Source organism: Marmota monax, unplaced genomic scaffold (genome assembly GCF_021218885.2).
Source record: "Marmota monax isolate L192 unplaced genomic scaffold, Marmota_monax_Labrador192_F-V1.1 WCK01_AAM20220418_F8-fsc00152, whole genome shotgun sequence".
NCBI classification, from domain to species: Eukaryota; Metazoa; Chordata; class Mammalia; order Rodentia; family Sciuridae; genus Marmota; species Marmota monax.
The window spans coordinates 2,444,781-2,516,869 of record NW_026694348.1 but is presented as its reverse complement, the minus strand read 5'-3'; the positions used below and the strand labels follow the sequence as shown (position 1 = coordinate 2,516,869).

Genomic DNA, 72,089 nt, shown 5'->3' with positions numbered 1-72,089 from the left:
GTCTTTGGAACATTCTTATGAGAGAGATCAAATTTGATACACATGTATGAAACTCAGCTATCAGAACTAGAGATGTTTAACTGTTGCCAATGGCATGGAGCCTAGAATTTGCATCTCATTGCCTAGAACAGGATTTCTAGGTGCTACTGATATTTTGGGGGGTAATTCTTTGTTTTGGGGGACTGTGAGATCACTATGCAATCTGTGCATTGTATGACATATAGAAAGGTCCCAGGCTCTATCTACTACAGCTGGTAATATAATCTATCTAGTGATAACCAAAAATGTCAGGGTGTATTACTTCCCCTTGTTGGAAATGTGGCCTGGAATTAGAGTACAGACTGAAAAGAGGGCCTGGGATTGAATCTTGCAATCTCTTATATTTAAGTAGAAAAAACAGAAGAAAAGGTGAGAGAATTAGGAAACATTCAGAGGACTGTAATGTGTCAGGCAGCCATTGCTATAATAATGCTGTGTGACATTTTATTACGGGCTGAAATTGTATCCCCCTACGTTCCCCCACCACCCAGATTTCATAAGTTGAAGCTCAGTACCTCAGCATGTGACTGTACTTAGACATAGGTCCTTTAAAGAGATTAAGTCAGTTAAAATTACACTGTTGATTGGTATCATTTTAAAAAAAGGAAATTTATACATACAGAGAAATACCAGGGATCTATGTGCACAGACTACATGAGAACAGAGAAAGAAGGTGGCCTCTGCAGAGTTCAGGAGAACCGAAACCTGTCTTTACCTTGATCTTGAATATGGCCTTCAGAATTGTGAGAAAATTCTATTGTTTAAGGCACTCAAACTGTAGCATATCATTAGGACAATCTTAGTAAACTAATGCACATTATCATCCTCAAGTTTAATGGTTTTAAAGAATGGTTTTGGTTTGGCTGAGTTATATGGGTTACTCTGGGCTCTACTTGGCCTGATAGCTCTGCTTCCAGGCTCTGGTGACTGGGATGGCTCTACTTTGAATGCAAATCTTTTGAGTTGGCTGGAGAGGTTATGCTTTTTGTACCTCTCCAACTTTGTAAACCAGGACCAACTGGAGCACATTTTTTTTCTGGACAGAAGTATGCGAAGATAAGTTGCTGGACTTGGAGATGGTGCACTGTCATATTCCATGGGGCAAAGAGTCACTTAGAGAAGTCTAAAGTCTAGGGGTCTGGAAGTATACTCTGCCCATGGTGAGGCTATGGCAAAGGAAAGGGTTCAAGGAACAGTGAAGTATTGAAAGAAACAATTCTACTTTTCACATGTGGCAGAAAGGCCAAGGGAAGATAAGTTTCAGATAGAAAGGGGTAGTCATAAATTTTGAATAAACTAAGAGATCATGGACCACATAAGATGACTACAAATGCCTGTTGGATTTGGTAATGGGGAGACAACCATTAAATTAAATATAATGAGGACTTTTTTGAGGATGGAGGTGGAAGCCTTAGCAAAACCCAAGATTGAATTGTCAAATCAGATTCACACCTAGCAGATATCATTCTCAGTGTCCAGCTTTCTAACTGAAGGACATAAATAATCAATCAAAGATAAATAAGAGAGAAGTCTGAGACATCCCTTTCTTCCTTCAGTGGTGATGGGCTCTCTGGTTTTCAGACTAATAGATGAGACCTCCCATGCGGGATTAGCTCACAGAGCAGAGCGTATTTATGCTGATGATTTATAATGCTGATAGTTAAACAAGTTACTTGACGTTCTCCAGGCAGACATTCTTTATAGGTCCATTGATTTTAGAATTAATTGGAGATATACTGCTAAGGCCACTGTGTGTGTGTGTGTGTGTGTGTGTGTGTGTGTGAGAGAGAGAGAGAGAGAGAGAGAGAGAGTGAGTTGTGGTCTAGAGCAGCAGTTGTGAAGGAGGAGAGTGATCCCTGTAAAGACACTGAGGTACATAACAGCACACAGAATTAACACTCATCATTCTGAGAGCTATGGAAGAAGCCACATGATCAGGAAAAAAGTGGAGTTTCAGTTAAACAATAATATAGAAGATCAGAGAAGAGGTTGAAGCATAGAGTTGCTATTCTAGAGGGCAGAGTGAAGGGCACAGAGGAGGCAGGAGACAGAGTATTCAGGTGTAAGATGAGCAGCACATGTACAGTGATGTAATCAAGAACCAACTTTCTGGGGGAAGAGAATGCTGGGGCCTTTGCCTTGGAAATTGACTAATGAAATTGAGGATGACTGCCTTGATAAATTTATTCTCATTTTCTGAAGGCATTCTGGTTATCTATTCCTTAGTTCCTAAGCATTTATTTATGTAAATTGAGAGAAAGGAAACATGGTCATGACTCAATAGAACAGAATGATTTAGTATTTTGATCATGTCCTTTTACTTAAAGAAAATTATGCCTCTTAAGTTAAAGCAAATACATTTTCTCTGCTTCATGATGACATAAAATTCCACAGGGCTGTGTTCAGCTTAATTAAAAAACAATTATTTCCCACACTCAGGGATATAGCTGTGCAAAGGTTCCTTATTTATATATTAAAAATACCACTCTTTTTTCATAGTCTCTTTATGTTAAATAGTTACTTACTATTTCCAAGCCTCATTTTTATTGAATAGAAAAATAAAATAGGTTCTATTACATTGAATTGATAAAATTTTGGGAAAGATAATGATGCAGTTTTAGAAAGTAAATAAAACAGGACTTGGCATATAGTTAAAATTCTTACCCTGAGGAAAGTTTGATATATTTTGCAACTGTATCTGAAGCCCCCTCAAAGCCTTTTCTATTTTTTTTTTTTTTTGGTCGTGGGAGAAATGATAGAGAGATGGGGATAAAGTATCCTAATTATTAAGGAATTTGTCCTCAAATTCAATTTTGAAGAACAATCAGAAGAAAGAGAAATGTACCCACAACATAAATAATCAACTTTTGCAATACTCTCTCTTCTCAGAGATATAATGGATGACTTTTCCCACCGAGATAATGATTCTTTGAAGGAATGCACATTTTTGGGGAAAGCATAAGAAGCCTACTGTTCTTTTCTGTAATCCACAAAGAATATGGTTATTTAATAGGAAGCAGTAATGAATTCTTTTGTGTTATTAATGAAAGGACACATTTTATATCTGTAGGTATTCTTATTTTCCTCTCCATGGCACTTTTAAGAGTTGAAGTGAAATTTGACATTTGGAGACTTTTAAAGGGAAAAAAATAGCTGTAAGTCAATGCTCCATTGCTTCATAAACTATATGAGTCTATATAGTTTATGAGGATAATAAGCTTTCATGGGCTTCAAGTTACCAAAGAGAACATCATGTGGTAATTTTCTCCTACTGTTACCTAAGATACATTTGGATTATAGAGTAATTGGCTGCTACTTTTAGTCAAAAATCAGGTTATAGTTAATTTCATTAAAATAAGTGGTAGTTATAGACTGTCCTCTCTCCTTGCAGCTAATGCAGTAGCAGGAGGTCCTAAATTTGATTCAAGTTCTTAAAGGGTACACAATATTCACAGCACTAATGGCTGTGGTTATGCTGCAGCTCTGCATTTCACCTGTGTTAAGTACCATAAAAGCATAATGTCCCATTTATGGTCTGATGCCAATGACACCTTTTCTCAGACAGAGCCTTGGAACACTTAGAGAACGAGGAAAATTTCAAGGAGATTGCAAGGGAGTAAAGCTGCAATTACGAGAAAGTTGTAATGAGTTCTCAAAGTTTTGCCTAAAATTTCTCTCTTCTTTTGAACCAAAGCCAAACGGACTTTAGTCTCCATCATCTATCGTAAGTGGCCCTCATGAAAATCTCTAGTGAACATGATACCAGTGAGTCCAAGGGCCAAGCCTTGCATCTTTACCTTGATCTATTTGATTACATCCTCTTTCTTGCCATGTGTTCTCAGTGTGGCTTCTGGATGATCATGTCCCCACCTCTTCCTCAGTTTTCCTTCTATCTGGCTTGTTTTCTTCTGTCTCTCTGGCTGGGCTTGTTCCCCCCTTTCCTCTTCCGTCTCCTTGTGTTCTTATGTTGGATTACTTTCAGGCTCATTCTTTGGACCACTTTTCAATCAATACCAAGTGATCTCATCGAATCCTTTTGGCTTTTAATATGATTTACATGATACTGATACTCAGTTTCTCTATTCAATCAGAGTCTCTCTTAGATTTCAGAATGTTCATGAAAATCCCTATTGGCATGTCAAAAAGTTATCTTGAATTTAACAGGTTCAAACCACTTTCTTCCATTTCATCTGCTCCTCCTCCCCGCTGTTCAGTGACATCGGTGGTGGCTCTAGCCTGCCCATTGCATAAGCCACTATTTGGAGTCACTTGACTTTTCTCTTTTTCTATCTCAGTTGGTCCACTGGAAAATATGGCTGATTCTACTTTGACAAGGTATTCAGAATTTTGCCACTCTTACCACCACTACTACTGCACTATGGTTAAAGACACTACCATCTCTCTCCAGGATGCTTACCATAGTTTTCTAATTAGTCTCTGCTTTAATCTTTGCTCACATGTAATCCACATCCTACTCTTCCACTAGAATAATCCTGTGTAAGTGTGTCAGATCACGTCATCCACTGGCTAAAAGCCTCTAGTTGTTTCATTAGCTGACAGTGTTCTGTATGATCTAACCCTGAGCTGGCTCCCTGACCCTGTCTCTGTCACTCTCCCTTGCTGATTTCACTCCAGTCAAATGGTCCTATTTGCTTTTCTCAAGAAGTCTTTTCTTGAGAACTTTACATTATCTTTCCTCTTTTTTTACAGGGTCCTCATGGCTTGTTCCCTTCCTCCCTCTTATCTATACTTCAATACCATCTTTCTACCCAGCCTTCCTATGTGAAACTCAAGTCTGCCTTTTATTTCCATCTCTCCTTGTGGCTCACTGTATCCCTTATTCTTCATAGCATCATCTATCATAATAAATATTTGCTCACACAATGTTTATCATATCATTAGAATGCAAAATTGTAAAGGACAGAAAATTTTGCCTCTTTGTCTCATTGCTCTAGTATTTAGTATAGTGTCTTCCTAATAGAAAATACTTGATCCGTGTTTGTGGTCTAACAAAATAGGATGAGATTGGAGCCTTTTTAAAATGTGGGATGGTTAATAATGACATCATCAATTTTACTTCTTAAGGTCTATCTCTGATCATTAACTTTCCTGGTTGCTAAGATAAATTGCATTGCAAAGCTATTGGATGGGAGATTAAAAAAAAAATCATTATTGAAGGACCAGGCTGGAAATGAGTTGGCCTCAGAAACTGGACAGCTCAAATAGACTGGGAGGGAATTGGGATAGCTGTAGCAATAGTTGTTGGGCAGAAGCCCAGGGACATGGTTCAAGTCAGAAGTCCAAAAGTCAGCCATCAGATGTGTCTCTGATTGTAAGGGGAACACAGCATCAAAAGGGATAAAGGGAGCTTCTAGCAGAGAGTCTGTATCAGGAAGAGCCTGCTAATAGGAGGACCCAGTATCAGAATTGAGGATCAGGAGTGGGACAAAATTCCCCCAGCAGTAAAAAAAAATGTAGGAAGATGCAGAGATTATAGATGAGAGCTTTTCTGAGTTGAGGAAAGACAGGAGTCCTCAGTTTAAAAGAGCCTGTGGAGTTCTGGATGAGATTAGTAACAGGCAAGTAAACAAGATGAATGGGTAGAACCAGAGGGCTAGAAATGGAAAGAAAATACCTCTGTATTTTCTGTATATTCATCTATATAATATATAATTTTTTGTATATTATATAGATGAACAGATACATATAGGTAGACCACTTGCTTCAGAATCACACAGGTGGTTTATTTAGAATGCAGACTCTGGTGCCCTATCTCAGCTTATTGATTCAGAATAAACAGGTTGAAGTTTTGGGCTGCTTTGGTGGCTCCATGTTAAGAATTACCTGACAATTGTTTGATTCCAAAAGGGGGGATGCAGAATAGATGCAAGTAGGTATTAAAATATTCTGACCAAAACCATTGGAATATGATACACCAATTAGCCCCTTGAAGTTCTGGAAGGTTTCATGATTATGCAGTCAGAATCATACCTACTTTTATTGGGAATACCAGTGTATTCTCCTGTGGGAGGCCATCCTCCCATGTGATTTGAGTTCCCTCCCTGGCTGGGTAAGAAACACTTAGACACATCTTTGTGTTCAGAGCTTTCCCCACCCTTTTTCAGGTCCGAGGGCTTGTCTGTGTGGAGGCGTGTCTGGCCACTACCCCTGAAGACCCAATCATTGCACCTGACCTTGGGACACTGCCCCCCTTCATCTTCATTGGATGGGATTTTCCCCAGAATTTTTGGTTCCCCAATAAAATTCAACTCCCTGGCATGTTCTCTCTCTCTCGCTAGCCTCTTCAGTAGACCTCGCTACCCTAATAGGTAGCTTGAGGCTGGAGGTAGGAGAAGCCGTCCTGGAGCTGGTTTAAAGGTAATTAGAGTCTGTCTCTTTAATTCAAACTCCCTTTTGGATTAGCCACGTAGCTGAACCTTCGTTTATGAAGTCTGTGCTGGCCACGGGCTAAATTCTCCCATTTCTGCTATTAGCTAGGGATGAATTGCACACACACATTTATATATACATATATGTTTGTATCTCTGCATGTATGTATCTATGTATTTCTTATTCTTCATGTGCAGTGTGTTCTTTGTGATGACATTTTCTGTGCGTCTGTATTATTAAATGGCAGAGACATTTAGGACTGTCCCTTAGACTATCTCCAGTGGCCAGAAACTGGTAGCCTGATAGTCATATCCGATCTATAAGTAATTTACTTATTGAACAGAATCATAATTTTTAGAAATTACAAATCCATTAACTAACTTTAAACGTTTTGGAGTTTTTTCTTAAACATTAGATTTGTTGCTTTTGATAAATCTAAACTGACAGTCAAGCTAGTTTCCAAGTTTTACAGGGCTAGAATAGTGTGTGTCCCTTTGTATGATACCCTCCTTCTTCAGTAGCCTCTTTGTATGTCCCTTTGTATGATACCCTGCTTCTTCTTTTGTAGCATCTGTTATGATTTAAATATACATAGACCTCTTGTTTCGCTCATGTGAATGGATCATTTCATTCATTTAAGGTACTTCTCTCATCCATCCATGGGATAAAATAATTTAATTCAGTGAATTGATTAATGGCTTGACCAACTAATTGGTCCTCTCAACCAGAGATGGATGGTTAAACAGGCTGATATAGAAATATTGTCTGACTCATGTTCTTGACAACTTTTTCAACTTGAGCCCTCTATTGATTATTTTGCCCTCAGACTTTTAAGTAAATTACATCCCACTTCTAGGAAAATGATGTTTACAATAAGAATTGAAATTTCAACTTCCTTCTAGAATACAAGAGAAATGTCCAAAAGGAATAAAAAGTAGAGCTTGGTAGTTTTGATTTTAGTTTTCAGATATGATATAGACGTATCAAGGTGAAGGAAGATATAAAGAGTTAATGTACAATTCACCTTTTTAGGAAACTAGAAATTCTTATTCTTTAAGTCGTTATACATTCTGTAATTATTTTCACAAAGAAGATTAGTGCATTATAATTATTAAAATACCACAAACTATGAAGGGTAGAAAAGAGATTGGACGTGGTTATGTTATCAGCAGAAATGAAGGACTTTTTATGAACATGAATCATATAGAATATATGCAGGAAAGCTATCCCAAAAGATGAAGCAAGTGTAGTTATCTTCCTTGTTGGAATGATGCCATTACATCCAGCCTGAATCTAACATGTGTGAAAGAACTTGTTCAATTTGTGCAGAAAAGCTGTGAATATCAGTGAACTAAAACAGTGAAAGAGGTTTCTGGGTCCTCCTTCCTTGTGGGGAAGATTCATGTCCTTGAATACCTTCCCAAGGAGTGCTGGCTTCTTACCTTCCTCTATGATTCTCTGGGGACAGAAACTGAGTTCAAAACTGTAGCAGACAACCTGCTAAACTTTAGATATAGAACAACTGGGGCCAGGATTAGCAAGACCTAAGGTTAGTGTTAAAAACCAAAGACAAGAATTAAGCAAAGATAGGTTCTGATAGGGAAGATAAAGTTATAAGATGGAAACACAAAAGTGGATCTGGTCCAGTTGATGGGCATGGAAGAGTTTCTGAAGATGAATTTATTTCCTTCACAAATATGGACTATAAGTAGTAAATGTGATAATAAACATATGGACATTATATTTTCTTGATCTGCTAACAATTTCTTCTTTATTTGGGACTTAGTCATGGTCATGAAGTCATTTATCAGAATATTTAACATGATTTATAAATGAAGCACTCCTCAAACTGTCTTGTCAAACCAGTTAATATTTTTTTCTCAAAACAAGGACAGAATAATCCTTTATAGTATGAAATTAATGAATATAGTCATTTATGCAGAAAATGTCAAATATAGTAGAATAAATCAAAGTATCACTCCTCACAGCAGATCAGTTAAAAAAGATAATAAAACCAGACAGGAGGTAGGTGATAGAATGTGATGTTCAAAGTGAAAGTAGAGGAGGAAGTGAAAAAAAATTCCCCTTCCAAATGACATCCTTAGGTGTTACATGATATAAAAATGCAGTCAACCTGGAAGTACAATTACTCTCATGTATGTAATAGCAGATATTTACGGGGGTTGAAACCACAGTATGAATGCATGGATTGGCTGCCAGCCCACATTGATGGCCTTATCATCTGTTTTTGGTGAGACCCCATGGTCCCAGAAGTTAATGAGTTAATGATTTGCTTTATTTAGACTTTTTGAGCTCTATTGTTAAGTTGGAAGATCTTTTTTTTTTTTTTCTGGGAGCAGTAGACAAAGGAGCCCTAGCTGTGTGCAGAGAAGAGATGGGTGTTACTGAAGAATGGCAGATGACACTAAGTCCATCCATACATCAGCTTATTGAAAGAACTGTTGGCAGTGAAAACACTTATTCTGATCTTGAGTCAGCCTTGGAGGAAATGGCTGTTTTAATAAGTGTATTTTGCTTTCAATGTGGGTATAAGAGTATCCTCACTTGAAGAGGAAAGGAGCACACGTGAGTTTTTGTTTCAAGTAAACTTCTTTTATAGCATCTGTTATGATTTAAATATACAGTATCCCCCAAAAGCTCACATGTAAGACAAAGCAAGAAAGCTTGGAGGTAAAATGACTGGGTTATGAGAGCCTTAACCTAATCAGTTTATTAATCCAATGATAGGCATTAAAGGCAGGGGGTGGGGGTAGGGGCCGGTAACCGTAGGCAGGTAGGATGTGGCTAGAGGAGGTAGGATTCAGGGTGTGTGCCTTTGGGCTATGTATTTTGTACCTGGCAAGCAGAATTTTTGCTCTGCTTCCTGGTGCCATGTTCTGAGCTGCTTTTCTTCTCTACATCCTTCTGCTGTAATGCACTACCTCATCTTGGGCCCGGAACTGAGGAGTCCATCTATAAACTGAATTCTCTGAGACAGTGAACTCCACATAAACTTTACCTCCTCTCTGTTATTCTTGTCAGGTCTTTTGGTTACAGCAATGAAAAACCTGACTAAAATAGCATTTTTAGGTTCGTAGCAAAACTGAGTGGAAAATAGAATTCTTATAAACCTCTTACCTTACAAACCCACCTAGCCCTCCCCACTGTCGCTCTCTCATAGGGGTGCATTTGTTCCCATCAATGAACCTGCATTGACAAATCATTATCTCCCAATGTCTGACCTTTACATTAGAATTTGCCCATTTTATTTATTTTATTTTTTTTAAGGTACTGGAAATTGAACCTAAGGATGCTTAACCACTGAGCCACATCCCTAGCCCTTTTTATTTTTTGTTTTGTGAAAAGTTCTCACTAAGTCCCTTAGGGCCTTGCTAAGTTGCTGAGACTGGTTTTAAACTTGTGATCCTCCTGCCTCAGTCTCCTGAGCTGCTGGAATTCCAGGCCTGGCAAGGTTCGATCCTGTTGTATGTTCTGTGGATTTGGACAAACATATAGCAGCATGAATCCACCACAATAGTACCGTATAGGGTAGTTTCATTGTGCTAGAAATCCTCTGTGTGTTCTACCTGTTCATCTTTCCCTCTCCTATCCAACTGATCTTATAACACTCTCCATAGTTTTGCCTTTTCCAAAATTGCACATAGTTGGAATCATACAGTATGTTGCCTTTTCAGACTGGCTTCTTTCACTTAGTAATACACATTTAAGTTTCCTTTCCTCCATATCTTTCCATGGCTTGGTGGTCATTTCTTTCAAGTGCTAAATGATATTCCATTGTTTGAATGCACCACAGTTGATCCGTTCACCCATTGAAGGACCTCTTGGTTGTTTCAATTGGGCAATTATGAATAAAGTCACAACAAACACCCATGTGAAGGTTTTTGTGTGCACATAAGTTTTCTAAAACCTGAGTTTTTAAAATGAGGAATGAAATTTTCATAACAATGGCAATGTCATTTAAACCATGTTTGTTTTTTTTAAAGGTCAGTGTTCATAATACCCACTAAAAATGCCAGAATTTGTAATAAAGCTCATATTTTTATACCAAAACCAAAATGGCTTGTGAAGAGCTGACCCTCTTGTTGGAGAAACAAAGCAATGACGTATTGCACATCTTCAGAAACAGTATCTAAAGCTAGTTATATATTACAATTTTTAAAAGAAAAAACTTCTAAAGCTGAATGAAACCAACACACAAGCGAAGAACCAAGTTCCATTATTTTATAAGTTAAAATAGGCAATAGGGTATGCTGTGTTCATTAACTTAGCATCTGATGGTGCTTTTAGTGTGTTCTGGAGAGATCTTCCCATGTTTAGGTCATTGCTGCCATTGGTGATAATGTGTATAAATTCAAAGTTTCACATTTAGCAGAGATTAAGAGTAAGAAAATAAATTGAGGCTTCCTGGATATAAAATCTAATCTATACTACAAGCTCTTCAGAATTATAACACATAGAATTGCTTTGGAAAATTTGCTGCAAGAAAAATTTTCCTCTTCATCGCTATTAAACTATTATTGTTAGTACTACCAGTTCACAATATTGCTTTGTTTTTTAAAAGGCATTTTGCAATAATGTAAAACTGGCTTCCTGTGTGTGTGGTGTAACAGTTGCACCGTTAGTATCCTACAGACCTCAAAAACCTTGTGCTAGATAACCAGTCAGTTTAAGAAGAGGATGTGGGGCCCAAACGGAAAGGGAGGCAGAAGTCTGGAAATAATCAGTGCGAGAGAAGGTGTGAGATAAACTTCAAAGTGGAAAGGACTTTAGAGGAACCAGAAAAGTTTCCATGAGTAAGGATGCCTTGTGCAGGGCACTCTCTTAGTGCATACCAGGGGAATACTTTCTGGTGAAGGTACCGAGTTGGAGCCCTCTGACTTTTACTTTTGTAACTGGATATTACCTTAACTGTCTTTAAACCTTTCTTTCCCACTGCCTTTCACTTAATCATTGAATTCTGAGTAACAATCCCCATTTCCCCTACCAACAAATGTCCATTCATTCCAAATTCAGCCGTGAGCAACCTAGTCCTCTTCTCTTTTATCTTTACATTCTTTCCATGGGTGATTTTAGATACTTTCAGTGCTAAGTAATAATTCAAAGCAAACGGCTTGCAAGTTCATATTTCTGCCTCACGAATTGCTTTGTTCATAGCCCATCTTCTGCTCTTGGTCCCTGGGAGGCGAACATCTCCCCAAAGACAAGTTTCCCTAAACCCAAACACTCAAGTGACTTCCTCTTGTATTGATCTCTTCAACGTGTTGTTCCTCTGATGTTATCACGGTCACATTCCTTAGGTATATGCTCAATTCTCAGTGCTTGATTTCATGCCTCTTGAGGGATAGGATTCTGTTTTTTAAGCCTTGATTTATTAACCTGCTTGTTTTCTACAGTGCACCTCTCATCTGTCATGGTGGATGGTGTACAGCAGAATGAGGTCCTAACTAGATATATTCCATGCTTGTATAATCATATCAAAATGGATTCTACTGTCATGTAGAACTAAAAATAATCCATAAATTTAAAAAATTCCTTAAAATAAAAAACTGGTTAAATTAATACATGAATTGATACTTGCACCCTTATTTCTGGCATTTCATTGGTCCAATAGAAATGAAATTACAATTTAAAGCCCAATGTATTTCTGTCTATTTGCCTACTGTAAGAGAATACCATTCTTGGAATATAATATTGAACAGATTTCCTAGTGTTCCTTTTAAAAGCCAGACATTTCCATTAAAACTCACTAAAACTAGGCTGATATGCAAAGGATATAAGGCCACAGGCTATAAGAAAAGTGAGTTTAGTAAGAAAGTGGAAAAAGAGGTTTAAACATATTTTAATCATCATTCACTTTTGCAAATAACCAAATGTTTAATATTGAAAGAAAGAAATGTAAATCAGTTTTGGGCTTTTGTAGACATATATGCTAAAAGCTGACATTTCAGACAGTCTTACTACCCTAGTGACTTGATAAGTTCCTCTACTTAAAATTCTAATAAAATTGTAATCATTTAATAGAGTTTGTGCATTCTCTGTAGTATTTTTCATTTTCCTTGCTCAATTTACTCATTTCTATATAATAGAATCTATGAAATCCATTGTTGGTTGTGCAGTACTTCAGACATAAAAATTTGTGAGCTTATTACAACATTAGACATCTTTAGGCAAATCCATTAATCTTAAGTAGGCTTGATTAACATGAATTCTTCTTTTTGTCTTTCTCACAAACACATACTGCTATGATTTGGATATGAGATGTCCCCCCAAAGTCCTCTGTGTTAATGCAGAAGGCAAAATTATTAGATCACGAGAGCTGTAACCTCATCAGCGGATTAATCCATTTTATGAGTTAATAATTAGAATAGATTACAGAGTGGTACTATATAGGCAGGTGGGGCATGGCTGGGGGAAGTAAGTCACTGAGGTACACCTTGAAGATTGTATTTTTTGTTTCTCTGTGAGTTTGAAGTTCCTAGTTCTTGAGGGAGAAATGTTTCCAGCAGGCAACATAGTTATATTTCCCTTGGACTTAAAGCTGTGACTGTCCTACCTGCATGTATATATATGTATATGTATTTTTTCCCTTATCACTGAATTGGTAGAGAAAATTGATTCTAATTTTCAGAGGGAAATTGAATTTCTTCTTCATGCTAGAAGGAAGGAAGACTATATCTTGGATTCAGGGAATTCACTGGAGTGACTTCAATGTTCCCTTACACAATAGTCCTGGCTAATAGAAAACTATGGCAACCCACTGAAGGACTAGATAGCAGACTCTTGCCATGGAAATGAAGTTTGTGGAGTAGAAAATGGAAGCTGCAATCTCAAACTAATTCTTATGAACCAAGTACAGAAATAACAACCATGATTTATGTTATCTAATTACTTATTTTTTCTACCCACCTTTTATACAGAGAACCTCAGAATTTGCGAATCATACAAAGTTTGGGATAGGAATAGAACTGAATTGACATCACCCTATGATATGGTTGCCAGTCAATGCCAAACCTTCCTTGTGTTGGGGGCAGGGATCTTCTATCTGGAAAAAGGCAACAATGAATGCTGACAGTAAAAAGGAGCTGACTGTGATAGGTGGTTTCATTCTTCCTCTCAAGATCCACTCTCCATTGTTTTCTGCTCCTGGAAACCAACTTGTAAAGCTTATGCATATGGTATTTTCCCTCCACCTTTGGGTTGGGTTTGGCCAAGTGGCGGCCATTGCTGTAGATCAGCAGGAGGGTAGAAGGTGGGCAGAGTCCTAGGTCTTCTGGCTGAGGTTGCCTCTCGCTGGCTATGCTCCTTTAGTAAGTATCAATACTTTAGTCAAGTAGCCTCCTCTACTCAAGCCTCTCCTTCCAGGTCAGGTTCACTGCCTCTGATCTGGGCTAGTTCACTAGCACCTTGTGTTTTTCCTAGACCTTTGTGCACATGTTTGTAAGCCCTGCTCAAAGGATCCTAACTTGAATGAATCATTTGTTCTTGTTGGGCTCCTCACTGTCATCATCCCTTATACATAATTCATCAGTAAGGAGAACTTAGGCCATTAATACAAGGTTGGCGTGGAGAAGAGGTGATGAATTATGACTCAGTTTTTTAGGAGGAGGGACTTTTTCTGAAAGCCAGGGATTAGAATGTGGAGAGTCATGAATCCCTTCCCGTATAGCTGGTCCATTTTAGCTCCGTCTTGTCACAATAGTAATGTCATCTTGTTCATTTTTGAACATTTGTAATTCATGATTTAGCCTGGAATCAGGATTGGTGACATAATTTGTGGTGCTCAATGAAAAATGAGAACACAGGGTCCCTTGTAAAACAGTTCTTAATCCTTGAAAGATGGCAACAGTAGGACTATAAACCAAGTTCAGTATTCTTCTGAGTGAGGTCCCAGCATCTGTCTTCAAAAGTGGCCGTGTCCAGATCCACACCATAAGGGACAGAGGTGAGCATAAGCGATGGAGACAGAGTAAGTCTTAAATAAAATACATATTCTTCCATAAAGCTTGAAGAGGAAGGCCAGGAATGTCACTTGGTCAAACTTTTCATTCCTTCCTGGGGATACTCAGAAGGAGGTAAGGAGATTAGGAAAGTATGGAAGAACTTAGGACTTGGCTGTTGAGTCACAAAGAGAGTTTCAGTGCTCCACTGCTCATTAGACTATCTAGGAAGTTTTTAAAAAATGTCTGTGTCTCAGCACTTGACCCCTCTCTTCTGATTTAATTGGCTTGTCTGAGACCTTTCATAATTGTGACAGTTTTACAGGTGATACTCATTTGTGAACCACTTCCTTAATTTTTTTCCTTTGGAATTGGAAATTGTTAAGTGATTCAGTCACTTCTAAAGAGAAGTTGTAATACTGCCTTTGACTTCTAAGGGGAAAAAATGTATTGAGTTTAACTCCAATTTTGATTTTTGTTTCAAATTATCATTTGTTAGACATAGTGGCATTTCCATTATAATGTATATATACAAATTTTCTACATAAAACCATCTCCTGGAATTCATCTACACCAATCATTTTCAAAATGTAGTGTGAAGATCCTTTCAGGGGTTTGTGAATCAAAACTACTTTCATAGTATTTCTTAGATGTTATTTGTCTTTCATTTTGGCTCGCTTGCACCTACAATGGATATTTTTTATAACGGATTAATGATAAAAATAGGTGAAGAATCCAGTTGTCTTTTATCAAGCCATATGTTTTTAAAAAATTGCAAATATTTAAAGCAAAGTCATTCTCACTGTATACTTTTAAACAAAAATATCACTTAACATGGATGGTTTTGCTTTTATTTCGGAATGAATTATTAAATAAATATTTAATGAAATGATCAGTTTTAATTTCTAATTAAAGTATATAAAATTTCTCTGAGGTCTTTGGGGAGTACAATGAAGTCCTGACACCAAAAAATTACAAAATTTCTTGTAGACAGTATGCTGCTTTTGAGATTTAGACATGTGTATTTCCCTTGAAAAGGATATTTTGACTTGAATTCACTCATACCAGTGATCTTCATAATATGGTCTATAGATCCTTTTGAGATCTGGGAATCAAAATTATATAAAGGATGCCATGAATGTCCCCAAAGTTTCATATAAAACGAACCATGTGAAATGGCTTAAGGCTCGGCTGCCAGGGTGGCATTATTGGGAGATGGTAGAGGCTTTGGGAGGTCTTTAAGTCAAGGGGGAATGTCCATGAGGGAGGTTGTGAGGTCCTGGACTGTCTGTCCTGCTTCCTCACTCATGAAGAAAACAGTTTAAAGTTCTTCTCTTTGTTCACAAACTTGTGAGTAATCCATCTATTTACAATACACATATCAATTATTTGAGAGAACAAAGACCGATACCATTTTTTTTTACCTCTAATGGAAGTGGAATATTTGGAAACCAATCATGTTTACCTACTTTGGTCAGGCACATTGGTTCTACTCTTCATTTCTTTTGTCTGTAGTTGTACTCTGCTAAGTGGTTCCATTGTCCTGTTGTTCATCCCAACAATGACACATTTATTATTTAACCACCTTACAATGAGAATTTCTTTATTTGTATTGAATTCTCTAATAATATAACAACTTTCTCACTTATTTATTCATCAGTGTTGGTTTCAGAAAACACTTGTTGACTACATTTCCCCCCGTGGTGCCTGTAGCTTAGAATCCAGTATTTCAAAGGTGTATCAGCAAGTCATAATCAGTGAAAACATTTTTTAAAACAAGACAAAATAGTGCCACTGTAGATTCTCTACCATTTCAAGCATTTCTGCAACTGCTTTACTCCTAAGAAAAAGATCATTGTGAGGTCTTTTTATGGTTTAGATATGAGGTATCCCCCAAAAGTTCGTGTGTGAGGCAATGCAAGAATTTTCAGAAGTGAAATGATTAGATTTTGAGAACTTAGTCTAATCAGTGGATAATATATTGATATGGATTTTCTGGGCAGTGACTATAGGCAGGAATAGTGAAGTAGATCACTGGGAGGATGGGGTGGCTTTGGGGTTTGTATTTTGACCCTGAAGAGCTGAGTTCTCTCTCTGCGTTCTGGTTTTCATGTCCTGAGCTGCTCTCTTCTGCCATGCCCTTCCATCATGGTGTCTGCCTTACCTTGGACCTAGAGCTATGGAATTAACTGAACATGGACTGAAACTCTGAAACCCCATGCAAAATAATAATAACAAAACAAAATAGGTCCCTCTCAAGCACTTTTTCTACCATACAAGTAGCAACACATTAGAGTTTGTCAGAGTGCACGCTGCACATTACTATACAGGTACTTTTGAACATTGATGATTTGAAAAACAGTGTATTCTTCAAAGTAAAATCAAAGCCAAGTTCTAGAAAACAATCTGAAGAATGCATTTCTTATATAACAATTATGTGCCTAGTGTTTTGTTTGGTTAGACGTTTAGTAAAAGTAACTTTTGCAGTAACGTGGATACTGTTTTCACAGTGAATTTAAAAGTATTTTCAAAGGCTCTAATCATTCTCTTACTATATTTCTCAAAAGAGTAGAATTCTGAAAACACTTATTTCAATGTTATCCTAAGTGGTATATTTGTTGTTCAATTTAAGCTTTTGGTAGGTATCCTATATATAAGACAATGCAACATAATGGTTTTAATGAGTAGTGTTTTTGAGTATCTCTTCCATATGCTCACTTTACACTATAGAATTAATTATACATTAATAAATGTTAACTATTTTGCCCACATTTTAATAAATTAGTATATATACACATATATGTGTGTGTGTGTGTATACACACACACACATATGTACGTATGTTTAACTTCCTTTATATAACTGAAGAGTGGGAAATATGTATATCTTTCAGAGAGATGTGGATTTAATGCAGATGCATTTCTACTTGTAAAACTTCAGCAGAGAGCTTGGGGGATTTGCGGCAGTCTGGCTGGGCACAAATCACAAGCCACTCAAGCAGGAACAAACTTTATTTCCGAACTCCACCAGCACACTCCTGTTGCTAATATTTAAAGAGAAATAGAGCTGAAAGAAAAAAATGTACTCTGGCTAAAGATTTCTTCATTTACTTGCATGTTTATAATGTTAGTTGCACATTATGTAATTGATGATAAACTAGAATTAGTGTCCTCAAGTATATAGTAGAGATTTAATAAAATAATATGCATATTGACTAAGGTCACAAAATTTAGATGACAGTATTATAAAGTGATTAGAATGTTGTGTATTATAGTTCTCCATTTCTAAAATGCATAGTTTTGGTTTTGGGGGCTATATTATATTCTATTGGGGTTTTTCTTTCTAGAAGAAAGTATTTTGCTAGTCTATAGACTTAAGTTGCTTAATTGGAATTTCAAAACAAGGGGAAGTTATTACTGATGTTAATAAAGATTTTGTTATCTAGAATAAATAAAAAGTTGCCTAAACAATTTGTTCCTAGAAATTTGGAATTTTTTTGAAGTTAATAGTTTCCATATTGAATCAATGATATATCATCAATCAATGATATATAACCGATCTCGTTATAATGATCAATATAATGTCTCAAAATTGTTTTTAGGGAGTACATTTAGAGTTGAATTTACATAGGTCACAGAAATATTTCTTCCCAGTGAACAGCATAAAGGTAGAACTTTAGTCTTTGTTTTTAAGGCAAAATCAGGAGCAATGTAAAAAGTCACTTAAATGAAAAGTCCAAGCATAGAGTTCATTTTAGATGTAACTGGATATAAGGACTAAAGTGGATGTCATTAAGGTTTTTTTTTTTTTTTGCTAGTTCTTCCTTCTGCTTGGTTGACTTCATGCTCAGGCAGACAGACTGGCTTTCAAAAACAGGTACTATCATTTGAAGAATTATATTTTCTTCATAGCTAATGATAATAGAAAACAACAGTGCTTCTTAGCACATAGCTTCAGGAAAGTGCTCTAAATGATTTTGACTGTTCTTTCTTGATTTTCATCACTCTGTCAGATTGAATTCCTAGGGCCTGTAATGGGGAGCTGTGATTGGCCAGCTTGGGTCTCATGTTCACTTGTATTCTAGCAGATTGGGCCATGTGATTCAGAAAACAACACAAACTATAAGGAAGAAAGTATTTTTTAAAGAATATTTATTTTAAGTCAATTAGGCTTGGAGGTTGTCTGTCAGTAAATCATTACCTAGCCTATCCTGAGTGAATCTAGGTATATGTCAATTTCCAGTTTTACTGACTACATTCACATAATGCCAAACTATGAAATGGGTCAGATAACAAATTAAGTATTTCCAATAACTATTCTTCTATTTGTTTCTCTCTTAATCAGTTCTTTAATTTCCGTATCAAGTGAGTACAGGAAACTTGTTATCCAGTTGTTCTTTATCTTTATAACATACATACTTGTCATTGGCTGCACTCAGTACAATTTATCTGTTAGGATGCATTATACAGCCCACTCACCTTAAATCCTCAGCACCTAAACGTTGAAAGATAGTAAGCTTCCTTTTGAACTTGGGTTTGCATTAAAGAAAGCCTAAACAAAGAGCTATATGCTCTGGTGCAGCATGGTACATGAACAATACTTCAGAGACCTGAATTTTTCAAACATTTCTATTTAGTTGAAAACTTTTAAGTTTATTTTTCATATTTATTTATTTGTTTGTTTTTACTTATAAGCTGTGTTCGTCTCTTTTATTTTTTAGGGATATTCTCCTTTCCCCCTACCTCCTATGTCACAGTGTAACCGACACGTATATTTCTGTTGCTGATTAACCAAAGTTATAAGGGAACAAAATTGCCTCCCTAAATATTTAAGGGTGAAATATTTCCTTATATAACATCATCTTTATCTTTCTGTCACTGTAAGTTTTAGTTGAGAATTCAAAGCACGACAGGGATTTTAATATGATTTGTAAAATTAAAATGCAGATTCAAGGAAAGAAATGTAAACAAGTTTCAAGTTGTAAGACATTTATTTTCATCCAGAAATGATGATGCAAGAATTATGTTGGAGATTTTGCAGGATTTGGCAGAGAGGATTTTGTTGGTGGGAGCTGTGTAGTAACTGCAGGGTATTGAGGGTATGCCTGGTGAAAACAATAAGCATTTTGAGATGGGATTCCTGTAGGTACAGGCATAGAGGACTGGCATGTGATCCATCAACTGCTTTGCAAATGGGTTGCTATGGCTGGGCTTGGATTGGTCTGTGCTCCCAACGTTTCCCTAGGCAACCAGTGAATAAGTTTAACCTGTGGGTCTGAAGAGGGACATATGGGAGAAGCAGCCTGGGGTCATTTGAAATCCAGCCAGAAAGACCTCTAAGGGGTTCTATGGGCTCTCCAATGTGTGTTGAAAATGGCTGAAAAACAAAGGTTTAAGTTGGAGCAGCAGGAAGATTGATTTCTTGGGTCTTGGGAAGAACAACACAATATGCCCAGTTGGGAAATCTCCAAAGGAGGCACAAAATCATTTGAGTGAAAGAATCAAATGTAAACCCTCTGCCAGTCCCAGAGTATAAGAAACTTGCTTAAACCAAGGCCAATAATATAAGAACTTTCTTCTTTTTTCCCCATGACTTTGACCCTGATGGTTTTATAAGCAGAAATGGGAAACTGTTCCAAGAAGTCAGCCTGTATTCAGACCTGGATCAGGGAGAGGAGACATAAACCTGGTTTGGATTATGATGTGTGCCCAAACTTTTTAGCCACAAAATTGAGAGAATGCATGGGGCTTAAAATGGTTTCGGATTTTTGTCTCCTCCAGGATCAAGCAGGGACAAACTGCTCCATCAGCAAATTTAAAGTCACTAGAGCAGAGCTCCTATGAGCACACACCCATGGGGCATGTTTGCTCAATTTGCTGGGTATATTCAGTAAAGAGTATGATTGAATAGAGAACACTAGTTTCTCCTGTCTCCAAAGACTTTTTGTTAATTTATTTCCTTGATTGTAAGTTGCATTAGTTTTTTGCATATCTAAAATTGATGTGTAAAATATGAAAATTGGTGTAATCTTTTCAAATATGTTTTCATTAATGTTGATGATACATATATAATTGCTTGGGTCCTAGAATTAAAGAACTACATTATTATAAAGAGTCTATGGAATGTCTACACAATTATATTTTAAATTTTGGAGGAAATCACAGAGAGGCTAATATGGTCATACAAATACATAAAGTTGTAATCTAAAGAATCTATGATCTGAAAAAAATAGGTGTTTTCATCTTGTTTCATAGCATTTATTTAAAAGTTTAATTACAAAAACATCTTTTCAAAAGAAACACAAAGGATGAACAAATAACTTAAAATGGTAAGTTGTTTTATTAATTCCAACTGTTACGATCTGAAATATTCCTTGACTCTCAAAGATTGTAAGGCTCATGATATTCTCAACTTTTTCTAAGTGTGAGATGAAGATTTTTTGACTTGCTTTAAAAGAAAAGAAACAAAAGTATTGATAACTAAATTGAGTTATTTTTTTAGACTAAATAAATATTTGAGGAGGTCTTGGATTCAAATGCTCATATCTTGACTTCTAGTCCAATGTCTTTTTCTGTTGCTTTGAGGTATATGTTATGGTTAAGATCTGAGGTGTCCCCCAAAAGCTCATGTGTGAGACAATGCAAGAAAGTTTTGAGGTGAAATGATTTGGTTGGTTGTTCGAACCTTACCTAATCAGTACATTCAGTGCTGATAGGGATTAACTGTAACTGTAGACAGGTAGGATGTGCTGGAGAGGGTGTCATGGGTCCTGTGCCTTTGGGGTATATATTTTGTCTTTCTTGAGCAAAGCTTGCTTTCTCTCTGCTTCCTGGTGACATGTTCCCAGTTGCTTTTCTCCACTATGCATTTCCACCTTGATGTTCTGCCTCATCTCAGGTCTTGAGGAAGGGAGAACACCATCTATGTACTAACACCTCTGAAACCATGCATCCCCAAATTAACTTTTCCTCTAAAACTATTCTTGTCGAGCGTTTTGATCACAGCAGCAGAAAGCTGACTAAAACAATATATAAGTTACATCAGAAGATACAATAAAAATATAATTGGAAAAAATCACATCTATACATACTACTTATATAAATTATAAGATACACTTCAGATATGTGAAAATAAGTATTACTCAGAATCAAGAGAATATAACACCCTATGCTTTAAGATATCAACAACAAAAAATGAATCATGTTTTGTGAACATTACTATTGTCAGGGGAATTTTTGGTGTGGAGGAGCACAGAAAACATAAGATACAATTTCTTTTCTTGAGAAAATTAATGTTTCATTTGAAAATAGAAATATTTATGAAAAATAGCATGCACACTGGACCTCATGAAAAGAGCCCCCAGAGAAGCACAGATGATAAAGAGCTGAGAAATCTCAGCTATTCTCAAAACTTCAAATATATCTCAAGTGCCGCAGTCCGGCTGCAGCAAAATAACCGGGGGGTGACGAGCAACTTGTGTACATTGATACAGCAGGAGTGGAAGTCATTTATTGTAGGACCGGAGGGGTACATATATATACATTACACACAGCTTATCTTAATTAACATAAACTAGATACATCAGTCAACCAATAAGGAATCTCCACACTTAATGGCTCGCTGGCGTTACTTCACAAACCACTCCCTCTGGCAAAATGCCAGGCGCCATCCTGACTTGTTTACAGACCCTAACACTCGAGGGCTAAATCACTGTTTCCAGTTCTGACTCCTTAGTAAGTTCCATTGCATGTTTTCCTCTACACCCTAGATTTCCATTTGACATTCTTAAAATGACCCCAAAGAAGTACTATCTTCTACCAACAAACTTGGACCTGCTCCTGTGTTTCTTATCTGTGTAAAGACATTGTAGTTTCCCAGTTTCCACAGGTAGAAACCTCAAAGCTATCTTCAAATGCTTGTCTGTGTTCACATCTCTACCACCAAGCTTAATTATCAAAAAGCCCTCCTGGTTCTTGCTCCCCCTGCTACATTTTATTTTCTTCTAATAATGCACCTTCATTGCTTCCAGCTCCTACCACCTTTTGTCTTTGGCATAGGGATAACATTTTAATTTGTTTCCTTAATTTCAATTTCCTCTCTGCCAATTCCATTGCACTCCTCGGCCACCAGAATTAACCCTGTTACACAGAATTGATCATTTGAGCCTCTACTTAGAAAATTGTTCTTACTGGCTTTTAAATTTATACCACCACAAACTGAGGAGGTATGACTTCATAGTTTTTCTTCTACTCTTCGGGCACATGATACTATAAATAGAGAAGCTCCCAGGCTTCATTCATATATTCCTTATTTCAACCATTCAATAAGTATCAACCCAGCAGCTACTGCATTCTCAGTATAAAAGGCAGATACTAGGGTTAGAGCATTAAACAATATGAAATCTCTTACACATGGGGCTTACATTCTAACAGGGAGAGACATTTATAAATTTCAACATAATTATATCTAAGAACATAAATACATATGGGAGTACATGTGTGCATATATCTGTAGACACACCTTGAACATAATAGATGTTATGGAGTAAATCTGTCATGGGTCTGGGAGATACATTTCCATGTGACAATGACACAAGAGCTAAGAACTCAAGGCAGTGAGTGAGTCACATGGTGTGGTGGGGAGGAACATTCTGGATGTAGGAAAGAGCCAGTGTGGAAACCCCAAGTTCACGGTTCACTTTCTTGTCCTGTCCAGCTGGCTGAACCCATGGAGAGAATTTGTGATCACATTGTTGAGGGCCACAGCTGAGTCGGGATGACACATGGCATTTTTGCCAGAAGAAGTGGTTGAGAGGTGACACCAGTGAGCCATTAAAATGATGACTTTTGAGTTCTCACAGAGTTCCGATTAAGTTCTGGTTGAGCTCTCGTGGGGATTCCTGAAGAGTTCGCATTGGTTGGGGAAGTGCTGGAGGAGGGATTTCCGGTTGGTGGTTCCTGGAGGAGCCGTGTGGCATTTGGGAGAGTTCCTGGGGAGCGTGTATGGAGTGTGCTGGTGGAGTTCTGAAATAAAGTTTGTTCCTGCTTCAGTGGCTTGTGATTTGTGCCCAGCCAGACTGCACATTTGGCGACCCATGCAGGGAACACCTGAAGCTCGGAGGTAAGTGAAATTGCATGCCCCTGAGGGAAGGCGAGAAATGGGTGACCATTTCAAAAAACAATGTGTTCTTGTTTTGATTTGTTTTGTTTTTGTTTCAAGCTGCCTATCCCTAGAACTTTCTCAGGCAAACTGGGAAAAATGGTTGGCTCAAGGTTTAAAGTTGTTCGGCCCTGAGGAAGAGATAGAGATAGACCACGAAAATACATTTCAAGAAAATAGGAAAATTGATACAACGATTTTTTGTTCTGTTTTTGTTTCATTCTGTTTTGGTTTTGTTTTGTGTTATCTTGTTGGGTCGCGTTATCTTTATAGTAGATTAGAAATTAGTAAAAAACAAACCGAAAGAGTGTTAAGTAAATTGTTAGAGGTTCAGACCATGGAGAAAGACATTTTAGATCAAGTAAAAGAGAAGGTCTCTCGAGCTAGTCAGACAGAGGAAGAAAATTTAAAGGAGGAAGAACTATCAGGGAAAAAGTTACAACAGGAGGCTGCTACTAACACTTTTCTATCACCAGAGGGCTAAGGGTCCAACCAACAGCTCCACCTATAGAGACAACATATCCTATGGGGCCCCCGACCCCCATAGTTGATAGATGGGATCCTGAGATAGGACCTCAAAGATTAGCATGCCCTGTACTTGAGCAGGCAGGAGGGCAGAGAATTCACCGTGCTTTAAATTTCAAAACAGTGAAGCAGTTAAAGGAGGCTGTAACAACCTATGGTCCCCAAGCACCCTTCACTGTAAGCATGGTCGAATCCATTACCAACTTGGACATTACGGCAGCAGACTGAGCTAGTATGTGTAAAGCTGTGCTAAATGGAAGACAATACCTGTTATGGAAGGTTGCCAATGAGGAATTTTGCACGGAGACGGCTAGGCAAAATGCAGCAGCTGGTTATCCTCAGAGAAATCTAGATATGTTGTTAGGAAAAGGACCTTATGAGGGTCAGCTGCAACAAATTGCATATGATCCTGCTATATATGCACAAATTGCTGGAGACGCAGTTAGGGCATGGAAGACTTTACAAGGACATGGAGATTTACAAGGTCAATTTATCTAAGGTAATACAAGGAGCTAATGAAACTTACGCTGAATTTGTAGATAGGTTTATTCAAACAGCTACCAGAGTTTTTGAGGATACAGAACAAGCAATGCCATTAATAAAACAACTAGCTTATGAGCAAGCAAATCGTTGGTGCAGAGAGGTCCTTAGACCATGAAAACATGAAGATTTAAACACATATATTAAATTATGTAGAGACATTAATGAACAAGGGCAAGTCTTGGCAGCTGCAGTACAACAGGCTTTAGATGCCAGGCCAAAAACATGCTACAATTGTGAGCAAACAGGACATTTTAAAAGGAATTGCCCCATAGGAGGAGGGTTTAACAAAACTAGGTATCAAAGGAGGAGAATACCGGATATTTGCCCATGATGCCATAGAGGGAGACATTGGGCTAATGAATGCCATTCTCAAACCACCATAGAGGGTACTCCGTTACCAAAAAACGGAAAAGGACCAGGTGTTTACCCACGATATTGTGGAGAAAAGCATCGGGCTCCATTGCCAAAAAACGGATAGGGGGGCCCAATGCTCTGGGGCCCACGACCACAAATATATGGGGCACTGGAGGAACCCAGCAACACCATGGAGGAACCCAGCAACACCATCAGGGTAGTGCCCAGGACACATTATCCATCAGATCTCTCATCAGACGAACCAGAGGGAGTGCAGGGTTGGACATCTGCACCTCCGCCAGAGCAGTACTAACTCCAGAGATGGGAGTTCAAATCATTCCCACAAGAGTAAAAGGACCTCTTCCCCAAGGAACAGTAGGCTTATTATTGGGACACAGTTCTTCTACTCTAAAAGGACTTATGATAAGTCCTGGGGTAATTGATCCCAATTATGAAGGTGAAATAAAAATTATAGCTAGTTCTCCAAAGGGTATATCAGTAATTACACCAGGAGATAGAATAGCACAGTTATTAATAATACCCAGCCTACATGATAAAATTTTCCAGTAGTACTATAGAAAGAGGTTCCAGGAGATTAGGCTCCACAGGTGTAGATTGGGCTATGCTGTCTTTAAATTTAGATTCTCGCCCCATGCTAAAACTAAATATTCAAGGACATGAATTTAATATGCTACTGGATACAGGTGCAGACCTTAGCATCATCTCTCGTCAAGAATGGCCAAAACATTGGCAGTTACAACAAGCCACTCAAACGCTTCGAGGCCTAGGAGTGGCGACTAATCCCCATAGAAGTGCAATGGTATTATATTGGAAGGATCCTGAAGGATGTGAAGGAACTATACAGCCATATGTATCGGATCATCTTCCTATAAATTTATGGGGACGAGATGTCCTAGATCAATTATGTTTGACATTAACAAATAACATCAATCCAAATGCACCCACTATTAGGGCTAGACAAGGTTTTAGGAAAGAAAAAAGATTAGGAGAATAAGAACAAGGTATAGCAGCACCAATTCAAATAGATCAAGGAATAAATAGACATGGATTGGGTTTTCAGAAGGGGTCACTGAGACAATAAAAATTACTTGGAAATCAGAAAGACCAGTATGGGTTCCTCAGTGGCCCCTGACTAAAGAAAAGATACAAGCAGCCCATGACCTGGTCAAACAACAATTAGCGCAGGGACATATACACCCTTCCATATCTCCCCATAATACTCTCATTTTTGTCATTAAAAAGAAATCTGGTAAATGGAGATTATTGCAAGATTTAAGAGCCATTAATAATGAGATGTTTATTATAGGACCTGCTCAATCGGGGATTCCTCAATTGTCTGCTTTGCCAAAAACCTGGTATGTTTTAGCTATAGATATTAAAGATTGTTTTTTTTTCAATTCCAATTCATCCTGAGGATAGTCCAAGTTTGGCATTTACTATCCCTGCACTGAATCATGAAGGTCCTGATCAGAGATATGAATGGAAAGTACTCCCTCAAGGGATGTCTAACAGCCCAACTATGTGTCAAATTTATGTTAACAAAGCAATCCAGCCACTTAGAAATCAAAATCCTGAACTACAAATATTTCACTATATGGATGATGTATTATTAGCACACAAAGCTAAAAACACATTGCTAGAATGTTATGCCACACTTACAAACTTATTAAAAAATTGTTATCTAGAGATAGCAATAGATAAAGTACAATTAAATTTTCCAATTAATTATTTAGGAGTTCTATTATCCTCAACCATGGGCCGTCCAACAAAAAATTCAAATACGAGTAGATCAACTCAAATCACTTAACGACTTTCAAAAGTTATTAGGAGCCATAAATTGGATGAAGCTTTATCTAGGCATACCAACAGGAGAGTTTTGACCTTTATTTGATATCCTAAAAGGTCCATCAGATCCAAATTCACCCCGCATGTTGACTCCTGAAGCAAGAAAGGCCTTAAAAATTATTGAAACATATATGGAAAATATGCATTTGGATAGAATTGATATGAGTTTGCCTTTATTATTTATTGTAACACCAACAAAAAATATTCCTACAGGAGTATTTTGGCAAGAAGGTCCATTATTGTGGATACATTTATCTTATTCTCCTAATACTATTCTTACTAGGTATCCTGAGGCTGTAGGACAATTAATACTCAAAGGAATAAAAGCAGCGAAGGGAGTGTTTGGAATTTCTCCCAATAAAATTATTACTCCATATACTATGGATCAAATTGATGAGTTAGCTAATGAGTTAAATACTTGTACAATAATCATGTGTAAATCTAATGTTTCATTTGATAATCACTTACCATCTAATCCTTTATTGTCTTTTTGGTCTTCGCATCCTGTAGTTTTCCCAAAAAATGACATGAAAAACACCTATCATGAATGCTCCAAATATATTCACTGATGGGTCAAATAATGGTACAGCAGCAGTAGTTACCCCTGATCAAACTTTTACATTTTTAGTACCCAAACAATCAGTCAAAAGGTAGAGCTTAATGCAGTATTACAAGCTTTTGTGATGTTTAAAGATTCTGTATTTAATTTATTTTCTGATAGTATATAGTTAATGCTATAGTATCCCTTGAAGATGCTAGTAGGATTTCTCCTTCCTCTACTGTTTTCTCTTTGTTTTCCACTATAAAAAGTCTAATCTGGGACAGAAAAGATCCATTCTCTATAGGACATACCAGAGTACATACAGGATTGCCTGGAGCCCTTAGTTTGGGCAATGATTTAGCAGATAAGTCTACACATGACATACATATTTTCTCTACACTAGAAGAAGCTACAAATTTTCATAAAAGGTTCCATGTCAATGCTAATACTTTACAAAAGCATTTTAAAATAACTAAGGAACAAGCTAGACAAATAATAAAACAATGTCAAAATTGTGTGACCTTTTTACCACAAGTTAATCTTGGAGTCAATCCTAGAGGACTGATACCTAACCATATTTGGCAGATGGACGTCACACACTTGCCAGAATTTGGAAAATTAAAATATTTGCATGTTACAGCTGATACTTCTTCTGGATTTTTGATGGGCTCCCTTCATGCTGGAGAAAAAACTAAAGATATTATAGCTCATTGCTTACAAAATTTTGCCACTGTGGGCGTTCCAAAACAGTTAAAAACAGATAGTGGTCCTGGTTATACTTCTACCTCTTTTAAACAATTTTGCTCATCATTTGGCATTACTCACCTAACAGGAATTCCATACAATCCACAGGAACGAGGCATAGTTGAAAGAGCTCATCAAACTATTAAAATGTACTTATTAAAGCAAAAAGAGGGAATTGGAAAAGGGTATATATCCCCCAAAGAAAAACTTAAAATAACCCTTTTTACTCTAAACTTTTAAAATTTGGATTCATCAGGGCTTAGTGCTGTGGAAAGGCATATGTATCCAAAAAATGTACATAAGCCTAAGGTACTTTGGAAGGATATTCTAACAGGACAATGGAAAGGTCCTGACCCAGTGATTGTCTGGAGTCTGGGTTCTGTTTGTGTGTTTCCACAGGGATAAGAGCAGTTGATTTGGATTCCAGAGAGACTAACCAAAGTGATTTCTACAGACCAAAAAGAAGATGATTTGACTCAAATCCTTAACAGCTGATATCCAGAGCTCCAGCTTGGCTATTCTTACATTTGCGACAGTGATTCTCCCACACCTGGAGGCTAATGAATAATGAACACCATTAAAGCCTATTTCAAATGTAAAAAACATTGGGGCTTGCTAGTGGGAATACCTTCAGACCCATTATGCAAGTTACAGAAAAAAGGATGGGATATTCAAAAAAAGAGTCAAACCCAGGTGGTAACCAGGATGTCTTTTTCAATATATGTTTTATTATTGCCTTTTCCCACATCATGAAGTTCTATTTTATTTTTTGAGCTCATACAGACCTAGGTTAATGTTTTTCTGATCAGTTCTACTTTTTGACTGTGGAGTTTTTAAACATTGCAATGGAGATTTCACCTGTGAAAAGCTACAAGGCCTTTACTATTATGATATGTGTTGTATGTATTGTGTTATGTATACACACTTCTGTTTTGTGTTGTATGTCTGTATGTGCATATGTCATATATCATATATGAGGAGTGCTCATGAAAAAATGGATCCAAATATTTTTATTATTCATGTGATTTAAATGGTTTAATTTAAATTGGGTAAACAGATGTTGAGGACTGTTTTAAAATGTGAACAAAAAAGGTTAACAGATCTGTTTGTTTACTTTCACCTTTCCTTTTCATTATATTTAATAATTCTGTTCAGGATAATGTAAATTGTTCAGAAAATTCTTTTCTTAGTACCTGTTGGAATGTTACATATTTTTTTTTTTTTAGCCATCATTGCCAGAATTCCTATCTTCATCCCAGTGCCGGTGAAGACAAAGATAAAACCAAACTACAGCTTCTTCGATAGCTATCACAGTAAACTGTATAAACTGATGCATCAATGAATAATAACTCAACAAGTGATGCTCAATCAAGTAGTCGATTTACTTTGGGAGGAAATGAACATATTGATGGATTCCTCTGCTTTGAACTGCTTGCAGAACTTGCCTGGACTATGTATCACTTGTATGCATTGTAAACTATCTGTTGGTGCAGCGAATTGTGGTAGTGCTGGCGTATCTTTGCTGATGGTGTCACTGGTGGTACAATTTTTCCAAAGGAGCCGTCAATTGGCTTGGTGTTGTGGCATTTCTGTATCCTCCTCCCTTCTGCTAGTGATGGTATAAAATTTGGGGGCCAACAGAGGTGAGGCAAAGAACCTCACCCCCCCACTGGTGCATAGGCCTATCCACAAGTATGGCTGTATGCTGTACCGGTAGTCAGTGACAGGTAAGATCCAATTGCAGTGGTACCAACCTAAGACAGGAGGCTGACGCCTTGAGGTCAGCTTATTGGATGACGGGTAAGGACCATATGTAGTATTGGACAACCTAACAGGCACGGTCCGTAAGCCACATTGCTTGTTGTTTAAACAGAGAGGGGGAGATGTTGAGGGCCACAGCCAAGTCGGGATGACGCATGGCATTTTTGCCAGAAGTAGTGGTTGAGAGGTGCCACCAGTGAGCCATTAAGATGATGACTTTTGAGTTCTCGCAGAGTTCCCATTGAGTTCCGGTTGAGCTCTCGCGGGGATTCCTGAAGAGTTCGCATTGGTTGGGGAAGTGCTGGAGGAGGGATTTCCGGTTGGTGGTTCCTGGAGGAGTCGCGTGGTGTTCAGGAGAGTTCCCAGGGAGCATGTGTGGAGTGTGCTGGTGGAGTTCAGAAATTGCTGAGAGCCATTGCAAAGTAGGTATGACGTATGGCATGACCCAGGTCATTTGCAGTGACATTGCATGTAAGGTGACCTTGCTCAAGGACCAGGGCGGATCCAGGTTTAGGCTGTATCCTGCTGGGATTAGGGAGTATCCCGCTCCTTGGGTTTAGGGCGGTTCCAGGTTTAAGGTGTACCCTGCTGGGAATAGGGCGTATCCTGCTGCCTCAAGAGCGCCTGCTCCTTGAGTTCCCGTTGAGTTCTCGAAAGATTCAGAGAGTATTTGGGATTCAGAGCTCGGTGGAGAACGTGGATTTTGCCCAGAACGTCGATTTGCCCAGAACGTGTGTGTAAAGTGCCGGTGACAGTTCGAGAATAAAGAGTTGCTGTTTGAATCTACAAGGTGTGTGGTGGCTCGTGATTTTGTGCCCAGCCAGACTGCAGCAAGAAATAAAGTTTGTTCCTGCTTCAGTGGCTCATAATTTGTGCCCAGCCAGACTGTGGCATCACATATTTCTCATTTCCATTTTATAGTTTTTATAATTTTCTTCTCTGCTGAAATTCTGCTTGTGTTTATATGCCTTGGTCATCTTCACTGTATACTTCAGTTTATGTTGGTTCAAATTTGAGTCTGCTTTGTAGTAATAGTTCTCTCTCTTGACCATGGGTCACATTATATCTAGCTTCTTCATATGTCTCATTTTTTATGGTGTACTTTACATTTTGTATAAAGTTTAGTAGATGATAAAATAAATGATATCAACACCAGAAAAAGGCACATCCCTTCTTCTAACATGTTGAATTAATCTACTTCACAGTTGATTCCGGTTTGAGTGTTGCCCAAGTTTTCATTAGATTCAGTTCACTGTTACCTTTAGGGTTTATGAGGGTGGATTTTACCTTCAGTGGGGTCAGTCTCCGGATACCCTGAAATCTTGAAATATCCCTCTACTTTCTAGCCTGGTGGTTATTTTCTGGAGAGCAGGTTAGTTCATTTTGTTCTCTGATCTCCTGCCCCCTTTCCACACCTTGGGAAATTTCTCTTGGCTCTAAAACTCTGCCCTGAGACTTCAGAGGGATGATAAAGGAACTGGCAGGAATCTCTTAGCTCTTGTATCTCAACCCCAGTCTTTGGTTGCTGTTGCCTGACCCTTAGTGGTCCTGTGGTGCACAAAGAGGTTCTTCTCACCTCTCCTGCTGTACATGTCTTCAGCAGGCCTTTGCCTTCACTTGAGCAAGGCCTGGTCCCCATCTGGATGATTCTCAGTAATGCTTTCCTGCTTCTTCCTTAGGCATACCACCCCCATGCACTTGATGAAGGTAAACATCTGGTAGGTGGAAGAGATTTGGTCTATTGCAGGGGTTTCTGGCATGCTAATTTGTCATGCTAATCTATACACAGTTATTGAAATTTGGCTGGTTTCCTCCAGCCAAATTTTGGAGGATTCCTCCTCTTCCGACTGCTCCTTCAGGATAGAAGCAGCTGTGACTCTTTCCTCGGGAAGGATTTTCATTTCTTTACATTTAATTCTCTTTTCATTCTTTGCATTCTCAGTACTTTGAAACTCTGGTTTTGTGGCTTTTCTGATTTATAGTTGTTGGGATAACAGGGATAGTCTTTCATGTCTCTCTAATGCTAGTTGGAAGTCAAAATCTCACATCCAAATCACTAAGATAAAACTGGCAGGAAAAGGCTTAAGTAGATCTGGATTTATAGCAATAGGAGGTCAATAAATTATTAATTTTTCCTTCGATAAAAATTTTTTAAAAATCTCCCTAGTACATGTCAGGGACTGTTCTAGGCATTGGAACTATAAGGAGATGAAGATTTGATTCCTGCCTTCATGAAACTTACATAGTTTAGAGACAATAGGCAAGAAGAAAATAAATATGTTTAAGCATTTAGTTTTAGAAAAATGGAAAATACTTTGAAGAAATAAATCAGGGAAAATGGATATAATAGACCCAGTTTAAGTACCATCTTAGATTTGCTTACCTTCCTGCTGCATTTTTTTTTTTGTACTGGGAATTGAACCCAGGGGTGGTTTACTACTGAGCTGCATCCCCAGCTCTTTTTATGTTTTTATTTTGAGACAGGGTCTCACTTAGTTGTTTAGAGCCCCGCTAAGCTACAGAGGCTGGCCTCAAACTTATGATCCTCTTACTTCAGCCTCTGGAGCTGCTAGGATTATGCATGTGCCACTGTGCCTGGAAGCATTTCACTCTTGAATCATACTTTATTTTCTAGAGAACCGAAACCTAGGCAGTGGGTTATGTTGTATGGAATTTTTAAGACAAATATTTTAGGAGAGATGCCGTTGAGCTGAAGCTGGAATAAGGGAGTAGAATGTAGACATCATGGAGAAAGATATCACAGACAGAGGCAAGAGCAGAGACCCTGAGGTGGGAGCAAGTATGGCACTTTTGAGGATTGACAGGTAGGATAATGTAGTTGGCACGAAGTGAGAAAGAAGGAAAGTAATGGGGGATGAGATGAGACAGGGAGTCTTATCCCCAATCATTCAGGACCCTGCTTTTTATTTTAAATGATGGGCAGTGGAGAGGAGTTATATTATCTGAGCTACAACAATAGAAAGATTTTTGTAGCAATAGGAAAAAGAAACTTGGTGAAGATATGGAGGAAGTGACATCCCTGTACAGGACTGGTAGGAATGTAAAAAGGTGCCGCTGCTGTGGAAAACAGTTTTGCCTTTCCTCAAAAAGTTAAAACCGTATGATTCAGCCATTCTACTCTCATGTATATACCCACATACTTGAAAACAGGTATTAAAACAGCAATTTTTTACATAAATGTTTATAGCAGCAGTATTCATAATTGCCGAAAAACAGAAGCAACTCAAAAGCTCATCAGCTGATGAATGGATAAAGAAAATGTGGGGTATGTGTACAATGGACTGTTGTTTAACCACACAAAGTAATGAATTACTGATACACGTTGCAACATGGATGAATCTTGAAAATATGAAGAGTGAAAGAAATCAGATATAAAAGTAACATGATGTATAATTCCTTTTATATGGAGACACAGAAAAAGCAAATCCAGAAACACAGAAAGCAGATTAGTGGTTTCCAGGGGCTTAGGGAAGGAGGTTTGGGGAATGACTGCTATTGGGTATAGGATTTATTTCCAGGGTGAAGAAAATGTTTTGGAATGGATGGTGTATAAGATACAAATGCATGAAATGTCTCTGAACTGCATACTTTAAAATGGTTAAGCTTATGTTATATCAATATCACCATACTTAAAACTGGCCTCTCTGTGAATAGAATGCAGAGATTACAGTCAAGTAAGGAACCCAGTTAGGAGACTATTGCACTAATACAGGCAAGAGATAACAGTGGCTGGGCTTATAAGAAGTGATGGAGTTCTCATTTTGGCAGGGGGATAAAATGACTTGGGAGTGGGTAGCAGTCTGAGGAGCAAGAGGCATACCAATGAAAGGGGGCTATTTCTAAATGGAAGCTAACAAGCATTATCCACTTAGCCAGCAGCTGCCTTATGTGTGGACCCTGTCACATTTCACTGGATGGAGGGCCATAGCTGAGTCAGAACCTTGGCTGACTTAAAAATTAAGAACTTGGTTTCTTCTCTACTTACAGATGTTTTGTTTTGTCAATGGTGATTTTTTTCATCCGTGTTCCTGTTAGTGGAAGAAGAAACACAGGGTACATAATAATTCTATTGCTTCTCTTTGTCCTTTATAAATACAGTGAGGACAGTGACTTACTGATATTTCATATGTACTTGAAGATGCTATCGGAATAGGCTAAAACATTTCTTATTGTTTTGAAATAGCAAGTTGTTTTGGGGCCACCTGTTTATTTTGCTGTTTCAGGGTGGTGACTCATGTTCTAGGACAGCACTGGAGACCTCTCTAACCTGCTGCCATCACTTAAGAAAATTTTTTTCTAACCTTCAAACAATCCAAGACAGATTATATCAGCCATTTTGAACTTCTGCAATGCAAAGTATGGTTAAAATCTCAAGGAAGACTTGAATTTGTCTTCATTCCTTTGATTTCTATTAGCAAAGAATAAAAGATACATAAAGCTTGTCCTTTTCAAAGAGTCAAATCATTTTCTATAAAAGAAACAATACTGGAAAATTTGAAGTCAGTAGTTTTCCATTTTCATCCGCTAATTTTGGATTACATCAGATCAGTTTTCTCTCTTACTTCAATAAGGATTGTGAAGCTTTTAAGGGAGCTTAGATACACCTGAGCAAGTCAAGATAGTGAGACTGACAACAAAAGTCTAGCACCCTACATTTTCTGGAATGTAGCCAGCTCTGTCTCTGAAGAGTGTTCTTCTAATAGGGGTGTGAGTGGAGTGAATAATGATCTGGAAGTCGGGTTAGGAAAGAATTCCTATGGCAAAGAATCAACCTGAATGTGCTCACTTTTTCCTGAGACTAATGTTGGTAGCTTCGTTCAGTGTTCTGTTTGTTTTTATAACCCACATAATACTATTCCCACAAAGGGAAAAGAATTAGGATCAGAGACTATGCAAATAATATGAGTGTAAGTGATTTCCAAGCTGTCAGAAGTTAAGGATCACCTCTGGGCTCCAATGCATTAAAGCCTTTTTCCATCTCTCAACTTTCTGAAGATCAATCAGTACCTCTGTACCTCTGTACAATGGAAACTATCCCATAAAAAAGAAACTGGGATAGAAAGCTACTTGTAAAAATGTATTTTATTGGAAAATAACATGCTCAGGCTTGGTAAGTTAGCAGTTTAGATTTTTAGTGCTGGAATATAAAAATATGTCAGGGGACATTTTAAAATAGATCATGGTGCAGGCTGCTTCCAATGACTGTCGTGGATAAGCCGGCAGCAGGATGTCACAGGTAATATGGGCTTTCTTCCTACGATGCTTCAGCTGTAACTAGATAGGTTTAAAGTGGTAGTCATTCACAACCCCATGGGTGGTAATGGAATTCTTTAAAGTTAGTTTCTCTTCTCCCTCAGTTGGGCCTGCTGTCTTCTTTATAGTCCACTCTATCTTAATGATCAACACCAGGAAGGATGGCAGATGGCAGTATCTCTGAGTACCTATATTAGTTGCTTCCTAGGCAGAATTCTGGTTACAAATGTCCTCTCCTGTAGCTACTCCTTTGGCTATGTCTAAGATGCTTGCATAAAATTAAGAAAGTATAGTAAAATGGAATGGGAAGAGGTTAAATTTAGACCAACATGTCCCTGTAACTAGTGCAGTAATTTTAAAATTTTGTTCCTTGCCAGGATGTTAAAATTGGGATTACACACACATTCAAAAATCTCCGATTCCCCACTTCCTTTTAAGAATGGGACAATTGTGATTCTAGGGTTGCATCCACACATGATCACAACCGGCTGTTGCTAAGCAGAGGCTGCCCTCTTCAGATGGGTCAAGTCCTGACAAGGATAAAAAGTACCCCCACTCGCAGGTTTTTTTTCTTTTCCCTACAGCATTGTGGGTCTACTTTACCTGCCTGCCTTCTACAGAAATTTGAGTTGAGAACCATAAGTTAGTCGTTGAAATTGCTTTGGAAAGCACAGATGACTGATCCGTATTCAGTTCTTGCTTTCTAAACTGCAAGCCCTAAATATGCAGAACCAAGTGGGTATAGGTGTTCTCTCTCCACCTCCCACTTGGTTCTGTTTTGTTGTTGGCTTGCTGTTTGCTACCATTGAACAGCAGTTGATTTGACTCACTTGAGAGAGGAGATGTGCAAAGAGAATTGTGTGCAAGTAATTGCCTATGGGTGTCTGTCTTAGGATGTTTCCTAGATGGGCTGTGACCCATCTAAAGAAGAAGCTTGAGGCGGAAGAAAAATAATTATCCTGCTCTTCCAAATTGCTAGAGCCTTTCCAGAGGGCAATTTATTAAGAAGTTTATAATAACATTTAAAAGCTTGTATATACTTTGACCCAGTAATTTTATTCCTGGAAATACGTGTTGAGGAAATAAGAAGAGATGGGATGTATAATTATAAAAAATAAAATGTAGAAACAATGTACATATTCATCAGTAACATAAATTATGGCATATTCTTATGAATTCCAGCTATGTAGTCACTGGAAATAGTGTCCAAAAAATATTCACTCATGATTTAATATCCACGATATATTATAGAATGGGCAAAGGCAGAGATGCTAATTGTAACACACATTTGTTAGTTGATATACAGAAAAAAACTAAATGTTTTCACACACAGTAATTATGGAGAATAATGATTTATTTTTAAGATCTACTTTTTTATAATTTAAAATTTCTGCAACAAATAAATGAATTTTAAATTCAGCAATAAAACCACTGACTTTAAACACCTGTTCTCCTATCCCCAATTCATTTTCCTTCCAAATACTACCTCCCTCCCACCCTTCAACAGCTGGAGTAAGGAGAACAAATAAAAAGGTCAGAATAGCCACCAAGTTATTAATATTAGAGAATCTCTCAAGAGCTAGGTGACTTGAATTCAAATTCCAGTTCAGTTACTGAGTGTAAGATCTTGGGAAAGAATTTAGGCACTCTGTGCCTCATTTTCCTTGTCTGTAAAATGAATATGTAATAATACTTAATAGGATTTTTGTAAGAATTACATACGTTTGGGCTGTGGATGTGGCTCAAGTGGTAGCACGCTCGCCTGGCATGCGTGCGGCCCGGGTTCGATCCTCAACACCACATACAAACAAAGATATTGTGTCCGCCAAAAACTAAAAAATAAATATTAAAAAAAATTCTCTCTCTCTGTCTCTTCTCTCTCTCTCTCTCTCTCTCTCTCTCTCTCTCTCTTTAAAAAAAAAAAGAATTACATACGTTCACATTTTAAAGTACTTCAAATAGTGCCTAGTATATTTTAGGTGCTAAGTGTTTATGGGAATAGATCCAGTATATTATGATACATATTAGGCTAGAAGTGGAGTAACAACATCTTAAAATGGAGGTTGTAAAGTTTTGGAGATGTTAGTTTCTTTTGAATTTTTGAAGTGACTTAGGCAATCTTTTGTCTACTGTGCTTTATGGGGGAGGCCAGAGTTATCAGAAGTGCTGTTTACCACCTGATGAAGGTATATCAAACTATCCTAGAATATTTTCTTTGGAGCTTCCAAAGTACAGGAGAGGGTGCATGAGCATTGCTGGCATTTGTTAAGGTTTCATAGAGCAGCTCTGCTGTGAGTGATGCAATTTAATAGATCATTAAGAGGTGCCATTAACTGAGATCAAACTGCCTGGATGCATTCTCAGAGGAATCTGGAAACTTAACAGTTTATCACTCAAGTGGCAATGTTCTGGGGGAAAATTAAAAAAAAAAAATGTTAAGAGTTTTTCTAACCATACACTCAATACAAATGAAGTTAATTTATATGTCTTAGTGCATGGAAAGTAGGAAATGGAATAGTTTTATTTTAGTGGGAAATAAACATTTTCTTACTCAGAAATATTCATGGATCTGAGGTTTCCTGCCCTCAAGTAGCTTAGAGCAATCATCCTTAGTTTCCTTGTAGCTGGAATGTACTTGATGTATTATAAGTACCCAATAAATAATTATTTTCAAGTAGGAGTAATAGGGTAGCTAGACTTGATATTTTAGGTAATTCATATTTTTAAAATTTCAGGCATATCAGTTGCAATTGTAGTACTTGGCATTGTCTGATGGCCAAACCTTATAACCATTTGAACAAGATTCCCTGAATTTCTCTCCCAAGTCTAGATGAAATGTTAGCTTTAGGCAAGTATATCAAGTATATTTATGTCAAAACTAAGGCCTAGTATTGACATTTAAAAAATAGTGGTTTGTTTAAACTTGCCAAACAGTTTATCTTGAGTGGTATTTGCAAGTGCTGATCCCTCTGCCTAGAACACTTTGTCTTGAGGTATTTATCTCTCACTTCTTTTCAGGTCTGTTTCAGTTTAAGCTTAATGGAAAATTTCCATCCAAGTTATGTAAAAGAAAAGCACCCCCCCCATGTATGTGCACGCGCACACACACACATACACACACCCACATGTAAATACATGTATTTTTAACGTGGCTTCATTTTTGTCTATGGCAGTTCTAATTTTCGGAAATAATATACATTTATTTATTTGCTCATTTATTTTTGATCTTACCCCATAAAAATGAAAGCTTCACGTGGACAGGGAATTTAGATAGTTTGTATCCAGCACTCAGTCCAGTGCCTGGGTATGGAGTGAATGCTTAGTAAATATTTGATGGAGCAGTGAATGACCATTTATTGGAAGTCTAAGATGTTTTTATTTACTCTAATACATAGGAGGCATCATCTCAGATTATCTTCAAAATAGCCCTAGATGTTGAGAGCTGACATTTTAGTTTTTCAGAGAGGAAACAGATTCAGAAAAGAGAAGCAGTTATCAAAGTTCACAAAAAGGATCTGTAGTTCCAGTCATTGTTCAAGTGACTGCTGTCTGCCTCAGTTTTCAGGACAGTCTTTGTTTTGGCCAGAATCCCTGATCTTTTTTATGCCTGGGTCCTATTTTGCCACCACCAGTTGTACTTCTAAAGGGCTGGTGTCCTGTTCCAGAGCCCTGCCAAGGGATAGGACTCCATAATTTGAGCCATTTCCCCATGTTGACCACTTCCCTATAATTTAATCATATCTGCCCCAAGAGGATCCTGTTCTGATTCCTACCACTTCAGGTAAGAAAGACTCCAGGTCAAAATAGTAGCTCAGTTACTTTATCTGAGGAACTTCATTGAGTGCCCCTGTGATCTAAGCTCCGGATTTAGAAATGGGCAATAAGGAGTTCTTAGTTTACCACTTAAAGGAAAAGTCTGTCCCTGAATAAATGATTATGAGTGTGATGAGGGTTCTTCTCCTGGATGTTTTACTGGAGAATACAATAAATTTCTTCTTTGAAGGACTAGAATGTCAATATTTTAGATGCTTTTCAGGCCTTATGGTCTTGCAGCAACTACTCAATTCTGCATCACAGCACAGATGAAGCACAGATAAGACCTAAATAAACAAGCATGGCTATGTTCCTCCAACTTTCTTTACAGTGACAGGAGGTGGGCTGGATGTGGCCTAAAGGTTGTACTTTGCTGACTTCTTTTCAGTTTGGACTTGGTTTTGATGGGGACTCCATCTCTCATGACTCCCTCTCAGGAAGTTGTTAGTTTGGAATTAGTGTAAGATTTTGGAAAGCAAAGGTGAAGCAGCCTCCATCAAACTCTGAAGGGCCTGGAGGATACAGAGGATGAGAGATGGAAATGTGCAAGTAGGTTTCACTCATTCTGCTGGGGGTCCAACTCTTCTGTCTGATGGCTGGCTCTTTGACCAACCGTGACCCTAATCCACTATGAAACACTCCACTGTGAACTCACAGTAAACAGCAATTTCCCACAGAACCAGTCCTATTCACTTACCCACTATACCTGGTGGACATGCCAGGCTTCCAGATACCTCTGTTTTAGTCAGCTTTTTCACTGCTGAACAAAAGACTTGACCAGAACAATTAGAGGAGGAAAAGTTTATTTGGGAGCTTGAAGTTTCAGAGGTCTCAGTTGATAGATGACTGACTTTGTTCCTTGGGGCGCAAGGTGTGGCCAAACTTCATGGAGGAAAAGTACAGTAGAAGAAATCAGCTCAGGGGGCTGAGCTCAGCGGTAGAGCACTTGCCTAGAACGTGCAAGACCCTGGGTTCAATCCTCAGCACCACATAAAAATAAATAAAATAAAGGTATTGTGTCCAACTACAACTAAAAAATAAAATATATAAAAAAAGAAATCATCTCAGAACATTTTACCAGAAAGTAAGGGGTGGTCACCTCACTAGAGACAAAATATAAACCCCAAGGGCATGCCCTATGGACCTACCTCCAGCCACACCCCACATGCCTACCACCCAGTTAATCTCTATCAGGGAATTAACACATAGATCTAGTTTAGGCTATTATAACCCAATCATTTCGCCTCTAAACCTTCTTACATTGTCTCACACATGATCTTTTGGGGAAAACCCAATATCTCAGCAACTCTGAAAACTGAAATCATTCACCCACACTGTGGCTGGTAAGTGAATTCCTCCTTTCTTTTGAAGTTTCCTTCTAGAAATCTTTTGACACTGTTTAAGGTCTAATTCCTATAATAAACACCTTATTCCCTTGCAATCATATCCCAGAATTCCTGATTGAATGCTGAACATTCTTAAAGGACAGAGTCCAGAGGATACAAAGTTTTCTCAGCCTGGCACTCAGCTTTTGCTACTAAACATTTTGCCCACTGACTGTATTTCTGTTCCTCCACATAGACTCTAACTGGTTACTTTGATTATTCTATCTTAGAATGGCCTTTATTTTTCTTTTCATTATTTTACAGCTGACCTAAGGTAGGATATTTTCAATAAAAGTTATATCTAGTCATTCAATAAGTAAGACTGAAATTCTCTTGCAAATAGAAAACATGTGTTTGCCTTTTCCACTCCCCTTGATATAAGGCTTGACAGAGGCCCTGGCAGGAGGGAGGTGGCCATCACTCACAGTCTGCTGAAGGACAAACCCTGGGTGTGGCTGTTAGACTGGTCTTGATTCAAATCCTCTTACCTTCTCTCTAAGGGCTAGGCAAATTATGTTTCAGACTGCATTACTTCACATGCTATGAGGAAAATAGTGCTGATGGAGGAGGCTAGGAGGACCAGAGGTCATACTGAATGCCTGAGGGAGTGTAATAGCTGTGAGATTTCCCAGTGCCATCCCTTGCCTGCCCTTCTGCCATGGTCTCCTCAGCACCACTCAGCTAATTGCTTTGGTTCATTTTGCATATGGCAGTGGAACACCTCTCCTCTCAGGCCCACCACTCCTGAACATTCATATCAGCATCAATGTCTCCCTGTGAGATGTGCTTCTCTATTCAAGGGTGTTGGTGGGGTAGAAGAAAACAGGGGAAACCATGAACAACCCCTCTCACCAGTTTCTAAATGAACATACAGTGTGATGCATTCTCTTGGAAAGAAATTATAGGAATTTCATAACAATGTTTTTTAAAGACATAAGGTAGATAAAATTGCATCATGTGGAATGATTTTTATGGGCCCCTTCTTCAAAGAATCAAACTTTGCCTTGTTTAAATGTTTCTTCCTCTATGAAATCGTTTCAGACCCTTCCAGCTGTAAAATTCCCTCCTTTATTTAAACTCACGTGATTAAAAAATAAAATAAATAAAAATAAGTTAAAAAAATAAACTTACATGATGCTTAATTGTTCTCCAATGATAAAAATCATTAACATTAAGATATTATCACATGGAAGTTAAAAATAGGGGTTATAGGGTGGAGTTTATATGCTTTTTTTTAACTAGTTTTGTAAACTTGGAAACAAGTATTTTCTCTTAGTTCCAGTTTTCTCATCCCTAAAATGGGGATAATAATAGTACCTATTTGCCTGCCATATTAACACTCAACATGAAATGTCAGCTGTTATTATTCTTGATATGCAGTTGGATGAATTTTATCCTTCCATTTTATGAATTCTCTACAAGAAGATCTACTGGTTTATCACATCTGTGGCTCTGATGTATATTATAGAGTCCCAAATCATGTTCACTAAGCAAATAGGTATATGAAGGTAATTAGTTGATCAGATAAGAATGATTTGTCAGGGGAAGAAAAACAGAATCATACGCTTAGATATACTTGCTTCCTGTAGACATGGATTTAGGATTGAAAACACTTTAGAAGACTTTATATCCATATACCTTTAAATAATTAAGATCCCAAATTGACCCCTTGCCATGTTTCCTGCCTCTTGCCCTCAGAACTTATTTCTTAGCTGCTCCAAGCTAACTCCTGCTGGCACCAGTTCCGTGAAAGAAGATAGATGTGCTTATTCTTAAATAAATGATGACAGTGCAGCTCGCTAGTTTTTTTTCACCAGGGATTCTTCCCATGTCTTATTGGAGCAGTGAGACAGAGAAAGATGCCCTCTGTGCTGTTCCCTTGAAATGGGAAGAGACATCTCAAAAGCAAATGTTTTACATTTATGCTGGGTGCTACTGACACATCTTAATTTACAGTTATGGGGATACTCTGGGTTACAAAGCTGACATCTGAAGAAATGACCCGCAGTGGGGAAGTTTGACAATCTCTGCCTTTTCTCATTACCTCATTGATGATGGATAATTTCACAGCGATGACAGTTGCAGAAATACTTTTTCTGGTTGAATATAGATATCAATGTGTATATATGCATATGTATTTTAACATAGCTTTTCTTTAGGTTTTAAGTAATATAGCTGTCTCCAATGGAACCTTAAAATATCTGCAAGAATGGGGGATAGCAAGGATAAAACATCAAGGTTTATTTTCTATTCAGTTTAGAACTAATCTGCATGAAGAAACATCTGGAGCTAAAGAAATAGTTGCAGATGTGAGCTCTGTGTTCACGGCCAAAGGAAAGTGGTGCTTTCTTCTTCCCTCCATCTTCCCTGATTTTTTTTCTCCCTTATCCTTCCTCCTTTCCCTCCCCTTTCCTTTCTTTTCATACTTTCTCCTCTTTTCTGCTTCTTCACCCCATTTCCTTCTCCACCCTTCTCTGACTCCACTTTTTTTTCCCACTGCTTGTCCTGCTATTCCTTGTCATTCTTCAAATTTATGATAGGTTCTTTTTTAAAAAATATATATTTTTTTAGTTTAGGTGGACACAATATCTTAATTTTATTTCTGTGGGGGGCTGAGGATCGAACCCAGTGCCTCAGGCATGTGAGGCGAGCGCTCTACCGCTGAGCCACAGCCCCAGTCCCTTTGATTGATTCTTAGTGAAAAACAAAAAAAAAAAAACCAAAAAATCCATGGAGCACACTGGTTCCTTAGGAGTTTTAAATTAGTATTAGTTTATCTGATTTTGATTTTCAGCCTCTTGCTGAGCACTTTTCGTAATTTTGCCTAGAGCACTTGAAACTTTACTTGCCTTCTGGATCCCAGTGAGTCCCATTATGATGACAAAGTGATCTCTGGTTCCATCATTTTGGATTTCAGTACTGTATTCTTCACTTGATGTTTACAGCTTTATGACTCATAAATAAAGCACAGCACCCATAGCTGAAACCTAGGAAACAGATGCACAGCACACCATACATAGGGTTCCTAATTCCTAAGGAGAAAAGGCTTTTATTAACAGAATGTCCTTTTCTTTTGAGGGGGGGGTAGGGAATACTGGGCATTGAATTCAGGGGCTCTCAACCACTGAGCCACATCTACAGTCCTATTTTATACTTATTTGGACCCAAGGTCTCCTTGAGTCGCTTAGCACCTCACCATTACTGAGACTGGCTTTGAACTTATGATCCTCCTGCCTCAGCCTCCCAAGCCGCTGGGATCACAGGCATGCGCCACCACCCTCAACTCATAATGCCCTTTTCATATTGTTATTTTCCTTTGGTTGATGGCTGAGATTGTATTTTACCACACTGACTCATCAGAACAGACTTACCACATTGATTTTTTTTAAAAAAAATTGTACTGGAGATTGAACCAGATAATTTACCACTGAGCCACATCCCCAACCCTTTTAATTTTTTATTTTGAAATAGTCTTGCTAAGCTGCTAAGGGCCTTTCTTAGTTGCTGAGGCTGGCCTTGAACTTATGATCCTCCTGGCTCAGCCTCCTGAGTAGCTGAGATTGCAGGTGTGCTCCACTGTGTTTGGCCACCTTGATCTTTGATAACATGGAATCATAGGGTGTTAAAGGAAGAAGGCAAGTTTGGAAATCATATAACAAGGTTTGCACATTATACAGGGGCTACTCAGGCTTGGAAGCCATGTCTTGGTTAATTGATTACCAGTGGAAGCAGGAGAGAAGTTCAGGTTAGCTATGACTAGTGAGGGTGCAGTCATGTTGTTTATTTCCAGTGAAGGCTGTCAGAGCATCAAGAAGTTATGGCTTAGTAAGTTGTGATGACCACAAATGACAAAATGATGAATACAAGCTTTGGCTCTATTGTCAGACTGATTTAGGTTCAAATTTCAGCCACTGATTTCTAGCTGGTTACCGTGGGTGAGGTATTTAATTCTCTCCATGCTTCTTTTCTCCCAAACATAAGAAAATGGAATAAAGAGGTATAAAAGCCCTTTCCTAAGTAAAGGAACAGAGGAATTGGCTTTCAGATGTTAAATATGCAATAAGTTCTGTTTGCACTTTGCATTGTTGTTATCATTATTAGTCTTAGTGTTGACTTCTTGTTGTTAGTGTTATACTTTTCTAGTAAGAGGTTTATGGTTGTGTTACAGGGATTGAGCTATAACACCAGCCTATCTCAGGAAGGAATGTTTTGTGCCATGAGTGGCCCGAAAGAAAGAAAAGTTTTGTCAGTGCTAAGCTACCTACTTACATACCAAAAATTCCGTAGAAATAATCTCCAGAAAATAGATGAAAAATACTTTTCTCATATACCAATGGCATTTATGCTGTTTGGTTTATTAAAGTTATCCAGGGTTGTGGTGCCAAGAATTCTGGAAAAATCCTGATGTATCCCTACGGAGCCATAAACTTTCCTGAATGGTGGTTTAATTTTTATTAAGCCAGAATGCTTTATTCTTTGCCTCCCCCTGTTCTTTGTCTTTCTGTCTGTCCTTCTTTCATTTCAAGATACAAACATAATTTACTGTAGGGAGAAACTGGGACAAGAACCTTCTACTAGAAAAATCCTCTTTTGTTGAACACCTACTGTATGTCAGGGAGTGTATTGAGCTCTTTGTGTAACTGATCCCTCTCAGGGTAGGCAGTATTAGGTTTTAAGCAACTATGCTTTAGAAATGTTACATAGAAAAGAGAGATTTGCATCTCCTTGATTCCACCAAGCTTATGTATGACTACCTCTGACTTGAGAAGAAATGAGAGAGAAAAAAAAAGTCAAAGAAGATGGATAGACCATTGCCTGCATTAGGACTGAATGGAATTTTGTGAAGAGAGGAAACCCTTTTGCACCCAGGGCTTGTTGTGAAAGTATCTGAGGTTGCCGTTTATCTTAAGTTTTGCTTTCTGATGAGACAGTATGTTATAAAAGTGATTAGAGAGGACCGCATTTTGAAGGCAGCAGCTTGTGGCATTCTGCCTATAAACTTGAAAGATGTGTTTTCTGAAGGACTGTTCAGACCCAGGAGCTGCCTAAGGAGGCTTCCCATGAGAACAAAGAGGAGGATGTTTTAGAGTATAAATTGCCGAGAGGTATTCCCTTTTAAGCCGTCACCAGCTCGGAAGTTAATATCTTGGGCATGCACTGCCACATCTCCAGGGTGATAACTCTGAGCAGGAAGGAGCTAAGGAAAAAAGGAGGGTAAAAGAAACTTGCAAACTCACCAGAATTATTGCACCATTCAAATCACCAGTGAGCGGTATCTCAAAAAGAAGGGACGTCTGCTGTAGTTCCATACTTGTTCAAATACCGGAGTGTGGCTAAAAAGCTAATGTTTTGTTGTTTCTAAGGAAGCACAGTTTCTGTTCTTCTTTTTTTCTTTCCAAATAAGTGGAGAGAGCATATAAGAGTCACCTTTAGGTTTGAATTTTCACATGGAATCTAGACCCTCATTAAAAAAAGAATGAACAGAAAACCAACACACTTTCCAGAACATTATATTGATTGAAGGTTTTTAGATAATGTTTGGTGTTTGGGAAAGAATGCAGAGGTCCCTTTTTTGGGGGGGAGGGATACTGGGGGTTGAACTTAGGGACACTCAACCACTGAGCCACACTCCCAGCCTTATTTTGTATTTTATTTAGAGACAGGGTCTCACTAAGTTGCTTAGTGTCTCCTTATTGCCGAGGCTGGCTTTGAATTCGTGGTCTTCCTGCCTCAGCCTCCTGAGCCACTGGGATTTTTCTTTTTCAAATAAATTGAAAGATTATATATATAAGTGTCACCTTTAGGTTTGAATTTTCACGTGGATCTAGACCCTAATTAAAAAATGAATGAACAAAAAAACCAATACACTTTCCAGTGCATTATATTGATTTAAGGTTTTAAGATGATATTTGGTACAACACTGCGCCCAGCGCATAGGTCCCTTTTGAGATCCATTGGGAAAAACATTTCTCAGTTCTTATCTCAATTCCCGTCTACTCATGGGGTGTTCATGTGCCGCCTGTACCTGTGCTGTGTTGGCTACAAGTGAGAAGCCTAGAAAAGCTGACTGTGACCTCATATTCACATATCAGAATATGTGCCATAAACACTAAATAAATATATTAAATATGGTAGAAATGCTAAATACAGAGAAGGAAGCACTACAATGTAAAAAGTAAATAGCAGAGAACTGAAGTTACTAATGTATCTTAGTAAATCCTAGGATTTGAGGTGAGGAGGGATAACAGTGAGAGACACAGTTTATGAAAGAGACAAACCAGAAATGAATATGGACCGAATAGCCCAACAGCTTTTAGTAGAGGAACTTGATAAGAATACAAATAAAGTAAACTACTTCGATATACTTCTTTTTTAATTGTACACACTTTGTCAACAAAACGAATAGTAGCGTAAAATTAATGTAGCTCATAAAGAGAGACTTTGACAGCTTTCAAAAGAATATACTTTCCTCCACATATTCACAAAATATTCGCAAAAATTGAACATGTAATTTGGCCACCAAGAAATTTTACATATAAAAAGGACTTTCCAGCCTACTTTTTCTGATCATACCACAACAAATATTTAAGGAATTCAACTTATTACCAATTTTTAAAAATTAGAAAAGAAAATAATAGAGCATGAACAGAAAGTTTATAAACATAAAATGAAAGTAATGGGGAAAAATAAAATATGGGGAAGAATAAATCCATCACTGATTTTTGAACAATCAAATGCATTCAGGAATCTATAGGAAAAGACGAGAAATTGAATTATAAAAACATGGAATGGGAAGGACAACCATGTGTAGCATAGTTGAGAGTTGAGAAAAAACCTTGAGAGCTGGCACCAAGAAGGCTTTTAGTAATAGTTTTGAAACTAGAGAAAAATGATACTTTTATAATTAAAAATCAACAAGTTATTCCAAAGAAAAGTAGAGAACTGATTAGGTGATTATAGGTGATAGAAAGTGCTAGATTCAACATTGAACAAGGCACCAATCTTGACATATTTCAAAGATATATTTTGTCTAGTTTTTAAAAATAGATCATTCTGATTTTATCTAAGCTAACCCAGGTCATGGTGTAAGATGGAAATGATCCTGTTTTACTTAGGAAGATAGCATCATTTTAATAGCAAAACTTGATGACAGGTTTGGTGGCCCACACCTGTAATCCCAGGGACTGGAAAGGCTGAGGCAGGAGGATCAATTGCAAGTTCAAAGCCAGCATGGGCAACTTAGGGAATACCTAAGCAATGTAGTGAGGCCTTGTCTCAAAATATAAAAATAAAAAGAAACTGGAAATGTAGCTCAATGGTAAAGCACCCCTGGGTTCAGTTCCCCAGTGCAAAAAAAAAAAAAAAAAAAAGAAACTGTAGTTCAAGGGAGGAAACACGAGGAAACATATGCCTTGCTCATAAACACAAAGTCAGATTTTCTGAATAGAATGTCAATATATAGAATGCTGTAATTCATTAAAAGTTTGAAATAGCACAGCCAACTAGTATAAATATAGTAAAATAACTATTACCAATTTTAGAAAAATTTCTTCATAATCCTGTTAAATGGAATATTATCTCAAAAGCTACTAAAATATATGATGATATCCAGTGGCCATTTTATTAAAATTAGGTAAAAAAATTAGGAGGAAATCAAATGTAATGAAAAACTATTTATCAAAAGCAATAACAAAATGTTGTCTTTATCGTCCTGGAGATAGGACGCGTGACCAAAACCAAAGTCGGCCATGATGTCAGATCATGCAAGGTAGCAGATAAAACGGGCAGCATCACTATTTCTGTGTGGGATGAGATTGGAGGTCTCATACAGCCAGGGGATATTATTTGGTTGACCCAAGGATATACATCCATGTGGAAAGGATGCCTGATACTTTATACTGGAAGGGGTGGTGAACTTCAAAAAATTGTAGAATTTTGTATGGTTTATTCAGAAGTGCCAAATTTCAGTGAGCCCAACCCAGATTATCGAGGACTGCAGAACAAAGGGGCACACAATGAACAGAAGACTAATTCCATGGATAGTAATATAGGTACAGGTACATTTGTATCAATGGGAAATAGCCTTCAAACTGGCCCTGAATCAAGGGGATACCAACTTTCATATGCTGGTAGAAGCAATGTCCAGGGACCTATCAATACACAGCTACCAGGAGCTGCTAATAATCAAACAGTCATGACCACAATAAATAATGGCAGGGACCCTCGGAGAGCCTTAAAAAGATGACCTATGCCAAATAGTCACATGTAGTTTTTAAACTACGTGCCCTACTTGAACACTTAGTGCACTTTTATTTATTGTTAACTGTGAAAAATATGTCCTTTATTAGTTTCCTTTTACGTTTTTGTTTTGTTAAGAAGAGTGTTTTTTTTTTTATAGCAAAACTGTTAAGCTGCTCAAGTCTCCTGTTGAATGGGAACACTGAAAAGTAGGGGCATATATTTTTAGAGCAAAAAGTTATTGGATATCTGCCGCAATCTGGCTGGGCACAAATCACGAGCCACTGAAACAGGAACAAACTTTATTTCTGAACTCCACCAGCACACTCCACACACGCTCCCTGGAACTCTCCTGAATGCCACGCGCCTCCTCCAGGAACCACCCACCGGAAATCCCTCCTCCGGCACTTCCCCAACCAAGGGGAACTCTCTGGGAATCCCAGCGAGAACTCCAAAGTAGCAGGCCAAGGTGGACAGCAGGGGTCTAATATTACAATTGAATACACAGCTTAACATAACCATTATCATCTCAATGGCTTGTTGGTGTCACCTCTCAACCACTCCGTTCTGGCAAAAATGCCATGCATCATTCCGACTGGGCTATGGCCCTCAGCAGATATCCTCTAAAAATTGCACCCATTTCAAGGGTGAGTTATTTAAAACATCAGCTTTATAACTTCTATGAGTCTTATCTTCTGTATGAATTTTGTAATACTTCACATAAGGCTTAATGGGAGATGTTCTTTGTCTTAAATTCAGATATTGCCAACTAAAGCAATAACCACCAAAAAAATAAATAAATAAAAAAACCCAGAAACTTGGAGAATGCCAACAACAGTTTTTGAGTGTTTGTTACTCTAAGAATGACTGATTTTGTTGAGTGACTGCCACTAAGATTTCCTTAGAAATGAATCATCTTAAATGAATCATCCTAAATTGTTTCATTACCAAAAAAGATTATCAGAATTATGGAACAGAATGCAATCTGTTTTAGAAGAAAGCTACTTTGCTTTATTTTCAGATAGTGCTTTTAACATTTGTTATTAGCATGGATTATATTGAAAGAAAATTTAAAAGAGGCCTTGAATATTTATTTTTGAATCTACCATGTTAAATATTGAAAAGTATAATTTGAGAGAGTTATAAAGTCATAATAAACATTGATCTAATTATTTTTAAAAATAATTTTGGTGAATGTAGTGAAGGTGATTCAAATTGAATTAATATATTAATATACAGTCTTAAGTTATAGATCCTAGATTTCTACAGGTACTCAGCCTGAACTGAAAATCCTAGGTGGTACTTCTATTTGAAGTTTATGTGTGTTGTCAAAAGTTTCTGAACACAATTCACATAGCCTTATTAAATAGCAAAAATTAAATGACAAAAAAAAAGCAATGACAGCTATTATACTAAGTGTTAGAATTCAAACACAACATTAAAATAATTAAAGTCAGGACTAAACAGGAAGATTCATTATGATTTTTTATTTAATATTAATTTAGAAGCCCAAGAAATTGAAGAAAATATCTCTTAGAAACCTTAAAAAAGAAGATAAAATGTTATCTTTTCACTAAGATTTGATTGATATAACACCATTTCTTTTGTTAAGAGTTGATTACATGAATACAAAAATCAACAAATAAAATTACTGGAATAAATAAGAGAATTTATTAAGGCAGCAATACATTTTCTATATGCCAATAGTTAGCATTTGAAATGGACTTTGGATGGATATAAAATTCAAGCTAAATAGCTAAATTTATAAAAAATTTAATTCTTTAAAAAATGAATACATAAGTTAAATAATTTAAATTAGAATCACAACAAAGTTTGTTCTAGGGAAATACCCAAATAAAGGGATACATTTACATCTCTCTCTCTCTCTCTCTCTCTCTCTCTCTCTCTATATATATATATATATATGTATATATATATATATATATAGGCACACACACATATATACATATATATGTAAACACACATGTAAAAAAATTATAAAATATGTACATATAAATACTTACATATATACATGCAAGAATGAGCATAAAAATTCAATAAATATGCACATAAATATATGTACATATACATAAATATATGTATACGCATATAAAGGGTACATATTTACAAATACTTAATTTCACATGTATATTTATGTATCTACATGAGTATATATGCAATATGTATACATTATATTTATGAAAATATAAAAAATTAGTGGGTAGACTGCCTTATGAGACATTCAAACACACCATAGAATCAGTAACATCACTATGATATTGGCACAGGAGTGGAAAGTAGATATATAGATCAAAATACATTACAAAAATAGATGTTGGTTTTAAATGAGAATATAATATATGACAAATTCAATATGTTAATTCACTGCAAAAGCATAAATTACTCAATAAATGTGCTAACTAGAAGTACTATGCATGGAGAAGAAAATAATATTTGATTCCTATATTTTATTATATGCAAAAATAGATTCCAGATGGATTAAGCTTTTCCAAATCATGTGAGAGAAAGTTGCAGACCTAGTATCCCTTTAGCCTTAAATACTTCAATATGTATTTTCTATGAACAATTATAGTGTTATTAAAATCAGCAAATTACAACTGAAAGAATATTGCTGCTTTTTCTGCACTATTATATAATTCAAATTGTACCATTTGTCTCACTAATGTCTTTTTTTATGCAGAAAGGAAAAATGATTCCTTCCTCTGATCCAGGATCCATTCTAGAATATCATGTTTCCTTTGGTTGTCATGTGTCTTTAGAATGATTCCTTGGTCTTTCTTTGATATTTATCACCTCTGCATTTTTGAGGACTTGACACAAGTTATTTTGTAGACTAGCCTTTGTGTGTGTATGTGTCTCTGTGAGTCTGTGTGTGTGCGTGTGTGTGTGTGTGTGTGTGTAGTGCTGGGGATTGAACCCAGGGCCTTGTGCATGCAAGGAAAGCACTTTACCAACTGAGCTATATTCCTAGCCCACAAGACATTCTTAATCATGTTCTTAATGGATCTATTACTTTCTGTAATTGAATTACCTTCAAATGTTCAAATGGTCTATGCCACAAATGTAAGGCTGCTTTGTGGGTAAAGTCGGGTGGACACCTGTTTCAGAGACCTTCCTTTAAGCCCCCTCCTGTAATAATCAGTAGATCTTCTGAGGCCAATAGAAGAAAACCCATCATTTCCTTATATTCCCCTATGCTCTCTTAGATTTATGACTAGAAAAACTTGGGGCTGTTTGTTAACAAAGGTAACTATATTTGAGGCAAAACCCTTGTAGAACTCTTCCTCAACTATGTAATCCAGTTTCACACCCAGCTAACCAGGCCCTATGACAAGACCCCCTTAAGGGGAACAGTTCTGTTGGCTCTTGAATTGGCAGGCATTAGCTATCTCTGTTGTAAATACTAATGTGTTTTGGTTAGCTGTCAACTGTGGGTTTTGGGTTTTTTTGTTTGTTTGTTTTTTTGTTTTGGTATTTGGGATTGAATCCAGGGGCACTCAACCACTGAGCCACATCCTCAAGTCATTTTTTTTGTATTTTTATTTGAGACTTTTATTTTACATAAATTCTTCCAGGCTTCTTCTGTCCCTTCTCCAACACCTCAAAGACTCCCTGGGCCAGATTTTCAACTGCTCTAAATCAGCCTTTACTTTAATAGGTATAATTTAATTTCCTCCCGTTTCTTTGTACAAATGCCACTGTTGTAACATTTATCAAAAGGCTTGTAAACTGGCTGCCTGGTTGCTTTGGACTGTCTGAAAGAAATGAGCACTGCCCCAGGAAACCAGAGGCAGGGGATTTGCCTTGCTTTGAATTAGCGTGGTTAAGAGATTAGGGCTTGGTGTGATACTTCTTGGGTTATGCTTTGGTTCTACTCCTCTACCTCTCTGACTTTGAGCAATTTAACAAAGATGGGTGTGTCTAAACTTTCCCTCCTGTTTGAAAGCAAAAAAAAATATGTTACATAGTTCTTAAATACTAAGTTTAATGAGAGGAAGAAATTAAGTAATGATTCACTGTGTTTGGCATAGCTATAATAATAGTAAATGTTGCCTATTTTTATACTCAGTTTTGTCATTTCAATATATCATATAAATGAGTATTCTGGGTATCTATCCCTGTGTAGTAAAAAAAAAAAAAAAAAACCCAAAACTTACACTAACCCAAATTTAGTGTCTTAAAACAAAAAATCATTTTGTTATACTCATGACCCATAAATGAAGAACTTGGGCATTTTTATGGCATCACCATTTGGCTGACGTCTGGATGGTCTTGGTGAGTCCAAGAAGGCTCTGCAGAATTATCTGATAAGGTCTCACTTGTCTGGTGGCTTGGGAGGGGCAGCCAGAAGGCTGTCTTGACTTGGTCTCAGCACTTCTCCATGTAGTTCTGGGCCTTCTGGTTATGCTCTCACCAATAGGCCAGTCAGAATACTTCCCCAGCAGCTCAGAATTCCCAGAATAAGGGCTCTGAGACCAGAGCAGAACTCCAAGCCTTCTTATAACACTTTGAGAAAATGACTGTGTCCTAGGGGCTGTATTCTTTTGGTTTCATAGGACCAGCTCACACTTAATGTGGGCACATTCAAAGTCAGTAGGGCTGAGAAGTCTATTCTACCCACAGGGAGGCCATAAGGAAAAGAATAATTGTAAACAGCTGATCTCTACCATTGAGAGTCTGGCATAGTGAAATAAGAAGTCAGTTTTCCTGGGTATTCATGTCATACTGAAAAAATCCTCAAGTTTCCATTTGTGAAGTGCAGTCTCCCACCCAGTGGAATACAGCATTCATTTTCTGATAATTTTTTGGGGGTACTCAGAGTTCAATCCATAGCATCAGGTTTTAATTGTACAATATACAGAAATGACTAATTTTGGGCCATCTGTTATTTATATTCATCCTGGTTTTATGAAGCACCAACACTACATTTAGCTATTGACAATGTGTAAGAAATTGGTCCCTGCCCTGAGAAATTTATTTCAGAGTAATTCAAACTGGTTAAATCAGTGTCAGGCTCTCAACTTTGAACAGACAGCTGTGGAAAGGAGATAAGCTTTTGAAGATGCAGCAGAAATGGTGTTTATAGAGGGAATGAAAGTGGGGGAAGATGATAGGTAACCAAGAAAGGGACTGTTTATACAAACTTGTGATGTGAATGGTAGGGGAGGACCAACCCCAGCCGTTTCAGGAGGTAGAATGGACAGAGGTGGGACCCCAGCTCAGCTTTATCCTCTGCATTTTCAAAAATCCCGAGGAATTTATATATCAACTGGATTTATTATTTGACAGACAAACCTCTTGAAGTTTTGACTTCATGTTTATCAAGCTTTCTATCACATATTTGTTTTGCACTGATAACACTTCCTAGTTTTCCTCAAGGACGGTAAATTTTTCTCAGTCCCTGTGGGTGTGTTGTTAATAGAAAGACTAATAGCCCTTAGCGAGGCTACAACTCAAGGTCACAGTTGGCTGCAGGCTGCAATAGTAACTCAAAGTATGTTATAATGTGTGGGTTCCTAGAGGTGTCTATGACTTTAAAAGAATTTATAACTAAACTCACCCTGTACCTTGATAATAATAAATTACTTATCACATGAAAATTACTGTACATTACAGGGGTTACACATGACACAGACCATGGTGTCTCTAGATACAGAAGCTCATTGAGTAGATGCATACAGAGAACAATTTGAGGGAAAAAGTCATGGATAATAGAAAAGCCCTTTTGCCACCATAAACTGGCCACTTACTCTGTAGGAGCCACTCTCTGCAAATCCCCTTGTCAGCCTCTGCAGTGGGCAGCCATTTTTAGTTTCCCAGAATCCATTGCCCACACGCCCCCACCAATACTCTCCCACCATCTTTGGTTGGTCAATTCTCTCTCTTACCTTATGGGTAGTTTTTGGCAAGTGTCGAAACTGAGATTCACTATTCTATTACTGCTCTTCTGTGATGGTCTTTGGATGTATCAATGTAGCTAGGCTCTAGTCCTGTTATTTGGTTTAACATTTATCTAGGTATTGTGATAATAATTTGTAGATGAGTTAAAGGTCTTAGTCAATTGATTGTAAGAAGATTATCTTTGATAACCTGGGTGGTGGACTTTACTCAGTGGAAAGGCCTTCAGAGCAGAGCTGAGACTGCTTAGAATGGAGAAATCCTGCCTATGGGCAGCAGTTCCAGTCTGGGGTGAGAGTTCCACTTGCCATCCCCAATGGCCTGTGGAGTTTGGACTTACTTAGCCAGTTATCAATGGTGTGAGCCGACTACTTGCAATACATCCCTTACTATGTCACTCTTCTTGGTTCTGCTTCTGAGGTTGAATCTTGACCGGTAGACCTTTCCATCTCTGATTTCTCACTAGTGAAACTAAAGGGATGCCCTCCTGGTCTCTTCTTCACCAGATCTTTCCTTTCATTGCTATAGTCCAGCCATAAATGGACATGAAAATAAGCTCAGCCAGCTGACAACTTTGATAGCCTTTCCTCAAAGGGATAAGAAATTTAACAAATAAGATGACATTTGGCATTTATTTTTTAGGGATTGGCTAGCTTCACTTAGCATAATCTTCTCTAGTGCCATCCATTTCCCTGCAAATGCCATGATTTTGTCATTTTTTAGTGCTGAGTAGTACTCCATTGTGTATAAATGCCACATTTTTTTTATCCATTCATCTATTGAAGGGCATCTAGGTTGGTTCCACAGTCTAGCTATTGTGAATTGTGCTGCTATGGACATCGATGTAGCAGTATCCCTATAGTACACTCTTTTAAGGTATTTAGGGAATAGTCCAAGAAGGGGAATAGCTGGGTCAAATGGTGGTTCCATTCCCAGCTTTCCAAGGAATCTCCAAATAAATGCCAAATGTCATCTTTGATATAAGGAGAACAACTAAGAACAGAGCAGGGAGGAAGAGCATGAGAAGAAGATTAACATTAAACAGGGACGAGAGGTGGGAGGGAAAGGGAGAGAGAAGGGAAATTGCATGAAAATGGAAGGAGACCCTCAGGGTTATACAAAATTACATATAAGAGGAGGTGAAGGGAAAGGGGGGGGAAACAAGGGAGAGAAATGAAGTACAGTAGATGGGGTAGAGAGAGAGAAGATGGGAGGGGAGGGGAGGGGGGATAGTAGAGGATAGGAAAGGCAGCAGAATACAACAGACAATAGTATGGCAGTATGTAAAAACGTGGATGTGTAACCGATGTGATTCTGCAATCAGTATACGGGGGAAAAATGGGAGTTCATAACCCACTTGAATCAAATGTATGAAATATGATATGTCAAGAGCTATGTAATGTTTTGAACAACTAATAAAAAAATAAAAAAAAGAAATTTAACAAATAAAACCATTCTGACATTATGATTTTTGTTTCTAATAAAAGTGTCTCCACAAGATCCTCTGATAATTCCTTCTTCCATTGTTTTTGTTCTGTATCCAACTCTAGCTTTTGTGTTCTTTTCATACATTTTTCTATTGTTTAGACACAGGAAAATATGAATGCCAAGCTCATTTCTATTACCTGCAACAATAAGAAAATCTTAACTGATACAGCCCCTGAACATTCTGGCAGACTTAAACAAAACTTAGATCCCATTCAAAACCTGAGCTCCCACAGAACATCCAAACAGAGAAGCCCTGGAAAGGCCTATAATCAGGCTGACTTGACTCATTTCATTTTCATGAAGACACATGGTGGGGGCTCTTTAAAAATATTAGTATTTTCTCGCTGGAGCCATACATTACACTATTGACCATCTTAACCATTTTAGATCAACTTAGCCTACCTATTGAACCGGGTATATGTGGAAATCCAAATGAACGAGGAGGGCAAAATGCAAATTGAAACCAATGCTTGTAGAATTCCAGGTAAATATGAGCTCAGGGAGGGAAAGTTGACATAAATCCTACAGATAGAAAGAGAGCTTTGAGTAAGAGGCTATCAATCTGGTTCAGTGGGTTTAGAAGAATGGATTCAGAAATGCAGATCCTGAAGTCCATGGCAGAGACAGGGGTAGTAGGCCTCCATTAATGTGGAGAAGTATCTAAGGAGGCCTACATGGTGAGACGTGTCATGGCAGCTCAATAGACTTACCATTTCCTTTCAGGATTCCATTCCTGGCTTTTCTCCTTCCTAGCTGTGCTGTTAGACCTGTTACTTGATTTTTCAGAATCTTAGTTCCTTTAATCATTAAAGAAATAAGTTAAATTCAGGTCCACTGAAATAAATTCCAGTTGAATTCTCTATTAGTTTTATAACAGATTTATTTAATAAACAATCCATATACCATATAGTTCATCCCATTATAGTATATATCTGAATGCTTTTTGCTATATAAGCACAGTCCTACAGCCCTAACCATGTTATACTTTTAGAGCACTTTTATCCCCCTGGAAAGAAATACTGTGCCCACTAGCAGTCATTCCTCATTTTCTCCAATACCACCTTCTCCCAGCTCAAAATAACTACTCATTGGCTTTCCATTTGTAAAATGGAATCATAGAACACATAGTCTCTCACATAGCATATTTTTTGGGTCCATTCATATTATAGCATGTATCACTATTCCATTCTTTTTTTTATTTTCTAATATTTTATTGTCTGGATATACCACACATTATTTCTCCATTTTGTGTTGATATATGTTTTCATTGCTCTTAGAAGTCCTAGGAGTGAAATTACTGGACTGTACATAGTTCTATTTTAAGTTTTGATGAATTGTCGATTGGGGTTTTCTAAAGTATCAGCACCATTTTAGATTCCCACTGGCAGAACATGAGGGTTCTACTTTTCCCACATATTTGCCAACACTGATCTGTATTTATTGTCTATTCTAGTGGGTGTGAAGTGATGTCTCTTCATGGTTTTGAGTTCCATTTAACTGGTGGCTAATTGTGTTGAACATTTTTTTTCATGTGCTTATTGGCCATTTGTAGATCTTTTTTGGAGACATTCACATTTTTGAACCATTTTTTACTTTATTTTATTATTTTATTTATTTTATTATTGTGCTTTAATATACAGAGTGTTAACTTGAACCATGGTCTCTTGAATGCCTCAGAGCTGTAGCTATTCTTTGTCCTGGGAACATTCTGTGTGAAGATGTAGGCAGAGATTTCCCAGGAGCTATTGGTAGTGCCCTGCCTGAGGAAGTTCCATGCAAAGGTGTGGAGTGTTTCATGCAAAGGTATGGGACAATAACAGTCTTGACCTTGAGTTTAGACACCAACTTCCAGGGCCAGAGTTTTGAGCATCACAAGACAGCCACAATGTCTTGTAAGTGCTGTGAACTTCAATTCTGCCTGAAAAGCAGAAACTTTCCCATATGATAACCACTTGATGATAAAACCTATATAATAAATGTGCTATGCTAGCTCTGGGTCACTTCCTCCATCAGGGAAAGATGTCCCACCTGGTCCCAGCTTTCTCTTTATAAATGTTTGTGTGTTGTTTTAATCCTCCATCAACCTTCACCAGTTTCTAGGGCTTGGCCATTCAGGTTGTAGCACCATAAGAGTTCTTTATCAAATCTGGATACAAGTCTTTTATCAGATATATGATTTGCAAATAATTTCTCTCATTCCGTGTACTTTGTTAGTTGAGGCTGCTATAACAAGTAGCTAAGATTAGGTGGCTGACACAACAATCACTTGTCTCTTCCACTCTGGAGGCTGAAAAGTCCAGGTCAAGATGCTGGTTTGTTCTGTGAAAGGGAACTCATTAGGTTGGCTTATGCGACCAGAAGCTGGATAGTCCACAATGGCTATCTTCAGGCTGGAGAGCTGGAAAAACCAGTAGCTGTACAGTTCAAGAGGCTGAAGCTCTAGAACAAGAGGGATCAATAGTGCTACCCTAGGATGAATTCTGAGAATCACTGGCAGAGTCCTCTTTGGAAGAGTGAAGAAGCGAGAGTTCAATATTGCCAGATGATTACAGCAGCAGTCAAGAGCTTGCATCTGCTGCTGCTTCCTTGTTCTTCCACCTTTAATTCTGTCCAAGCCATCATCCTATTGGATGGTGCTGCCCATGCTTAGGGAGGGCCTCCATTTAAGTTGGCTATCCCACATGCCACTTATTCCTAGACACACTCTCATCAACACACCCATAAGCCTCTTAATCCTTGGCATCTCTGAATCCAATCAAATTGACAATTCAAATTAACCATTAAAAGCCCTAATGCCATTCACAAGTTAATCACCTCCCCAGAGCCCCACCTTCAATTATCATTACACTGGGGATTAGGAACCTAAACATGAATTTTCAATCAGTTCATAGCATCACCATGGTTTCTTTTTTACTTTCTTAATGGTGTCCTTTGAAGCATGAACATTTTTAATTTGGATGAAGTTCATTTTTTTTCTCTTTTGTCTCTTATACTTTTGGCATTTACTAACAAAGCAGTGGTCATGAAGATTTATTTATGTTTATGTTTTGTTGTAAGAGTTTTATAATTTCAGCTCCTATACTTAGGCCTGTGATCCATTATGGGTTAATTTTTATGTATTCTGTGAAACAGGTTGTCCAACTTCATAATGTCTTTCATATGGATATCAAGTTGTCCCTATGTCATTTGTTGAGAAGACTATTATTTTCCCATTTAATTCTCTGGCTCTCTTGTAAAAAGGTAATTGGCCATATGTGTAAGGGTCTACATCTGGACTCTGTTGACCTATGCGTCTATCCTTGTGCCAGGACATATTTGGTATCAGAATAATATTGGTCTCACAGAATGAGTTGGAAGCATTCCTTTCTCTTTTACCTTTGGAAAAGCTCGTGAAAAATTGATACCAAGCTTACTTCAAGAATGTGGTCGAACTCATTAGTAAATCCAGCTGGATCTGATATTTTCTTGTGGGAAGGATTTGATTATTAATTCCATATTTATAGTTATTGTAGATATATTAAAAACAATCTGTTATTTTCCTTTTTTTTTTGCCATAGCTTTATTGAGGTAAAATTGAAGTACAATAAAATGCACATATTAAAATACGCAATTAGATCAGTTTTGACACATATGTAACCCATACAATCAATATAAAAAGCATTTCCATTATTTTTTTAAAATTTGAAATCATGAAGACTGTATTTCCTGTATGATTTGTTACATTAGAAATGAATCACCTTAAGATGTATATAGAACCCCATCCCGTGTTCCAAATACTTTGAAATTAAATGGCACACTTATAAATATCTCACACATCAAAGAAGCACAAAGTAAATAAAAAGTGCTTTGAAGAAAGTGATAATAAATGCTTGAAATATGAGAATCTCTGTGATGAAGCAGTAATCAGATGGACATTTAGAACTTAAAGAACTTGTTTCAGGAAGAAGCTAGATTAACAAATCATTTTCATATCAGGTAATATCAAGGAAAAATAAGAGTATGAGCAGAACTATACGAACTAGAAAAGAAATAACACAGCCAAAAGTTGATAAAAATCTAACAAGTCTAATGAAGAAAAGAACAAGAATATTAAAATTAATATCAATGGTAAGGGAGCTATCAAAACAACTCTACAGATGCTAAAAAATATATTAAGGTAATATTACAATTATATGCCAAAATATGTGATAGCTTACATAACATGCTTTATTTTAGAGAAGTATCTGTTTGCTGCTGAGAAGAAAGTGTATTCAGTCATTGATGGATGAAATATTATATATATATCTGTTAAATCTCAATTATCAGTTATATTTTTTTGTTCTATGGCTTCTCTAGTTTTTGTTTGGAAGTTCTATCAAGTGGTGACACAGAAGCATGTTAAAGTCACCCAGTATTATTATGTTATGGTCTGTTTGATTCTTGAAATTGAGAAGGGTTTGTTTGATATATGTAGATGCTCCATTGTTTGGGGCATAAGTATTTACAATTTTTATGTCTTGTTGATGTATAGTTGCCTTAGGCAGTATGAAATGGCCTTGTTTTTCCCTTCTGATCAACTTTGGCTTGAAGTCCACTTCATCTGATATGAGGATAGAAACTCCTATTATGAGATCCATGTGAATGATCTGTTTTTTCCCACCCTTTAACCTTCAATCCATGGATTTTTTTGTCTATGGAGTGAATCTCTTGAAGACAGAACAATGTTGGGTCTTGTTTTTGAATCCAGGCTGCCAGTCTATGTCTTTTGATAGATAAGTTTAGGCCATTTACATGTAATGTTATTATTGAGAGATTATTTTTATTCCCTGTAATTTCTATTTATTTCTAGTTTTTACTTTGAATTAGTTTCTCCTTTGTTTGACTATTCTTTCCTTTTGCTGGTTTTCACTTTTATTTTTCATGAAATATTTATTCAGTATATTTTGTAGTGTAGGCTTCCTTGTGAATTATTTCAACTTTTGTTTATCATGGAAGGTTTTTATTTCATTGTCAATTCTGAAGCTTAATTTTGCTGGGTATATTATTCTTGGCTGGCATCCATTTTTTTTCAGAGGTTGACATCCTAGCTTTTAGGGTCTGAGTTGGGAAATCAGCTGAAATTGTATTGGTTTCTCTTAAATGTAACCTGTCATTTTTCCCCCCTGGCAGCCTTTAAAATTCTACTCTTATTTTGTATGTTAGGGATTTTCATAATAATGGCCTTAGTGTGGATTTGTTGTAATTTTGTATATTGGGGGGTCCTAATATACAAAGCCTTCTGTATCTGATTATCTATGTCATTCTTTAGGTTTGATAAGTTATCTGATATTGTTTTATTGAAAATATTGTGCATTCCTTTGGTTTGTTTGTGCCTGAGCTTTTATCGATCCTGATAAATCTTAAATTTTGTCTTTTCATGTCATCCCATATTTCTTGGAAGTTCTGTTCATGGTCTCTTAACATTTTCTCTTCATGGTCAGTTTCATTTTTAAGACTAAATATTTTGTCTTCCTTGCCTGAGGTTCTGTCTTTCAAGTTGGTTGGTGATGATTTCTATGAATTTTTTTTGGTGGGGGGCTACCAGGGATTGAAATCAGGGCTACTCAACCACTGAGCCATATCTCCAGCCCCATTATGTATTTTATTTAGAGACAGGGTCTCACTGAGTTGATTAGTGTCTCACTTTGCTGAGACTAGCTTTGAACTCACAATCTTCCTGCCTTAGCCTCCCAAGCCATCCATTGAATTTTTAATTTGGCTTATTGATTCCTTCATTTTGAGGATTCCTGCTTGATTTTTTTTTTCAGAATTTCTATCTCTATATTGAAATGATCTTTCACTTCTTGTATTTTCTTTCTGATTACATTTCTTATATTGTTCTTTACCTCAAAAATCAGTTAGATTATGTACATTCTAAATTCCTTTTCTGACATTTCTTCCACTGTGGTATCATTGGATTCTGTTATTAAAGTATCTTGGTTTGCTTGGGGTGATTTGTTACCTTGCTTTTTCATGTTATTTGTGTGTCTACCCATCTAGCAGTATGGATCTGAGGTAGTTTAGAGTTTCTATCCTGTGGACTTGTAGTTTCTCTGAAGGTTTCTAAGTAATTAACCATTTGGGGGAGACAAATAATAACAATAATCAGTACAAACAATATACAGCATTAAATCAAATAGTGCCTACTATGACATCTATAATGCTAATTGTCACAATAAACAGAATTGATATGATCAGTTATTGCCCACAGTAAAAACAGTAAGTTTGCAAAAGGGCTTACAGTTTTGTATTGTGGAATGGGAGAGAACACAAGTGCTGTAGGATGTGATGATTATGAGGAATGAGGAGAGAGGATAGAAGTAAAAAAATTAAAGGAAGTGTGAAAGAAAATAATAGAGAATGGCTGATTGCAGAAGAAAAGACAGAAAGAGAATTAAGGGAAACAGATAAATGAGAGGATATATATATATATATATATATATATATATATATATATATATATATCAAAATCTAAACTAAAGTCTAGTTTATATTTATATATATATATATATATATATATATATATATATAGCAAAAATTTTAAAAAAGAATACAAAACAAAACTGAATTATACTAATCAAATATCATAGTCCTCAAAATATGAATCCATGAAAAATAACTGGCTACAAAAATGCTACAAATGAGAAAAAAAATCAATATCTGTAAATGTCCATGAACCATTAAGGTCACAATTAAACAGAGGAAAGAAGAACAAAAGGTCTTGATGAAAAGTTAAAGAATTGTGTCCTTTGGTGTTTAAAAGATTCTCAGCTTTCCTTCACAGCAGTGTTAGGTGGGTTCACCAGAATGAAAGAGGTAATTCTATAGGCAAAACTTCTGGAGGCAGGCTTTAGGCTTAGGTGATCTCCAGATTCTTTTCTGAATGCCACTTAGACTGGAGACTTTAAATCAGTGCATCTCCAGGGCCCAGCAGTTGCCTGTCCACACTGGAAGCCTGCACCCCAGGGATCTCCCCTGGGTTCCACTTGTGTGATCGAGGAACCATTTTTTAGTCCACTATATCACTTGCAGACCCCACATTTCCTGGTCTCAGATTCAGTCCCCAAACTCTTTCTCTCCCACACCTGCCCTTTCAAATTTCTGACCAGGCACATCTCTCCCAGCTGGAATTGCAAGCAGCAAGTTTGGAGGGGGCTGGGGAGAACCCTGTGGGTTTCCACAACCAGTATTCCCCTGTGTAAATCTCTCTGCATGTTTGACTTTTCTCATGGTCATTTAGACACACTGTATGTTGTGCAGCATGGGTTTGTCAGGCCTGCATTTCAGTCCAAACTTGGGTTTGCTAGGGATTGGCTCCACCAGCTGCTGGCCCCTGTGCTGTGGCTGCAGAATGGTTCTTTAATCTGTCCTCTGCATGCAGCCTGGAGAGGTGGCTGCTTCCTTCACACAAAAGGATATTGTGGAGCGCACCTTTCAGTTTAGTCTGTCAGTGTCTTTGATCTCTAACCTCTTCATACCCAGACATGCCTCGGGCCTCCCAAAAAAGGTGGGTTCCTTTAATTCCCTTGTCCATCCACTTTGCTTGCAGAGGGACCTCTCCAGCTGGTACCTCCAGCCACAGCAGTGGCTGTGGTGCTGGGTATTTCTTTCTTATTTTATCCAACCTCCTGATTCCCTGATCTTCTTTGAATGTCCAGCATTAAATTCCAGTAAAGTCCCCCACCCCAGCCACACTTTTTTTTTTTGTTGTTGTTGTTCACACACCTTGCCAAGAAGCTGTCTGTATGCTTTCTTGGTGTCACACCATGGAGCAGCCAGAAAAGCAACCTTCTCTATTCTGCCACCTTGAAACTCCACAGTGTCTGCATTTAAGTCTTGAGTGATTCTTTATTTACTTTTACTTTGTACTAATTTTGGAATCAGAAATTGTTGACCCTCCTTTTTTTCTCTTTTTCAACATTGTTTTAGTTATTGTGAGTCCCACATGGTCATATGAGTTTTCAGATCGTTTTATCAGTTTCTGCAAAGTCTAGTTTAGATTTTGATAAGGATTATTGTGAATCTGTAAGGTCGATTTGGAGAATATTGCTACCTTAACAGTATGGAATCTTCTAATTCTTGAACATGGAATGTGTTTCCATTTATTTAGACTCTTTAACTATTTTGGTAAAGCCAGTCACGATGGCATACACCTATAATCCCAGTGATTTGGGAGACTGAGGCAGGAGGATTGCAAGTTTAAGGCTAGGCTTAGCAATTTAGGGAGACCCTGTCTCAAAAAAATGTTTTATACTTTTTCATATATAAGCATCATATTTATTTTTTCAAATATATATTTTATCCTTTTGATGCTACCATAGCATTAATTATTTTCCTAATTTCCTATGTTATTTTGCTGTTATATAAATATACAATTGGTATTTATATATCATCCTTGTATCTTACAACCTTGCTTAATTTATTGGTTCTAAGTCTTTCATGGATTGCTTTTTCTATATATAAGAATTCTCCATATACCAAGTCATGTAACCTGAAAATAAAATATTTTTATTTTTTTCTCTTCCAATATGGATGCCCTTTTTAATTTTTCTCTCCTAAATGTTCTAGCTAGAAATTCCAATACAATGTTAATTAGAAGTAGTGAGAGTAAATATTTCTTTCTTAATGCTAATTTTAGGGGCAAAGCAACCAGCCTTGAAAGCTTTTGTACTTCTTTACTGTTTGGGTTAACTTCGGATCTCTATGACCAAAAGACCTGAAAAGGACAATATAGAGAAGGAAAGGTTTATTTTGGCTCATGATTTCAGAGGTTCAGTTTACCAGTAGGCGGACTCCGTAGCTCTTGACTGGAGTTGAGGCAGATCTTCATGGCAGAAGTGTGTGGTAGAGGAGACCAAGTTCAGGAAGAACACGGCAAGTAGAAAGCATCCTAAGAGCTCACCAGGGACAATGTAGATTCCAAATACATACCCACAATGATCTATTGTCCTCCAGTTATACCCTATCTACTTATCATACCCTAACTGCCCAGTGATTCCGTATCAGTGAATTAATCCATTGATTAGGTTACACCTCTCAGAATTTAATTATTTCATCCCTGAATGTTCTTGCATTGTTTCATACATGAGCTTTTGGGGGAACACCTCATATCTAAACTATAACATTTACCATTTAGCATAATATTTGCTGTGATTTTTTGGTAGATAACCATTATTAATTTTAAGATATTTTCTTTTATTCCTAGTTTATTAAGCATTGTACTCATGAAATAATGTTGGATTTGTCATTTTTTTTGTGTGTGCATCTGTTGAGATATTCATATGACTTTTGTTTTATATACTATGAATATTGTGTACTACATTATTGGTTAGGAGGCTTAACTACTCTTGCATTCCTGGAAAAAGTCACACTTTTGTTCATGGTATTCAATCCTTCATGTATCACTGGGTTTGGTCTAATAGCATATTTAATATGTCACATCTATATTCATAATGGACATGGATCTATTATTTACCTTTTTGTGATATGTTTGTATCAAGGTAATATATTTGACATATGCTACCCTGATATATTTTGTATCAGACTGATACTGGTCTCACAGAATAAGTTGGGAGTATTCATGTTTACTTCTGGAAGAGCTAGTGAAGAATTATTATCAAGCTTTCTTCAAGCATGGGGTAGTATGGGATAGAATTCATTAGTAAAAACAGCTAAACCTCATATATTCTTGTGAGAAGGGTTTGCTTATTAATTTAATCTTTTTACTTAGTATAGACCAGTTCAGATAGTCTGTTTATTTTTTTCTTGAGTCAGTTTTGATAGTCTTTCTAGAATTTTGTCCATTTCTTATCAAAGTCTGGCATAAAATTTTTCATAATGTATATTTATAAAAAGTTTTACTTTACTAAGTTAAATAGTAATTAACATCTCTTCTTTCATTCTTAATTTTCTTATTTGAGTCCTCTCTTTCTCCTCAATCTATTTAAAGATATGTGAGTTTTGTTGGTCTTTTCAAAGCACCATCATTTTGTTTATTTGGTTTCTTGTTTTTCTATTCTGTTTTATTTATTTCTGTTCTAATATGTATTATTTCCTCCTTTCAGCGAGTTTGGTTTTAGTTTTTTCATTTTCCTCCTCTTTGCCTCTCTCTCTGAGATGGAGATTCCCTGTGTTGCCCAGACTGGCCTCAAATTCCTGGGCCATTTTTCTCAGCCTCTTAAGGAAGAACATTAGTTTAGTGATTTTTAGATCTTTCTTCCAGAATTGAGGTGTTCACAGGTATAAATCTCTCTCTGCACACTGCCTTGACTATTCCACATGTACTTTAGAGCATGTGTATCTGTTGTTGATGAGCAGATTGTCCCATAACATGTCTGTATGTCTAATTGATTTATCATATTGTTTGATTACTGTTTGAATAATATTCTGCTGGTTGTTTTCTTCATTATTGAAAGTGGGCTAGTGACATCTCCAACTACTAATTTTTTATTGTCTGTCTTCAGTTCTTGCAGCTTTTCTTGTAGGGGCTCTTTGAGGTGCTTGTATGTTTATAACTGTAACATATTCTCATAGATTGGGCTTCCTTATGAAATATCTGTCTTTATTTCTGTCTTTTTTTTGTATTCCATGTTTAACTTTTTCATTGGATATTAATATAGTTACTTTGGTCTTTTCATAGTGTTGTTGTTTTCATAGTGTATCTGTTTATATCTTCATTTTACCCTATTTATGTCTTTGAATCTAAATTGTTTCTACTGTTTTCAGTAGGTACTAGGATCTTGTTTGCTTAACTAATCTGAAAACCTATTACTTTGATCAAATTATTTAACTCACATTCATTATTGTTATTCACATCGTTAGATATACATCTAACATTTTGCTTTTACATTTTTATGTCTCATGTAATTTTTGTTTCAGTATTCCTCCTTCATCGTCCTCTTTGTTTTATTTATATTTTATAGTATGACATTTTAATTCCTGTTAATGATTCTTTAATTATGCTTTTTGAATATTTTCTTTTAGTTGCCCTCAGTCTTAAAATCCAAATTTAAATTTATTTCAATTTATTTAAGATCTATATTAATTTAGTTCCATTTCCACCTGGAAGCTTTATTATGTGGCTCCATGCTCTTCATTCTTCCTTTGGGCTCTTATTGTTATATATGTGTCACTGACATGTTTGTATAGTTATGACTTTGTACAATTTTATGTTTTTAGGGAGGGTAAGAGGAGAAAAGAGAGCAAGTATGAATTGGTAGAGTTTATTGCATTAATGGTATTTGCCCTCTCTGGTTCCCTCCATTCATTCCTGTGGATTTGAGTTGCCATCTGGTATCATTTCCATTGTTTCTGATGAAAACTCATCTTATATTCTTATTGGCTTTTCTTTTTATGTAATGAGTTTTTTTTCTCTTACTGCCTTCAAAACTTTCTCTTTCAAGTATCATGTACGTAGGTGCGAGTCTCTGTCTTTGCTCTACTAGAAGTTTACTGTGCTTTTTGAGTGTGAAGATTGATGTTTTTATTTGTTTTTAAATCAAATTTGGGAAAATTCTAGCCATTATTTCTTCAAATTTTCTTCTTTCCTTTATCTCTCTTGTTCTACCTATTACATGTTATGCTTGAAGATATGGTGTTTTGTGTTTCTTTGGGACTCTCTGCCATTTTTCTTCAATTTTTCCCCCCTTTATCTTCTCCAGGTCATAATCTCTATTAATCTGTCTTCAAGTTTGTTGATTCTCTTTTGCCAATTCATAGGTACTGCTGAGCCCCTCCCATGGCTTTTATTTGGGTTTTGTACTTTCCCATCCTTTTTATTTGGGTCTCCTCAGTGATTTCTATCTTTTTATTGACCTTCTTTATTTGATGAGACATTGCCATGATACCTTTATTTATTTTTTAAAAAACACTGTTTCATTTAGTTCCTTAAACATCCTGTGATAGTGTCTTTCAAGTCTACCATCTAGATCTCTTCAAAGGCAGTTTTTTTCTTGCTTGGTTTTATTTTTTCCTGTGTATGGATTATTCTTTTCTGTTTCTTTAAAGTCTCATCAATTTTGGTTGAAAAGTAGGCATTTTAGATAATATAATGTGGCAACTCTTAGTACCCATCCCCAACTTGTTTTGTTTGCTTTGTCATTTATTTGTTGAGTACTTTGGCCAACTAATTCACCTTCTTGTTGGCTTTTGCCTGTTGTAACATGCCAGAGAAAAGGCTTGTAACAGAGCCCGGAGTGGAGGGCCTGTCAGGGGTGTGTCATGGCTCCAGTGCTGCAGACTCTCACTATCCCTGCTGAGATTTGGTAGATTTTCATGAATGAGGATGTCTTCACTTGACATCCTCTTGACATCACTTGATGTATTTCCTTAGGAAAATTTCCAAAGAGTTCTATTGGATTCTCTGAAATAATTCTACCGGTTAAATTATGTTTTGCTGAGAGTTTCTGCTGAGTTCCTTTTTTCTGCCATTTTGGAAGCCCTTACTTTCTTCATTAATATCACTTTTATTCTACAGTTATTTTGAAGACCTCCTATTGCCTTTAAAATTTTTTTTAAGTTTGTTTTAATTAGTTATACATGACAGTAGAATGCATTTATGTACTTTGATATATCATACATAGATGGGATACAATTTCTCATTTTTCTGAGTATACACGTTGCATAATCATATTAGTCATGTGGTCACATATATACATACAGTAATAATGTCTGTTTCATTCTACTATCTTTCCTATGCCAACATTCCCTTCCCTCCCCTCCCATCACTTCCCTCTACTTAATTTAGGGTAACACTACTCTTTCCTAGTGCCCTCTGCCTTATTGTGAATTAGCATCCGCATATTAGAGAAAACATTCAGCCTTTGGTTTTGTGGGATTGGCTTATTTTGCCTAGCATGATATTATCCAATGCCAACCATTTACTGGCAAATGCCATAATTTCACTCTTCTTTAAAGCTGAGTAATATCCCATTGAGTATATATACCACATTTTCTTTATCCATTCATCTATTGTGAGACACCTAGATTTATTCCATAGTCTAGCTACTGTGAATTGAGTTGCTAGTTGCTATATATATTGATGTGGCTATGTCACTATAGTATGCTGATTTTAAGTACTTTGGGTATAAACCAAGGAGTGGGAGAGCTGGGTCAAATGGTGGTTCCATTCCCAGTTTTCTGAGGAATCTCCATATTGTTTTCCATAGTTGTTGCACCAATTTGCAGTCCCACCAGCAATGTATGAGTGTATCTTTTTCACCACACCTTCACCAACATTTATTGTTGCTTATATTCTTGATGATTGCCATCCTGACAGAAGTGAGATGAAATATTAGAGTACATTTGATTTGCATTTCTCTAATTCCTAGAGATATTGAACACTTTTTAATATATTTGTTGATTAATTATATTTCTTCTTATGTGAAGTGTCTGTCCATCTGTCCAGTTCCTTAGCCTATTTATTGATTGGGGTTTTTTTTTTTTTTTTGGTGTTTTGAGTTCTTTATATATCCTAGAGATTAATGCTTTATTAGAGGTCCATGTGGTAAAGATTTTTCTCCCAATCAATAGGTTCTCTCCTCACATTATTATTTCCTTTGCTGAAAAGAAGCTTTTTAATTTGAATCCATCCCATTTATTGATTCTTTATTTTACTTCTTGAGCTTTAGGAGTCTTGTTAAGGAAGTCAGATCTTAGGCTGAAGTGGTGAATATTTGGGCCTATTTTTTTTCTATTAGGTGCGGGGTCTCTGTTCTAGAGCCTAAGTCTTCAGTCTACTTTGAGTTGATTTTTGGGCAGGGTGAGAGATAGAGGTTTAATTTCATTTAGCTACATATGAATTTCCAGTTTTGCCTGCACCGTTTGTTGAGTAGGCTATCTTTTTTCCAGTGAATGTTTTTGGCACCCTTCTCTAGTATGAGATAACCATAATTATGTGGGTTTGTCTCTGTGTCCTCTATTCTGTACAATTGGTGTACAAATCTATTTTGGTGCCAATACCATGCTATTTTTGTTACTATAGCTCTGTAGTATAGTTTAAGTTCTGGTATTATGATGCCTCCTGTTTCACTTTTCTTGCTGGGGATTGCCTTAGCTATTCATATACATCATTGATGAATCCACTGAAAGAGAAATTAGAAAAACTACTCCATTCACAATAGCCACAAAAAAATAAACTATGTGGGAATCAATCTAACAAAAGAAGTGAAAAACTTCTACAATGAAAACTATAGAATACTAAAGAAAGAAATTGAAGAAAACCTCAGATGATGGAGGCTCTCCCATGCTCCTGTATAGGAAGAATTAATATTGTCAAGATGGCCATACTACCAAAAGCATTACACAGATTTAATGCAATTTCTATTAAAATCCCAATGGCATTCTTCACAGAAATAAAAAAAAGCAATCATGAAATTTATTTGGAAAGATAAGAGACCCTATTGCCTTTTAATAAGTTAATGAAAATTATTTCTGCTACTCCATCTGAGCATTAGCTTTAATAACCTAGGCTTTCTGAAATGTGCCCAACTTGGTCAAGGGAATCATTGACACAGACTTAATTTATCTTTAGTAAGAATCCATAGTCTGTGAGAAGTAGCAGATTGAAAGCTAAGTCTACACCTGGAGCACTGGTTTCAACATGGTGATTGATTGTGGCATCCATTTAGATATCTTTGAAAAAGTCTGACTGCAGCATTGGAGATATACAGGGTCAGACCTCCCAGAGGTATCTGTGGGCACTTAGTAGAATTGCCTTTCATCTAGTATCGAAAAAAACAGATGATACATGAGCTAAAGAATTGAACCTTCAGATTTAAAGTAAAAGGCTTTAATGTCAACTAAAGAAATACAGGTAAAGTACAGAGCACAATTGTGGTTAATAGCATATGTTAGTATTTTGAAAAAAAAAAAACAAGGAATTTTGAGACTATTTTGATGTAGAGGAAGAAAAATAGCTGAAATGATATAAAAGAATACCTTGGACCTTTTATTTTTGTCATTGTGAGGAAGAGAGAGCAACAGCACTTTACTGGGTCCTTCAGTGGCCTGCCAGGAGACTTTATAGTTCCAGGAACTACTGTTTCCATCTTTGTATATTCATTGACGGTGCTGTTGTAGTTACAAGGAGGGTCTCTATTCATCTTTAACAAGTAAATGAGGCAAGAACTATGACTTGCTGGTCCAGTCAATATTCAGACATGGAGATAGAAAATACTTCAGTTATTTCGGTGTAATGTAAATGTAATATAAATACTTGCTTCAATATTTGGAGAATTTAAATAACAAAGAGGAGACCCTGAGGTACAATAGAGACAGATTATTTAAAAAACACTTTCTGGTAATTTCTGCACACTCTTGTGTGTGTGAGAGAGAGAGATTAAACTACTCCCTATTAATAGTAAGTTAACATTAATCGAGCACTCATTTTGTGCCAGATATGATCCTGGGCAATTAACATGTATTATCTCATTATTACTCTTTGAGGTGGAAAAACAGGCAGTCTAGCTCCAGAGCAATGCTCAGAGAAAAGGCTGACTGACTCTTCTGTCCTGAACTTAGGTGACAATGAATGGATTATTACACTAATTATTAACATATTAACTATGTTGAGTAGGAATGACAACCTAAGAGAGGAGATAGTAGGTGTTCCAATGTGGCTTATATAACAGCAATGCCATAATTATGGTTATATAAATAGAGCAAATCAAAAGCCAAAGGTAGGTTCTACTGTAATTGAGCACAGGCCTCTTGTAAGCTAGTTTTTCATCCTGGTAGACCTCAAGTCACCTGTCTGTACAGTATGGTGAAACTACATATACTTCCTCAGGTAGTAATACCTTATTCTCTGCTAGATACTTGCTGTTTTTAACTATTAAATTTATGGTTATTGGTTTTATAAACACCTAAGTGTGATTTATAATTATCTAAGAAATGGGGAAAAGCTCAGTATCAAAGTTATAACCAATTAATATCCCATTTTTCTGCATGCACATATCAACTTTGCTAGCTTTCTTTGTCAAGCATTGGTCCAACAAAAGGGAATGGTTCCCATACTATTGCAATATATTATGTATGATCAAATATAAAGCTAAGCTCTCTATTTTCACCTGTCTC

General features: G+C 37.1%; 1 protein-coding gene and 1 long non-coding RNA gene across 2 annotated transcripts; both read left to right on the top strand.

Moving 5' to 3' along the window:
- Positions 1 to 23,162: 23,162 nt before the first annotated feature.
- Positions 23,163 to 29,616, top strand: LOC124109188 (uncharacterized). The gene is made up of 2 exons (XR_006856886.2): positions 23,163 to 23,507; positions 29,346 to 29,616. It is a non-coding gene; the product is annotated as an uncharacterized LOC124109188 (long non-coding RNA).
- Positions 29,617 to 48,042: 18,426 nt separating this feature from the next.
- On the top strand, positions 48,043 to 48,797 carry LOC124109183 (SOSS complex subunit B2-like; the record flags this gene model as incomplete). The annotated part of the gene is made up of 1 exon (XM_046467718.2): positions 48,043 to 48,797. A coding segment is annotated over one exon (555 nt), but the record flags the coding sequence as incomplete, so codon positions are not given.
- Positions 48,798 to 72,089: the final 23,292 nt, after the last annotated feature.